Source organism: Nicotiana sylvestris, chromosome 11 (assembly GCF_000393655.2).
Source record: "Nicotiana sylvestris chromosome 11, ASM39365v2, whole genome shotgun sequence".
NCBI classification, from domain to species: Eukaryota; Viridiplantae; Streptophyta; class Magnoliopsida; order Solanales; family Solanaceae; genus Nicotiana; species Nicotiana sylvestris.
This window is the reverse complement of record NC_091067.1, coordinates 9,710,386-9,782,474: the sequence shown is the minus strand read 5'-3', so window position 1 is coordinate 9,782,474 and position 72,089 is coordinate 9,710,386. Positions and strand designations below refer to the sequence as shown.

Genomic DNA, 72,089 nt, shown 5'->3' with positions numbered 1-72,089 from the left:
ATGTGGAATCTCTAATTGATTTTTGTTTTATCAGTAGTTATGTTAATTTCCATAGGTATTTGGTGGGGCAGTGGGAATGATATATTATCTTTGTGTTCATCTGCCATTAATTTGTCCTTGAAAGAAAAGGTTTCGGTTTCCATTAATACTTGTTGGGAATTTATGTCCGGTGATTTGGGAGATATTGTGTTTTGGTTGGAATATTGGAACATAGTGCAGATCATATCTGAAGAGATGAGTGGTGTTTTGGATGGATTCTTAGAGAGAAGTGGGAGTTTCTCACTCTAGGCCTAAGTTTACTTGGTAAATCATGTGCCTTCCACAATTTTATTTTTTTTACTTACCGCAACAAATATAATATGTTTGTTTCATCTAATTCTTCTTTTTTAAGTAGTAATTTAATAAATGCTTTAAGTTTATTAATGGTTAGCCACTTTGTTTGGATAAAAAATATTCGGTTTGCATCAAATACGTTAGCTTTACCTAGTAATAATCATTACTATAAAAATTCATCTCAATCGGCGATGAAAAACTAATGAAGGAAGTAGAAATTATTGAAGGTGGATATCTTGATCTATGGTTCATTTTTTTTTTGGTAACTAATATTTTGTTTATTAATCACAAGTGAAAGGGAGAAGGATAACCTTTTTGAAAATGACAGAGCTGCTTGACCGCTACTTACACATCTGGAGTTCCGGATTGAATCAGCAACGGAATGTAAAGGCAACGAAGGGCCTGGAATAGAAGTTCATCTATGAATAAAAGAGATTTTCCTTCTAGTAGAGCTCATCATGACCATCATAACCTAACTTCATGACTCATACAGAATGATCCTTCTATTCAAAATCATAGTTGAGTTATCACATCTTGCTCTATAAATACAACTCAAACACAAATATCAAAAACTTAATCTACTTCTACAACATAATTTGTTGCACAACATTTCGAACTCCAGGGAGCTCTAACATTACAAACATAATTTATTTCTCTTGCAATACTATACAAGTTTTGTTTCTATGCTCAAAATTCTTTGATTTCTGTCAATCCAGATGGCATATATATACTTTGCTTAAATCATTCTTAAAAGTTGAGCAGCTTGTGATCTTTCCTTGTGTTGGAATAAGTGTTTCAATAAATTTGAAATAATGTATTTGATAAGTTAATGTATTTACAAAAGACTCTTATTTTTCAAAGTGATCCAATGTGAATTCATTCTTGATTTACTAAATACATTTTGGTTTTAGAAAATACATTTTGATCTTCCAAATTCATGAATATATTCATGATCTTATTAAATTATAAACTTGTCTTTCAAGAGGCTTTAGCTTATAAATAGGGCTGATTTTCTTTAGAAAATACAAGCAATTCATAAACTACTTTTCCCTTAAAATATTATAAGAGACAATGATCGAATGGTGAAATCATAGATTCAAGAATAGAAGAGCAACAATCTTGAATGCTACTTGTTGAGTGGCTTAGTTGAATCTCGGAGATAGAGTTGTCCTTTATTCTTCCGTTTGCTCGTGGAAGAGACTCCAACTATCTTCAAGAAACGTTTTTTCCTACATGCCTCTAAGCCAAGCAAGTTTATTTTTGTTTTCTAATATTATTGTAATCTTTGTTTTAACAATTTGAAGATAGTTGTCTCTATGACTACTACAATAATTTCAAGTAGTGTTCCATCTTTTGCCAAATCCAAACTTTGAAATATTTGATGGCAAAGACTTTTCTAGATGGCGTGGAAAGATGGAATTCTTTTTACGATGTTTGAAATTAACATATGTTCTTGAACAACCTTGTCCCAATGCTCCTAATTTTGAGGTAGCAACTAATGTTACGACCCGAATATTTTACTGTCGGGACCGTGATAGCGCCTAACACTGTACCCTCTAGGCAAGCCAACGTTATTAATTATTTTACTTTTTTTCTTTATCTTTTAACAATTTACCAATTAATATAAGAAAATCAGCGGAAACAATATGCGGAAGAACAGAATTTAATAGGTTAACTTAATACAAATACAAAACCATAATAAAACTCTATCCAGAATTGGTGTTACAATCTCAGGGACGGTCTACGAATACTACAAACAAGGTCTAAACAAGGAAATGTACATCCGCTCGAAAGTAGATAAACAGAAAAGAAATATTATAGAAAGGGACGCCAAGGCATGCGGACACCTGCAAGACTACCTCGGGTCTCCACTGGACTGAAGGCAGCAACCTCGAACTACGGTCTGTAGGGTCCAGTACCGGGATCTGCACAAAAAGTACAAAGTGTAGTATCGATACAACCGACCCCATGTATTGGTAAGTGCCGAACCTAACCTTGGTAAAGTTGTGACGAGGCTAGGATACGCCAGACATCATAAACCTATGCAGTTAATCAGTATAATAACAGAATAACAAGTAATAAAAACTAAGCAGAAATGTATGGGAAGGGGCAACATGCTATGGGCGATTCAACTTAAAGAATTGCAGCAGTAAAGGAATTTAAACAGTTAAAACACTTGAACCGATAACAGTAAATGAACACAGCAAATAGAAAATGCACGACATCACCTTTCATGTTTTTACTCTCAATCCTCACAATTCAATCAATGATAGAAATGTGTACGACATCACCCTTTGTGATTTATCTCTCTTCCTCACCATATGAAAAGTATAAATGTGCACGGCATCACCCTTCGTGCTTTATCCCTCTGTCTCACCATATGCATCAATGTAAATGTAAATGTGCACGGCATTACCCTTCGTGTTTTATCACTCTTTCCTCACCCAAACAGTAGAAACAATAACATCCCGGCAAGGGAATCAGCTATAACTAATCTCGTTCCAACAATTAGCTTCACAAAATAAATCTCAACTTGAGCCAATACTCAACAATGGTCAATTACCAAGAAATTAGTATAAGTCTTATTCAATATGGATAATCATCAATTTAAGTATGGACATTACATAATAAGAATCACAACAGTCATAGTATATGACTCATGTGCATATTCGACACCAACGTATAGATATTCTTCACCATACCTATACGTCGTACACAACACTAACACATGGCAAATAAGACACAACACCTATTCCCTCAAGCTTAGGTTAGTCCAAACATTTACCTCGGATTCCACGGCCAAACTCAAGCCTCAAATACCGCTTTCCCTTTAGATTTCCCCTCTAATTCATTTGTATCTATCCATAATTAACTTAATAATATTAATAAGTGCTAAAGAATTCAACTACAATGCTGAATTATAGGTTTTCTATCATTTTTCCCAAAAAGCCAAAAATTGACCCCGAGCCCGCTTGGTCAAAACTCGAGGTTCGGACCAAAACCCGATTACCCATTCACCCACGAGCCCAAATATGCAATTAGTTTCGGAATACAGTCCCAAATCGAGGTCTAAATTCCCAAATTTGTGAAATACTCAATTCTCCTAAAATCCCTAATTTCTACCCTTAGAGAACAAGATTTAGGCCTAGAAATCTAATGGGTGTTGATGAAAAATAAAAGAAATGAGTTTAAGAACACAAACCTGTTTGGTGATGAAATCCCTCTTTAAAAATCGCCCAAGGTCGAGTTCTATGGAAAAAAAATATGAAATTTTGGTCTAATCCCGTTTGAGTTCTGTTTTTAAAAGACTGGGCAGGCCTTCTTCGCGTTCGCGAAGGGCCTGCCGCGTTCGCGAAGGGCCTGCCGCGTTCGCGAAGAGCTGCCTTGCTCAGGCATATGCGATCGCGAGTTCTTCCACACGTTCGCGAAGGGTATGCCCCCTAGCCTTTGCATTCGCGGACCACTGTACGCGTTCACGTAGAAGAAATGACCGATTCCCAGCCCACCTCCATTTTACTATACACGTTCGCGTGACACCGGCCGCGTTCGCGAAGAGCAGCCCCCCAGTGCTCTGCGTTCGCGACCATGGCTACGCGTTCGTGATGAACAAACCCAACCCTAGCCCTGAGTGCACTTCGCGATCGAGAGAGTGGCTTCGCGAGCACGAAGCACAAAATGCCTGTACACTAGAAGCAACAACTTATACCTAATTTTCTAAGTGTAAATTAGCTCGACGCCTATCCAAAACTCACCCGAGCCCTCGAGACTCCAAACAAAACATTCACATAAGTCTAAAAATATCATACGGACTTGCTCGTGTGATCAAATCGCCCAAATAACATCTTAAACAATGAATTTAGCATCAAAATCAATGAAAATCTCAAGAACTCTTAAAGTTTTTATTTTCACATCCGAGGGTCCGAATCATGTCATATAAACTCTGCTTCTTACCAAATTTTACAGATATAACTTAAATATCATATTACACCTGTACCGGGCTCCGAAACCAGAATACGGTCCCGATACTATCATATTCAAACATTATTAAATTTCAAAACTCCTTATATTTTTCAGTTAAACAATTTTCTTGAAAAATTCATTTCTCGGGCTAGGGACCTCGGAATTCAAGTACAGGTATACGCCCAAGTCCCATATTTTTTTAAGAACCCTCCGGGACCGTTAATTATGGGTCCGGGACTGTCAAATCATGGGTCCGGGTCCGTTTACCCAAAATATTAATAGAAGTCAACTTAATTCAATTTTAAAGGCAAAATTAGCACTTTTCTTAAATTTTCACATAAAGGCTTTTTGGATATATGTCCGTACTGCATACGCAAATCGAGGTAAGACAAAAGGAGGTTTTTAAGGCCTCGAAACACAGATTTGGCTTCTAAAACAAGAGATGACCTTTTGGTCATCACAACTAATGAGGCTACTTTGATTAGAGAATAAATTCTTAAGAGGAAAGATGATGATTATTTATGCAAGAATTATATTCTTAGAGTTATGACTAACAAATATTATGATCAATATTCTGCCAAGTGCAAATCTGCCAAATAACTTTGGGATACTCTTCAAGCTATTTATTTGGCAAAAGAGGCGAGCTCAAATAAGTTTCATGTTTCAAATTATATGGAATTCAAGATGATTGATGACAAGTCAATCAATGATCAGATGCAAGAATTCTAGTTCATGTCGGTGCTATTATTTCAAAACTTCCTCTGTCATGAAAAGAGTACAGAAGCAAACTTTTACATAAGAAGAAGGATTTGACTCTTGAACAATTGTTGCAATATTTGCAAATTGAATAAGAGACTATAAATCGTGACAATAATATTTTCAAGGAACCTGTCATGAAATCTCATGTGGTTGAAGAGAAATCAACCAAAACGAAACCAGATAATAAGAAATTTACAAAAATAAAGAAAAGCAAAAATTTTAAGCTTAGTAGTGCTAATTCTAAGTCAAGTGAGTATTATCACTGTCATAAAATTGGTCATTATGCTCGTGATTATAAAATTCTTAAAGTTGAAAAGAAGAAAGGAAAAGTCAACAACAATAGAAATGATGAACTTGTAGCAATGGTCACAGAAGCATTTGTCGTAGAAAATCAAGTCAAATGGTGGATAGACACTGGTACAACTCATCACATATCAGGTGATCGAAATATTTTTAAGACCTATGAATTAGTGGGGGACGATAAAGTCATGTATATGGTAAACTCATCCTCTGCTAAGGTTGTAGGAAAAGAAACGGTTGAGTTGAAGTTTACTTCTAGAAAGATGGTCACGTTGAAAGACGTATTGCATGTTCCTGACATTCAGAAGAACTTGGTGTCAGGTACACTACTTTCGAATTATGGTTTTAAAATAATTTTTGAGTCAGATAAATTTATTTTATCTAATAATGTAATGTTTGTGGGAAAAGGCTATGCTACAAATGGCATGTTCAAACTCAATATTGATAATGAAAATATTTCTGCTTATATTGTGGAGTCTCTGGATTTATGGCATGAACGTCTAGATCACGTAAATTTTAGATTCATTCAACTTATGATAAATTATGGATTAATTAAAAATTGTGGAAAAGAACATATTGCTAAGTGTCTTGCTTGTAGTAAGTGCAAGATAACAAAAAATCCTTTTAAGTTAGTTCAAAGAAAATTCACACTTTTAAAATTAATCCACACTGATATTTGTGAGATGGATTATTTGTCACGTAATGGAAAGAGATATTTTATTACTTTTATTGATGATTATTTAATATATACATATGTCTTTCCATTAAGAACAAAAGATGATGCCTTAGAGACTTTCAAAACATATAAAGCAGAATTGAGAATAAATTGAATTTGAAAATTAAATCAATTAGATCTGATAGAGGTGGAGAGTACTTGAGTTCAGATTTTATTGATTTTTGTGAAAAAGAAGGTATTGAGAAACAATTGACTACGTCCTATACACCACAAAATGGTTTAGCTGAAAGAAAAAATAGGACTTTCATAGAAATGGTTAATTCTATGCTTTATGGATCTGGTGTGCCTGGAAATTTGTAGACTGAAGCTTTATTTTCAGCATTTCATATTTCAAACCGAATTTCTTTCAAGAAATTTGATACATCACCTTATGAACTTTGGAAGAATCGAAAGCCAAATATTAATTATTTTAAAATGTGGGGTTGTTAGGCTCATGTCAAATTACCAGTTCGAACATATGGCTAAGGTTGCTATAGAGGAATTGATGTCATGACCCCAAACTGGACCCGGTCGTGATGTCGCCTCTTATAAAACAAGGTCAGCTGACATAAACCTTCAAACCATTTAATACAGTTATAAAAATTGAATTTTAAGTCATAAGTAAACTATAAATCCCAAAATGAAGAGTGAAATAGAACAATTGTGGAAACAAAACAACCCGACATCGGAGTGTCACCAGTCATGAGCATCTAAATATCCATCTAAGAGTATGAAAAGACTACACAGTCTAGTACAAAGCTAGTACAAGGAAAGTAAATATAGGAAAGAGAAGCACTGGGCTGCGAACGCCGAACAACTACCTAGTCAACTCTGAATAAGTCTGCAGTGGAAGCAAATCAGTCCTCGCTAGCGTGGCCCGAGACTTTTGGATCTGCACATAGGGTGCAAGAGTAATGTGAGTACGCCAACTCAGTAAATAATAAAAGTAAAGACAGCTGAGCGATAAGAAAACACGTAAAACATAGCAATATGCTACAAAGAGACAATATAAAATCAGAACAATGCAATAAAATAGTAAAAACTCGTAGAAACACCTTAGTTTAGTAAAAACCTCTTTAAAACGTCTTTTAGCAGTTTAAACGAGTTAATGAAAACAGAAAGAAAAGATAGATATAAAAATCAGCCCCTCAGGAAAAATACCAACAGAATCATCCCCTCGGACAATAACATGGAACAACATCAGCCCCTCAGGCTATAACACATCTCACACTGGGTACCCAAGCTCAGTGGTGTGTACAGACTCCGAGAGGTCCCCCTTACAGCCCAAGCGCAATAACAAGTCATCGCGTGGCATAATCAAATAGGCTCTCAGTCTCATATCAAACTACCTCGTGGCGTAATAACTCAGGTCCTCGACTTCATAATCATGAATCAGCACAATACCGTTGTGGCACGCAGCCCGATCCAATAATAACCTCACAACACAGGCCCTCGGCCTCACTCAGTCAAAAACCTCTCAAAGTCACTCCGGCATAGTAAAATATGATGCGCAGCCCAAAATATCATTTAAGATGTCAAAATAGAGTAAATATGGTTGAGTTGTGAAAACAGTGGAATACAGCATGACTGAGTACAAATATAAAGTCAAAACAGTGAGGAATAATAGTAAAAATCCCCTAAGGGTCCAAAACAGTTGGCACGAGACCCAAATATGGAATTTAACCCAAAACATGAAGATAACAAACAGTTTTAAATCAAATACGCGGTTAAACAGTCATACGAGATGGACTAAGTCACAATCCCTAACGGTGTATGACCCCACGTCTCACACTCGTCATCTAGCGTGTGCGTCACCTCAAAGTAGCATAACGATGTGAAATCTGGGGTTTCATACCCTCAGGACAGCATTTACAATCATTACTTACCTCAATCCGGTCCAAACTCTAGCTCGCGATACCTTTGCCTCTCGAATTAGCCTCCGAATGCTCCAAATCTATCCAAAAACAGATTTATACCATTAAAATATGCTGAAGGAACAAAGGCCACTCGAAAATAAACAATTTACATCACAAATCCTGAAATTGGCCAAACCCGACTCCCCGGCCCAAAACTCGGATTTTGATAAAAATTACAAAACTAGAATCCTTACACTCTCACGAGTTCATACATATTAATTACATCAAAATCCGACCACAAATGACCCCTCAAATCCCTAGATTTAGGTCTCTAATTTCCAAGCCCTAACTTCCAATTTTTAGGCTTAAATTTCACAAATTCCATGATTAATTAGGTAGAAATTACATTAGGATTGAGTATTAAGTCCATAAAGCTTACCTCCAAGTGTTTCCCTCTTCAATACTCCTCCAAAAGCTCTAAAATTGCCCAACAATGGTGAAACTTAGACCCAAAATTGCGGATATGGCCTTTTAAAACATTCTGCCCACCGCTTAAAATCTCTTCTTGAACGCGGTCAATGCCTCGCGTTCGCGAAGCAGAAACTTATGTTGACCATTTTTCCCTTCATCGCGATCGCGACTCCCCGTACGCAAATGCGAAGGCTTGGCTTCCCCACTCATCACGAACGCGACTCCCCACCCACGAATGCGAAGAACAAATCGACCTGGATCCAGCTGCTCACCTTTCCTCTACGCAAACGCGATGACCACAAGCCTCAGCCCTTCGCGAACGTGGGACTACCTTCGCGAACGTGAAGTCTAAATTCCACTGCCTCACCTCCTAACCCTTCGCGATCGCGGGACGTCCATCGCGAATGCGAAGGTCAAAAACCTGCAACACCAACATAAGTTTTCTGCAATTTCCTTCAATATGAAATGATCCGTTCAACCACCCAAAACTAACCCGAGGCCCTCGGGACCTCAACCAAATATGCCAACATATCCCTTAACCTCATTCAAACTTTTTTCAACCTTCGGAACGCTCAAAACAACATCAAAATACCAAAATCACATCGGATTCAAGCCTAAGAATTCAAAAAACTTCCAAATTCTGCTTTCGATCAAAAAGTCTATCAAACCTCGTCCGAATGACCTGAAATTTTTTCACACACATCACAAATGACACAAAGGACCTACTCCAACTTCCGTAATTCCATTCCGACCCCTATCAAAATCTTACATATCAACCGGAAAATGCCAAAATTCCAATTTGCCTCAAGCCTAAATCTACTCCGGACCTCCAAAACATATTCCGATCACACTCTTAAGTCCCAAATCACATCCTGAAGCTATATGAACCATCGACACCCATATCCGAGCCCTTTTTCACATAAGTCAACATCCGGTTGACTTTTCCAACTTAAGCTTACTCAAAAGAGACTAAGTATCTCAAACCTTACCAAAACCTCTCCGAACCTGAGCCAACCAACCCGATAACACATAATACAACAGAACAAGGCAATAAGAAGAAGAAATGGGAGAAACAGAGTGGTAACTCATGAAACGACCGGCTAGGTCGTTACATCCTCCCCCTCTTAAACAAATGTTCGTTCTCGAATGAGTCAAGCAACATACCTGAAGCCTCAAACAAGTGAGGATATCTGCTCCGCATCTCCCGCTCGGTCTCCAAGGTAGCCTCCTCCACGGGCCAACCTCTGCACTGCACTTTCACTGAAGTTATATCCTTTGACCTCAACTTTCGAACCTGATGCTGCAAAATAGCTACTGGCTCCACATCATATGTCAAATCATCATCTAACTGAACCGTGTTGAAATCCAAAACATGAGACGGATCGCCAATATACTTCAGAAGCATAGAAATATGAAATATTGGATGCACACTCAACAAGTTGGGTGGAAAAGCAAGCTCATAAGCCACCTCCCCAAACCTCCAAAGTACCTCAAAAGGCCCAATGAACTGAGGACTCAATTTACCCTTCTTCCCAAATCTCATAACACCCTTCATGGGTGAAACCTTCAACAGAACCTTCTCACAAACCATGTAGGACACATCCCAAACCTTCCTATCAGCATAACTTTTTTGTCTCGACTGCGTTGTACGAAGCCTCTCCTAAATCACCTTCAACTTGTCCAAAGCATCCTGCACCAAGTCTGTACCCAATAGCCTAGCCTTACCCTGCTCAAACTAACCAACTGGAGATCTACACCGCCTCTCATACAAAGACTCATATGAAGCCATCTGAATACTCGACTGGTAACTGTTGTTATAAGCAAACTCTGGGATCAGTAGAAATCAATCCCATGACCCTCTAAAATCAATGACACAAGCGCATAACATGTCTTCCAATATCTGAATAGTGCGCTCGGACTGCCCTTCTGTCTGAGGGTGAAAAGTTGTGATCAACTCAACCTGAGTACCCAACTCTCGCTGTACAGACCTCTAAAATTGTGAAGTAAACTGAGTGCCCCTATCTGAAATGATGGAAACTGGGACACCATGCAAACGAATAATCTCCCGGATACAGATCTCTGCCAACCACTCTAAAGAATAGGTAGTACACACAGGAATGAAGTGCGTGGACTTGGTCAGCCGATCCATAATCGCCCAAATAGCATCAAACTTCTTCAAAGTCCCTCGGAGCCCAACTACAAAGTCCATGGTGATATGCTCCCACTTCCACTCTGGAATATCCATCTGCTGAAGTAAGCCACCCGGTGTCTGATGCTCATATTTCAACTGTTGACATTGAGACACCGAGCTACAAATCCCATAATGTCCTTCTTCATTCTCCTCCACCAATAATGTTGTCTCAAATATTGATACATCTTTACAGCACCCGGATGAATGGAATACCGTGATCTATGGGCCTCCTCCAAAATCAACTCCCGAAGTCCATCTACATTGGGCACACATATCCAGCCATGCATCCTCAATACCCCATCATCACCAATAGTCACGTATCTGGCCTCGTCGTGCTGAATGATTGAGGCCAACCCTGTATTACTAATGAGTAGCAAGAGAGATCGAAGCAGCTTTTACCCGAGAAGGTCAGGATCGATTTCCACAGGAAGCTAGATATTGGAGTTGAGTTTCTATCTAAAGTGGAGTTGTGTATTTGTTCCTAATTGCACTTCTAAATATTTTTGGGTTTGATATTAATCCTAATTTTATAATACTATAATGTTAAATTAGGCTAAGTAAAACTAAGATTAAACTATTGCAAGTTGTTCAAATAGATAAAAGGCACTAGGGTAGTGATTTTCTCCTAGGTGGCTAATTGACGGATTCTTGAGTCTAAAGCTAGATTTGTCACATTTGGGGGAATATGATATAACCATTGCATGATTCTACTCACTCTACACCTCTCGGTGGTTCGAGTGATTTTGCACGAATTGACTTTCTCAAGACCATTTGGATATGCAAATTTGTGCAAGCAATCAAGGTTCAAATCGGGTATTACTATCTCTAGGTTTAACCCTTTAATTAGGGTTATCAATCTCTTGAAAATGCCCTAATTTCTTGTTGGAATAATTTCATGGACTTAGGCTCTCTTTCTCAAGAAGAGCCAAAGTCTACTAGGCATAAACTAGTGTTTGTAACCACTAATTCTACATTAAAACCCTAAATAAGCCCAAATATCAACCACACATAGACAATCAAGCATCAAAACACAAGACATATCAATTACCCACACTAGGGTTGAGCCACAACCCTAGCTAATAGGTCTAGCTACTCATAATTAGAGAAGAAAACAAAGCAATAGATGAAGAAAAACCCATAATAGTTAATTGCTAAATAAAACTTGAAGATTCAATGTTGAAACTAAGCTAAAATTACTCAAAATAGTAAAAGGAATGAGTTCACGAGCGCAGCTCTACATCCAAAACTATCTGATGACCTAAAAATAGGAAAAGAAACTATTTATACTAGGCTGAAAATTCTGGACAAAAATACCCCTGCAGGGCTAGTGTGGACCGCACAAAATCGAGTGCGGCCGTACTAAGGCTCTTGGCTTGATGAATATGCTCTCTGAACTTGGGCTTTGCGGATCGCACAAAATCGAGTGCGGCCACGGTGGCTTCTATTGTGGTCCGCAGACCAAATTGGTCATTTCCTCCAAAATGCCACCTCTCTGAATCTTGGCTCTGCGGACCGCACGAAACCAGTGAGGCCGCAATGAACCCTATACGGACCACACAAAACCCTTTGCGGCCGCATTGCCTTGTGGCCTGAAAAGCATCCTCTCTGAACTTTATCTTTGCAAACCGTATAGAATGGTGTGCGGCCGCACTGGCCCTGTTTGACTGAGCTTGATCTTGTCTTGGTATTTGTGCAAGTTTCACTCTATTTTGAGCTAGTTTTTGAAATCTTGTCACCTTGTTGATCAAACCTGCAATCAAGCACAACTTGTGAGCCTTTGGGACTATTTTTTACACATTTCTAATAAAAACTTAAGCAAGAAGGAGTGTAAAATGCATCATAATTCCTAGTTATCACTGAACCCTATCTTTAAGGACAAGCAAATGAGGATCATCATACTGGTACTCTCTGATGCGATCAAATAAGGAAGACCAAGAAATCACACAAGCCAATACCCAACTGGGCTCCGAAATATCTAACCTCACGAACTGATTGCCCAAGGCCTGAACATCAACTGCAAGAGGTCTCTCTCCAATTGGAATGTACGCCAAACTCCCCATACTCACCGCCTTCCTACTCAAGGCATCGGCCACTATATTGGCCTTCCACGGATGGTACAAAATAGTAATATCATAATTCTTTAGCAACTCCAACCATCTCCGCTGCCTCAAATTGAGATCCTTTTGTTTGAACAAGTGCTGGAGGCTACAATGATAAGCAAACACCTCACAAGACAAACCATACAAATAATGCCTCCAAATCTTCAACGCGTGAACAATGGCAGCCTGAACAGGGTAGTTCTTCTCATGGGGCTTCAACTAACGAGAATCATAAGCAATAATTCTACCCTCCTGCATCAACACACACCCATTACCAACTCTTGAAGTATCACAATACACAGTATATGAATCTGAAGCTGATGGCATAACTAACACTAGAGCTGTGGTTAAAGCAGTCTTGAGCTTCTGAAAGCTCTCCCCACACTTATCCGACCACCTAAATGGAGCACCCTTTTGAGTCAACTTGGTCAAGGGCGATGTGATAGATAAGAATCCCTGAACAAACTGGTGGCAATAACCCGTCAAACCAAGAAAGCTGCAAATCTCTTAGGATGAGGACGGTTTGGACCAACTCTGAACCACCTCTATCTTCTTTAGATCAACCTGAATACCCTCGCTGGACACCACATGCCCCAAGAAAGCCACTGAACTGAGCCAAAACTCATACTTTGAGAACTTTGCATAAAGTTTCTCCTCCCTCAATCTCTGTAATACAACTCTCAAATGCTCCGCGTGCTCTTCCTGACTACGTGAGTACACCAGAATATCATCAATGAAAACTATGACAAACGAGTCGAGATAAGGCCGAAACATGTTGTTCATTAAATGCATGAATGCTGCTGGGGCATTGGTCAGCCCAAAAGACATCACCAGGAACTCATAATGACCATATCGAGTCCTGAAAGCTATCTTAAGAATATCCGAGTCCCTGATCTTCAACTGGTGATAACCTGAACGGAGATCAATCTTGGAGAACACTCTCGCTCCATGAAGCTGGTCAAAAAATCATCGATACGAGGCAAAGGATACTTGTTCGTGATTGTTACTTTGTTCAACTACCTGTAATCAATGCACATCCTCATCGTGTCATCCTTCTTTTACAAATAGAACAGGCGCATCCCAAGGAGGCACACTAGGTCGAATAAACCCCTTATCAAGGAGTTCCTGAAGCTGCTCCTTTAACTCCTTCAACTTCCCTGGTGCTATACAATACGGTGGAATAAAAATGGGCTGAGTGTCCGACACTAGATCAATAACAAAATCAATATCCCTATCCAGTGGCATGCCCGACAGGTCTTTAGGAAACACATCAGGAAAATCCCTCACAATAGGAACAAAATCAATACTAGGAGTCTCTGCACCGACATCCCTCACAAAGACTAAATATGAAAGACAACCCTTTCCAACTATCCGCTGGGCCTTCAAGAACGAAACCACCCTACTAGGGACAAAATCAGTCGAACCTCGCCACTCAATCCGTGGAATACCCGGCATAGCCAATGTCACTGTCTTAGTATGATAGTCTGAAATAGCACAACACGAATATAGCCAATCCATGCCCAATATCACATCGAAGTCCACCATACAAAGCAATAACAAGTCCACTCGGGTCTCTAGACCCTCAATAGTCACCACACACGACCGGTACACACGGTCCACAATAATAGTATCGCTCACCAGAGTAGATACACAAACAGATGGAACAAGAGACTTGCAGACTGAGACAATACTTATAATCATAGCATCTAAAGCAATAACATCGGGTCGAGCTAGGAGTGCATAGAAACGGGTCTGACCACCACCTGATCGACCTTCCCCTTTGGGGCGACCCTTCGCTGACTGACTTCCACCCCTAGCTGACTGGATGGGTGGTGGTGAAGTAATAGGCGATGAAGCTGATGGCTGACTCTTCTGTTGAGATGAACCCCCAAGACGATGAGGACACTGCCTCCATATATGGCCAAACTCTCCACACTCATAGCAACTCCCTGGTGCTAGAGACAGGGACTAAAAGGAACCCCTAGTACCAGAATGACTAGCAGATGCACCGAGCATAGAAGAGCCCTGAATTGATGGAGCACAGGATGAACTTTGGGCTGGGAGGGCACTGAGTGATGAATGGCCCTGATGAGAACTGTGAGTACCATGACCTGATGATGCCCTACGATAACCTGGGCTGGCTAACTGAGCATGCCTGAATGGACGGCTTTTGTCGTGATAAAACTGACCTCTCGAAGGAGCTCCACCATAACTACCAGAGGCCTCCCGCTCATATCGCTCCTAGCGACGAACTGGCTTAATCTCGCGCGCAATGTCAATAACCTCCTAAAAAGTAGCACTAGACACCCTCTCCCTGGTCATGAGAATCCAAAGCTGATACGTAAGGCCATCAACGAACCTCCTAATCCTCTCTCTCTCCGTAGGAACCAACCAAACAACATGACGAGCTAACTCCGAGAACCTCATCTCATACTGTGTCACAATCATATCTCTCTAACGCAACCACTCGAACTGCCTGCGCAGCTCCTCTCTACGAGAATGTGGCACATACTTCTCCAAAAAGAGAACAAAGAACTACTTCTAGGTAAGGGGTGCTGCACTAACAGGCCTACACCTCTAATAAGCCTCCCACCAAGTGAATGCGGCTCCAAAAAACTGAAAAGTGGTAAGTTCCGCTGGTCTCCAAAATACCCGCCGTACGAAGAATCCTCTAACACTTGTCCAAGAAACCCTGAGCATCCTCGCCCTCTATACCACTAAAAATCGGAGGCTGAAGTCTACCAAACCTCTCCAACCTGCGATGCTCATCTATGGCATAGCAGGAGCTATATACTCCTGAACAGCTGCAACCGACTGGGCTGGAGGTGCCCCCAGTGGCTGAAGTCCCTGCATGACCTGCTCAGGCGTGCGAGCGGCGAGAGTCTAAGTGCCTACCCTAGCCTAAGAAGTAGTTGCGGCTATAGTAACTGAGACCGCCTGAGCTAGGCCAGTGCATACTGATAGAATCTAAGCTAGGGCCTCCTGAAGACCTGGAATCACAATGGGCACAACTGGTGCCTGAGTTGGTGCTGCTGGAGCGTCCACAACTGGGACTTGATCCTGAATTGGAAGATCTGCATGTGCTGCCCTAGTTGTTGTGCGGGCTACACCTCTACCCCTACCACGGTATCGAGCACGTTCTCGGACTCTTGTGGCCCCAACTGGTGGTACTGGTGGTTGTCCATCCTGGCCGGTAGCATGTGTCCTCACCATCTATGAGAGAATAGAATAACAGAAGTTTATTACTCGGATCAACAGATTTGCACGACAAGAATTTTAAGAATATGAAGTTTTCCAAAAGGTTGTAAAGCCTCATGAGGATAAATACAGACATCTCCGTACTGATCCGCGAAACTCTACTAAACCTACTCATGACTCGTGAGACCTATGTAAATTAGGCTCTGATACCAACTTGTCACGATCCCAAACCGGACCCGGTCGTGATGACGCCTATCGTAAAATAAGGTCAGCCGACATAAACCCTCAAACCATTTAATACAGTTATAATAATTGAATTTTAAGTCATAAATAAACTATAAATCCCAAAATAAAGAGTGAAATAGAACAATTGCGGAAATAACACAGCCTGACATCGGTGTGTCACTAGTCATGAGCATCTAAACATCCATCTAAGAGTATGAAAAGACTACACAGTCTAGTACAAATCTAGTACAAGGAAATTAAAGCTAGGAAGGAGAAGCACTGGGCTGCGAACGTCGAGCAACTACCTAGTCAACTCTGAATAAGCCTGCGGTGAAAGCAAATCAGCCCTCGCTAGCGTGGCCCGAGACTCCTAGATCTGCACATAGGATGCAGGGAGTAATGTAAGTATGCCAACTCAATAAGTAATAAAAGTAAAAGCACATGAGCGATAAGAAAACACGTAAAACACAACAATATGCTACAAAGAGGTAGTATAAAACCAGAACAATGTAATAAAAACAGTAAAAACTCGTAGAAATACCTTAGTTCAGTAAAAACCTCTTTAAAATGTCTTTTAGCAGTTTAAACGAGTTAATGAAAACAGAGAGAAAAGATAGATACATAAATTAGCCCCTCGGGCAAAATACCAACAAAATCAGCCCCACGGGCAATAACATGGAACAACATCAGCCCCTCGGGCTATAACACATCTCATACTGGGTACCCGCGCTCACTAGGGGTGTACAGACTCTAGGAGGGGCCCCTTACGATCCAAGCGCAATAATAAGCCATCTCATGACATAATCAAACAGGCTCTCGGCCTCATATCAAGCCACCTCGTGGCGTAACAACTGAGGCCCTTGGCCTCATATTCATGAATCATCACAATATCATTGCGGCGCGCAGTCCGATCCCATAATAACCTCACAACATAGGCCCTCGACCTCACTCAGTCAGAAACCTCTCAAAGCCACTCGAGCATAGTAAAATATGATGCTCAGCTCAAAATATCATTTAAGTTGCCAAAATAGAGTAAATATGGCTGAGTTAAAAAAACAGTGGAATACATCATGATTGAGTACAATATGAAGTCAAAATAGTGAGGAATAGTAGTAAAAATCCCCTAAGGGTCCAAAACAGTTGGCACGAGGCCTAAATATGGCATTCAACTAAAAATATGATGATAACAAACAGTTTTCAATCAAATACGCGGTTAAACAGTCATACGAGATGGACTAAGTCACAATCCCTAACGCTGTACGACTTCGCATTCGTCATCTAGCATGTGCGTCACCTTAAAGTAGTACAACGATGTGAAATCCGGGGTTTCATACACTCAGGACAACATTTACAATTATTACTTATCTCAATCCGGTCCAAACTCTAGCCCGCGGTGCCTTTGCCTCTTGAATCGGCCTCCGGATGCTCCAAATCTATCCAAAAATAGATTTATACCATCAAAATATGCTAAGGGAACAAAGCCTACTCAAAAATAATCAATTTACATCACAAATCCCGAAATTGGCCAAACCCGACCCCTGGGCCCACGACTCGGATTTTGATAAAAATTACAAAACTAGAATCCTTACACTCTCACGAGTTCGTACATATCAATTACATCAAAATCCGACCACAAATGACCCCTCAAATCCCTAGATTTAGGTCTCCAATTTTCAAGCCCTAACTTCCAATTTTTAGGCTTAAATTCCACAAATTCCATGATTAATTAGGTAGAAATTACATTAGGATTGAGTATTAAGTCCATAAATTAACCTCCAAGTGTTTCCCCTTGATTCCCTTTTCAATCCTCCTAAACAATCTCTAAAATCGCCCAACAATGGTGAAACTTAGACCCAAAATCGCGGATATGGCCTTCTAAAACATTCTGCCCAACACTTAAAATCTCTTCTTCGCGAACGCGGTCAACGCCTCGTGTTCGCGAAGCACAAACTTATGTTGACCACTTTTCCCTTCATCGCGATCGTGACTCCCCATACACAAATGCGAAGGCTTGGCTTCCCCACTCATCGCGAACGCGACTCCCCCACCCGTGAACGCAAAAAACAAATCGACCTGGACCCAGCTGCTCACCTTTCCTCTACGCGAACGCGGATAAACCCATGCGAACGCGATGACCATGAGCATTAGCCCTTCGTGAATGCGGGACCACCTTCACAAATGCAAATGCCAAATTCCACTGCCTCACCTCCTAACCCTTCGCCAATTCGCCAAAATATCACTTATCAACCGGAAAATGAAAAAATTTCAATTTCGCCAATTTAAGCCTAAATCTACTCCAGACCTCCAAAATACATTTCAATCACGCTCCTAAGTCCCAAATCACCTCCTGAAGCTATCCGAACCATCGGAACCCACATTCGAGCCCTTTTTCACATAAGACATCCGGTTGACCTTTCCAACTTAAGCTTACTCAAAAGAGACTAAGTGTCTCAAACCTTATCAAAACCTTTCCGAACCCGAGCCAACCAACTCGATAACACATAATACATCAGAGCAAGGTAACAAGAAGCAAAAATGGGGGAAACGAAGCAGTAACTTATGAAACGACCGGCCAGGCCGTTACAATTGATTGTGTATTTTTTGGTTATTCTCTAACCAATAAGTCTTATAGATTCTTAAATATTGAAATTTCAAGTCCACACTTAATTGTTGAATCTGTACATGCTAACTTTTTTGAGCATATTTTTTCCTAAGAAAGAAGGATATCCAAAACAAGATACAAGTTCTTCTACATCTCCTCTTAAAAGAAAAGTACTTGAATCATTGGAAGAAAGTCAATCAAGACACAGTTCTAGATCAATCAAACTAAGAGATTTTGGACCTGATTTTCAAGTCTATTTGATAGAAAAAGATCCTGAAATTTATGCTGAAGCAATGTCTTCACATAATGCTACTTTTTGGCGTGAAGCTATTGAAGATGAAATGCATTCTATCATCTTAAATAACACTTGGATTTTATCAGATCTTCCTCTTGGATATAAACCTATTGGCTGCAAATGAGTTTTAAGGAAAAAATTGACGTATGATGGTACTTTAGATAAGTACAAAGTGCGTTTGGTGGCAAAAGATTTTACTCAAATGAAAGATATTGATTATTTCGATACTTTTGCACCAGCAGCTCGGATCACATCCGTTCGGCTTTTAGTTGCTTTAGCAACAATTCATGGATTGATAATTCATCAAATGGATGTGAAGACTACATTTCTGAATGGAGATTTAGATGAAGAAGTTTACATGAAACAACTAGAAGGATTTGACATTCCTGGTCAGGAACATAAAGTTTGTAAGCTTCTTAAAACTCTTTATGGATTAAAACAAGCTCCAAAGCAATGGCATGAGAAATTTTAAAAAAATATGATTTCTTATGGCTATTTAATTAATGATGGTGATATTTGCATATTTAGTAAAATTCAAGGAAACTCTGGTGTTTTGATTTGTCTATATGTAGATGACATGTTGATATTTGGAACTGATATTAAATGAGTCAAGGAAACTAAATCATTTCTTGTTTCTCAATTTGAAATGAAAGATCTTAGAGAAACTGATGTGATTTTGGGCATTAAAATTGCCAGATAAGATAATGGCTTGACACTTACTCAATTAAGTTATATTGAGAAAGTTCTAAAGAGATTTGGTCATTTTGATGATAAGCCTGCTCCTACTCCATTTAATCCTAACATCAAACTAGTGCGGAACTCTAGTGATGGTGTTGATCAATTGACTTATTCTCAGATTGCTCGAAGTCTAATGTATTCCATGCATTGCACTAGGCCATATATTAGTTATGCAGTAGGAACCTTAAGCAAGTTCACTAGTAACCCCGGAGTTGGGCATTGGAATGCCTAACTTCGTGTTTTAAGGTACTTAAAGGGTATAATTAATGTTGGCCTACATTATTCTATATTTCTAGCAGTTCTTGAAGGCTATAGTGATGCTACTTGAAATTCTGATCGAATGACTCTAAGTCTATTACTGCTTGGATTTTCACTTTGGCTGGAGCAACAATCTCTTGGAAATCAAAGAAGAAACATGTATTACTCACTCAACAATGGAATCAGAATTTATAGCTATGCCTTCTGCTGGAGAAGAAGCTGATTGACTTAGAAGTATTATGGTAGATATTCCTATATGGAGTAAGCCAATGCCACCTTTGACTATCTATTGTGATAATAAAGTTGATATATTTCGGGCTTCAAGTGATTGTTATAATAGAAAATCAAGACAAGTTCGTCTTAAACACAATCATGTGAGAAGATTATTGGAGGATGGCGTAATATACCTTTATGTGAAATCCAGGTTTAATTTAGCAGATCCTTTGTCTAAAGGATTAGGCAAAGAGTTGGTAGTAGAGACTTGTAAAGGGATGGGAATAAAACCTGTTGTAAACTGATTGTACTTTATAGAAACCCTACCAAATGATATCATCTTAGGTTTAAAGGGACAAATAAGTAATGTTACAATAATTGAGCACATTAATAAAATTTTCATTTGCAGAAAATTTGTCATAGATGTGCATATTCCTACTGTAGAGAAGGATGAGATTTTATTCTCTTAATAAATCTATAAGATCGATTCCGATTGGGGTGTGTAGGAACACTCCCGATAGATTTACTGATACTTTGGTTTGAAGGAGGGTGAGATTAATTTCTCTTAATTAATTCATAGACTATTTGGTCGGAGTATGCAAAGTAACTCTTGATGAATTCATCGCTCTAAGTGTGAAGTGGAGGCCGATTCAATAAGATTTTTGACAGGAAAATCTTAAAGCACTTAGTGTGAGCACGTGATTTTTGCCCTATATGAGAATCACTCCCAAAAAATTCAAAATAAAACAATTTTCCGTTGTATACAATTTTTGTATTTTTGTGGTATTTTTTTGTATAATTATTATTTTTATTTGTGCATGTTTATTTGTTAAATTAATAAAAAATACAAAAAAATATGTCGCATTTGCAGTTAGGATTTGGTCCTACAATTGTTAGTAATTAAGTTTGTTTTAAAAAAATTACAAAAATAGGCATCTTTTGCGTTTTTAGCATTTAATGTCCAAATATACAATTTTATGTTTAATTGCTACTTAATTATGCGTTAATTGTTATTGGGAATTAATTTGCGCTTTTATAACTTAATTTAGTTCTTAATAATAATTTAAGTATTTTATAATTTAGTTCTAGAAAAATAAAAGAAGAAAGAGAGCAAAAATACAAAGAAAAATCGGATTGGGCCATTTCTTCAAATTTCAACCCCAAGCCCAAATAATTGTCCAATCTTCCCCATGATCCGGTCCATTTCAAACCGGGTCGACCCAATCTATAACCCAATACCCCCTATCTTGCATTTCAAAAAAAAAACAAAGCAAAACAAAAAAAAAAAAAGGAAGAAAACCCTAAAAAATCCCTCTCTCTCATCCGCCCCCCCCCCCTTTCTCTTTCTCTCTTTTCTTCTTCTTCTTCAAACATCCAAACACCCCATCCATGGCTGCCCTTCCCCTGCCTCTTCTCCTTCACATACACACACACACAACCACGGCAACACAACACACACACACCCGCCGCCCGTATTTCTTCTTCTTCTTTAAGATCGCGAGTGTTTCTTCTTCTTCAAGTTCACGTTGATCGTTGCTTCTTCTTCTTCCTCACTTCATGCTGCTGCGTGACTGCTTCGTCCAACATCTACTGCTGCTCACGTTTTGCGTTGCTGCTGCCCCGTCCGGCATCGTTTCCACGGTTGTCCGCTACCTCTCCTTCAAGCTCTTCGTTTGTCCGTTCGTGATCGTCTTCGGCATCAAATGATTTTGGTGCGATATTTGTTTCCGGCATTACAAGTGTAGAAATTAAGGGTTGAAGATTAACTAGCCTTTCAAAAAATCTGAAAATTTCCCTTGGTTTCTGTCCGTTATTTTCAGCATTCCTGGATTTTATTTTGAATTTTTCAAATCTGTCACTGGGGTTTTTCGTTGACTGGTTATTGCTGGTTATTGTTGCTGTTGTTGTGTTACGTATTACGTTGCTGACTTTCTTCTTCTTATATTGACAATATCAGGTACACAACTATAATTTTGGCATTTTGTAAGCTGAAATGAAGAATGGAGTGTTAAATTTTTAATTTAGTTTTAATTTTTTATTTCTTTTTGTATTGTATTTAGGTTATTCATGTATTATTATTCTGTAAATCACTGTCATTTGGCATAACTAGGCATATTATAGCGACATATTAAATAACGCCTTAACTGGATTATTAGGAAATATATTTAAGCCTGATTACTAATTAAAACTGTTTAATAATAAAAATAGAAGAAATAACGTAAAAAATGGCGTTATTGAATCAGTTTGGCAAAAATTGAATAAGTTCCTTATACATAAGGTTTTTCGTCAACGTTAAGTTAATCGGAATCATGTAGTTAATTTCAGTTAAAACATGAATTAGTTTGCGAATCAAGTATTAGGACATGATGTGAATTAAAACAAAGTTAGTTAACGTTAAATTGTTTAATTTTTTAGAAATATGGTTTAGTAATCAAGTTTTTTTTTTCATTTTTCAGTATTTGTAAATAATTAGTTTCAATAAGCTTAAGTCATACTAACAATATAAATTTTAATCCAACTATGGTATAATTAGTTTTTTTTTTTTTTGACAATTCCATGTTGTATTTATAATTATCATTTTTATTACTTTCTATTGATATTTGTTTTTTTCTTCTATTTAATATGTTATTTTTAAGAATGCAGAGATTGATTTTATATTTATAGACAAACTTAGTAATAATAAAAAGGTAGTCATTAAAGGATATTCTTAAAATAAGGAAGGATTTCGCTAAAAATAAATAGATGTAAATAATACAAAAATTTACAGGATTCTCCAATCTCATTTATTTATTTAATTATTTAAAAAAAATGTATTTAGAATTTGGGATGGATTGTTTAGTGAATTTCACTTCCTTCCCCAAAGATAATGACGCGCTAGACTCTTTAGGCGCGATTTAATTAATTTTACCTTCTTAAACTCGGATGCGCATTTCATGCGACCCAAATCTAAATCCTAAAACATTGAATAAAAATGTGTTCCGGATTGCGGGTGCATTTCATGTGACGTAATCCAAAGACATGTTTTAAACGATGTTCACAATTTTTTTTTATAAACAAAATAATAATAATAATAATAAAGTGGTAAAGAGTTAAAATTGGCACATCGGTTCATAATTGTATTAAAATCAGATAAATAAGCCAAATATGACAGTTGAGCGACCGTGCTAGAACCACGGAACTCGGGAATGCCTAACACCTTCTCCCGGGTTAACAGAATTCCTTATCCGGATTTCTGGTACGCAGACTGTAATATGGAGTCATTCTTTTCCTCGATTCGGGATTAAAATTGGTGACTTGGGACACCCTAAATCTCCCAAGTGGTGACTCTGATAAAAATAAATAAATCCCGTTTCGATTGTTCTTTAATTGGAAAAACTCCTACGCCCTTCGCGGAGGTCGGAAAAAGGAGGTGTGGCAGCTCTGGCGACTCTGCTGGGGATAAAGACCCAGAACCACTGGTTCAGGGTTAGAAATTCGAGCTTATATAAATTGTTATATTTGGTTTTATCTGATTTTGTTTCATGTTTTGGCTCAATGTGCTGATTGGTTGCCTTTTATCGCTTTGATACTACGTGAACTGTATATAAATTGTGCCGAAACCCATCTTCTCTCTGAGTCTTCTTAATCATGAAGAAGGGCGTACTTCGTACGACTTCTTTTCTGTATAGTGTCAAATCCCAATTTAGAACGAGGTTAGGACAAGTTGCTAAGCCGGTGAAGCTTCTGTATTCCCGGTACGCTGCCCCCCCTCGGCTCGAGTTGTTCGCTCGGGTAAGCCAGGTCTAGAACAAACACTTAGGTTTTTAAACTTAGTATAACAAAGCCTCATGCCGGATCCCTAGTAGGAACGTTTGTTTGCATCACGTGCATTTGACTTTGGAGGCTCAACACAGGGGTTGGGTCTGTCTAGGACAGGTGTACCCAAAAATGAAAATGACCATCCTGATGGATCTTACTTGTTACTACTTGCGCATTAATTTGATTCGGACTTGTGTGTTGACTGACTTGTGAATATCAGGAATAATATTTTGAAACTGGAAAAAAGAAATAGCGGTTAGGGAATCGATTGTTTATTTTTGAAAAAAAAACAAATGCCCAAATACTGTCAAAACTCCGCCGAAATTTTAAGAAAATAAGAAAAAAAATGTCTTATTGGTTTGTTTTATTAAAAGCAAAAAAAAAAAGTCGTTGTTCTGTTTTGTTTTTCAAAAAAATAGAAAAAATATATAGTTTGTCTTGTCATGAAAATGAAAATGAAAAAGAGTCTTATTTTTTAAAAATGTTTTTTTTGTTATTTATTTGTTTATGAAAATGCAAAAAATAAAAAATATAAAAAGAGTCTTTCATTATATATATATATATATATATATAAAAAGAGTCTTTCATTATTTGTATATATATATATATATAAGTCCAAAAAGTTTTTCTTTATTTCCAAAATATATATGTATATCTTTATTAGTTACAAAAAATATTTGTCTTGCCAAAAGTCTAGAAAAGTTTTTTTTGACCCCCAATTTTCAAAACCCCCAATTTTCAAAACAAAAAAAATCCAAAAATATTTTCCATTAGTGACTTCTTTAGAAAGTTTTTTTTTAAAATAAATAAATAATAATAAAAAAAAAATCCGAAAATGTTTTGATTCTTCTTTCAAAATTGGAAAAGAAAATTCAAAATTCAAAAAACATTTTTAGAAGCATTTCTTTTATTAAAGGTAAAATTCCGAAAAACATTTTCTTTTTCTTTAGAATAAAAAAAAAACAAATGAAAATTAAAAAAAAAAAATCTTAGAAGTGTTTCTTTTAAAAATAAAATCAATCAAAAATCCAAAAAATAATACTTCCTTTCTTCTTTTAAAGTAGTTCTTTCACAAATTCAAAAAAAAATATAATAATAAAAAAAAATTTAGTTCATCTACTTATTCTTGATAGCCCGAACTACGCGGGTTTGATTCTCACCGGATGTGAGATACGTAGGCAACCCTCATCGGGTCCAACCTCCCCTTTTGCTAAAAAAAAAAGGGTCAAAATGCGAAAAAAACTATTTTTAGAAGTCTTTCTTTCAAGAAGCCCGAAAAAAAAACATGATTGAAATGATTAAACTGCCTAGGTACATTACATTACAACATGCAATTGCGATATGTGTTAAAACTTTAACGCTGAAAAGTTTGTTGTATACCAGAAGTTTCGATCAGTTAGTTGTTAGAGCGTACTGGCACCGTACCATTATCAAACAAGATCAAAAGGTCCTATACCAGAGAGCATGACTGGGTCAGACAACAGCGTTGAGTCAGAAAAAACGGCCAATCAGATGCTGAAGGAAGCCTTGGAGAAAATGGAAAAAATGAGGCTAGAAATGAATGAAATGCAGATAGCCTTAGCTAGAGCCCAGAAGGGGCAAGAACTACCCATTACTCCTACCCTCCAACCAGTACACACGCCGAAATACCCCTCTCCCAGTCCTTCAACAAGTTTCCTAAGCCATCACTATTATCAGGGAAGAGAGGCTTATGATTCCCAAGCTCCACCACCCACTCAAAACCCTCCTCCACCAAATGTTCCCGTCTTTGTGGCACCTCCCCCAACCCCATTGCACAGATCATCCAGTGAGCCACTGTTTCAGGCTCACGACACACAATATTACGCCCCTGAACTCACATTCAAAGCACCCGAGCCACATACCTATAATCCCCACTTTGAGGTCCCGACGGAGATTGAAAAGCCAGCTAAGAGCCCAGAACAAGATGAAGTGATGCGGAAATTTAAAAGCCCGGAGCAGTCCTTCAGGAACATACACGGGTTAGGCAAACAGGTCAGATCTATGCCTTTTCCCTGACGTCCAATTACCAGCAGGGTTCAAGATGCCCAAGTTCGATTTGTACGAAGGGCATGGCGATCCTATGGCACATCTACGGGGCTTTTGTAGTAAGATGAGAGGAGCAGGTGGTAAAGATGAGCTGTTGATAGCTTATTTTGGTCAGAGTTTGAGCGGATCTGCGCTAGAGTGGTATACAAGGCAGGATCCCAGCAGATGGTACACCTGGGACGACCTGGCGCAAGCATTTGCTGGTCATTTCCAATATAATCTTGAGATCGTCCCTGACCGTCTCACATTGTTAAAGCTCGAGAAGAAACCTGGAGAAAGCTTCAGAGAATTTGGTTTTCGTTGGAGGGAACAAGCAGCAAGAGTCGATCCTCCGATGAGGGAAGGTGAAATGGTGGATTACTTCTTGCAGACTTTAGAGCCAACCTACTTTGGTCACTTGGTAACGTCGGTTGGCAAATCTTTCAACGAGGTTGTAAAGATGGGCAGCATGATTGAAGAGCGACTTAAGTCCAACAAAATCCTGAGCTATTCAGCAATTAAAGCAACCACTCAGGCCATCCAGAGCGGTACTGAGCGTGTACTTGGGAAGAAGAAGAAAGAAGATGCCACGACTGTTGAGTCTGGAGCCTGGTTCGGATCTAGAGGCCCGTCACCCTACTATAGCCAACCACAACCCTACCACCAAAATTACCCCCGCACTCTATATAGCCCTCCACGACATTATTACCCACTGCCAGATCCCCATTTTTCCGTTCATCATGCACAAACCTATATCTACGCTCCAGCACACGCACAATGGTGTGCGCCGGCTCCCCAAAATACATACCCACCTCCACCAAACATATATCCACTTCCGAGGGCCTATAGAAATCCTCCAGGGTCAGGTTTCCTTGGGAATCAAGCTTTTAAGAATGAGAGGAAGTAGAAATATACTCCGTTGGGAGAATCCTATACTACCCTGTTCCACAAATTGAGGCAGTTAGGCCTATTGAATCCTATTGAGCCCAAATTGCCAAATCCCCTTCCTGGAAATCTTGACCCTTCAGCAAGTTGTGAATATTGTTCGGGGGCTCCCGGACACGATACTGAGAGATGTTGGAAGTTGAAGAATGTCGTGCAAGAGCTTATTGACACAAATAGGATCGAGGTTCAGGTTCCAGAGTCGCCAAACATTAATTAGAGTCCGCTACTAGCGCACCATGAGACCCACATGATCGAACTAGGGCACAAAGAGCTTAAGAATCCCTCATAAACGGTAATGATGATCCGTGCCGGTGAAAATAGTTCGAAAAAATAAAAATCGACCAGGAAAAGCAGGGGTGCAGTGTATAGATGACAAGTCGGTCATTGTGATGGGGAAAGGGTCCAGCAAGGCAGATGTACAGTTTGTGGGGCTGAAAGCAAAAATCAACAATTGGACGGCTACTCCTCTCCCTATCCGAAGGGAATCTTGGTAGTGGGCTCTGATTTTTCTTTTTTTGTTTTGGATTATTGCAGAGTTGTAATCCAGTTTTGTTTTAGTGAGTGAAAATTTTTCTCTTCTTGTTTTGTTTTAAGTCTGTTTTCTTTTTTTTTTCTCTTTCTAAACAATGCTCTTTATACTGATTCCAATGACATGGCATGCACAACGGATCTTCAACTTAGTCTAAAAAATCAATCTGATTCCGAACTAATTGTACAAAAGGTCAATCATGATGACGAATCGAAATACGGTGATGACGAAGCCTTCGAAGAGACAAACAGAGAGTTAAGCTAGTTGGAAGAGAAATCCAAGCCCAACTTAAATGACACAGAGGCCATCAATTTAGGGGATGCAGACGATGTCAGGAAATTTGAAGAGGGACAACAAGTGTTGAAACGGATCCTCCCACATCAGGCCAAAGAAAAATGGCAAATTTGTCCCGAATTGGCAAGGGCTGTCTATTGTGACCAAGATGTTATCCATTTGCGCTTTATGTCAGACAGATGTCGAGGGAAGATGCATCAACATGGCTATTAATTGTAATTGTTGTTTGTTTGTTTGTACTTGGCATTTATCGGAGAATGAAATGACGGAGGCAATTCTTTCTTCTAGCCGAACACTTTTAACCTTTGCTTTACCCCTTTGAGCCTTACTTATTCCTTCATACCCCTCTCTTGGAATCATTAATGAAAACGAAAAAAAAGGAAAATAATAACAAAAACAAAGGAGTCATTGGGAACTACGTTTGACCTGATTCCTCAAAGAAGGATACGTAGGCGCCTCACGGCTCGGTCATAGTGTAACCAAAAATAAGAATCCCCAAGCGATAAACTGGGGCAGAAGTTATATTTGTAATATTGGGAAAGAAGTTCGATTCCAAGAGTTGTAATAGTTTTTACCCATCAGAATTATTTTGAACCCTTTTGATGCCCCATTTTCTTTTAGCCATAAACAAAAACCCCTGTTGATATCCAAAAAAGACCTCCCGATCAGAATCCGAGGAGTGCCAAGTCGGGCAAATGAAAGCAGAGAAAAGTCGGCAACGAATTGATAACCTAAAAAATCCCAAGCAAAGAGTCATATCAGTAACACCAATCTCCAGCTTAGAAAAATAAAGTGAGAAGAGTCTTATCGGTGAAAACCTTCACAGGCACCATAAGGCGACGGGAGTTGAGAGAAATGAGAGAGCCTCATCAGTGAAAACCCCTCGAAGGGCACTATGAGGCAACAAGGATATAAAAGGGGCTAGCAAGATAAGATTGGCAAAAATAATCCGCATCCGGTGAGAGTTAGGCTTCTGCGCATCCCCAGCAAAGTAAGGCCGTCAGAAAAATTGATTGATATAAATAGACTGGGTTGGTTAATCCGGAAATGCATGACATGATCATTGGGATTGATTGTACAATTCAGATAAGTTCTTTTCTTTTTCTTTCCCCAACATTTGTTCAGAAAGACTTTTTCTTTTATCTTTTTGAAGTCATCACTTTTCATTTCTTGGTTTAAAGTGTTTTTCTCCAGTAGTTTGTTTTTAGAAGGATTTTTTTTCCAGAGCTTACTACTAATTGCCAAAATGGTGCGAAGCAAAAGGCGAGCAGGACATGCCAAAAATAAGGCAATGAAACGGAAAGGACGTTTGTTGCAAGACCAAATGATGAGTTGGTCTAAATGTCAAGGGGGTATAATGATAAATAAAACTGAAAAGAAGCAATTGAGAAAACTAAGGATGAAGTTCCATGAAAATCCACAGCAGATCATCGAGATGCAAGAGCATCCTTGGCCGATCATCGACCAAGTTCCAAAAGGGTCGGACAACGTGGAGCGAGGAAAGAAGAGGGGGAAAACCACCCCCAGCGGGAATGTGATCACCAGCAGGAATGTGATCCCCAGCAGTAATATCATCCCCAATAAATAGTATCATCCCCAGCAAGTTCTGATAGTGTAATGGAACACCGAGCAGGGAAGGGAGAAAGGAAAAGACCATCCCCAGCAGGAGTGGCACGACCACTCACCATGTTTTTTTAAACTAACAAAATTTTTATTTGATTTGAAGCAGAGAAAAGAAATGTTACAGATGGCGGAAAGACAGGCCATAAAGAAGATCATCAAACCGGGGCAGAAAATTTTCTCATTGCGAAAATTTTCTCAAAAATCAGGTACCCACTTGGGGAAGGAAGGAAAGCAACGCAGGTCTGGACAAAGTGATATCCCCAGCAATTTTTGGAGGAATGAAACACTAATTTTGAGGAAAGAAGTTTTGAAGGGAGATGGTTCAAGTAAGAGGAAAAATGACTAAGGAGGCGGGAAAGAATAACGCCAACAGAATGTTATACTTTAAGGAGTGTTGAAGTTGGGAGCCCGCCCATATAATAGAGGAATACGTTTCAGTCTTTACATTTCAAGCATTGAAGTTGGGAGCCCGCCCATAAAACAGAGGAATACATTTCAGTCTTTACATTTCAAGCGTTGAAGTTGGGAGCCCGCCCATAGAACAGAGGAATACATTTCAGTCTTTACATTTCAAGCATTGAAGTTGGGAGCCCGCCCATAAAACAGAGGAATACATTTCAGTCTTTATATTTCAAGCGTTGAAGTTGGGAGCCCGCCCATAAAACAGAGGAATATATTTCAGTCTTTACATTTCAAGCGTTGAAGTTGGGAGCCCGCCCATAGAACAGAGGAAAACATTTCAGTATTACATTTCAAGTGTTGAAGTTGGGAGCCCGCCCATATAATAGAGGAATACGTTTCAGTCTTTTCATTTCAAGTGTTGAAGTTGGGAGCCCGCCCATAGAACAGAGGAATACATTTCAGTATTACATTTCAAGTGTTGAAGTTGGGAGCCCGCCCATATAATAGAGGAATACGTTTCAGTCTTTTCATTTCAAGTGTTGAAGTTGGGAGCCCGCCCATAGAACAGAGGAATACATTTCAGTCTTTACATTTCAAGCATTGAAGTTGGGAGCCCGCCCATAAAATAGAGGAATACATTTCAGTCTTTACATTTCAAGCGTTGAAGTTGGGAGCCCGCCCATAGAACAGAGGAATACATTTCAGTCTTTACATTTCAAGCATTGAAGTTGGGAGCCCGCCCATAAAACAGAGGAATACATTTCAGTCTTTACATTTCAAGCGTTGAAGTTGGGAGCCCGCCCATAAAACAGAGGAATACATTTCAGTCTTTACATTTCAAGCGTTGAAGTTGGGAGCCCGCCCATAGAACAGAGGAAAACATTTCAGTATTACATTTCAAGTGTTGAAGTTGGGAGCCCGCCCATATAATAAAGGAATACGTTTCAGTCTTTTCATTTCAAGTGTTGAAGTTGGGAGCCCGCCCATAGAACAGAGGAATACATTTCAGTCTTTTCATTCAAGCATTGAAGTTGGGAGCCCGCCCATAGAACAGAGGAATACATTTCAAGCGTTGAAGTTGGGAGCCCGCCCATAAAACAGAGAAAACATTTCAGTATTACATTTCAAGTGTTGAAGTTGGGAGCCCGCCCATATAATAGAGGAATACATTTCAGTCTTTACATTTCAAACGTTGAAGTTGGGAGCCCGCCCATAGAACAGAGGAATACATTTCAGTGTTTACATTTCAAGCGTTGAAGTTGGGAGCCCGCCCATAGAACAGAGGAATATATTTCAGTCTTTTCATTTCAAGTGTTGAAGCCAGGCGCCCACCTGTATAACGAGAGGAATACTTTTCAGTCTTATACTGCAGATTTTGAAGTCAGTAACCCCACCGGAAGGCAAAAGGTTACAACAAGAATCCCCAGCAGGAAACAATAAAAATCCCAACACCGAAAGGCAGAAGGTGGCAACAAGAAGTCCCCGCGCAAATTCAAGCGCATGAGTCAAAAGAAAGAAAAGACGCGTCTTGAAAAATGGTGTGTGAACATTAAATCATGCCCAACCTAATGAATCTGATAAAGATAATCGTGTCCCCATAGGAACAGCCAAAAAGCTTAATGAAGAAAGCTATGTCCCCAGCGGACCGAACAAAATGATGAAAACTGGTATTCAAAAAAGCAAAGGGCCAAAAGTCTTGGTAAAAAGGCACCAGAGGAAACACAAGCCGACAAAAAGCAAGGCAACCAGAGCAAGGGGAAGACAGATAAGATTCTGTAATTTCTAGCTTAGTCTAGCTTCTTATTTTTTTAAGCATGGTGTAATAAGGAGGTCAGCAAACAGTAAAGTAGCATACAACAGCAGTAACATTGCAGTCCCATGGTAGTCCCAGCTACCAAAACTCCCCGAACTACATTGACCCGATTCCTGTTCAGCCCAGGATATGTAGAAAACCTCTTAAGCAAAGGTTCGGTCAAAAATCTTTCGAAAAATGCTTCACACGGAGTACTCGAACGGGCAAAAATCGCTCGTATTCGCTCACTTTATCTTTGCACGAAAACCCTTCGTGTTTTTTCGGACAAAGAGGGGCAGCTGTGAGCACGTGATTTTTGCCCTATATGAGAATCCCTCCCAAAAAATTCAAAATAAAACAATTTTCCTTTGTATACAATTTTTGTATTTTTTGTGGTTTTTTTTGTATAATTATTATTTTTATCTGTGCATGTTTATTTGTTAAATTAATAAAAAATACAAAAAAATATGTCGCATTTGCATTTAGGATTTGGTCCTACAATTGTTAGTAATTAAGTTTGTTTTACAAAAATTAAAAAATTACAAAAATAGGCATCTTTTGCGTTTTTAGCATTTAATGTCCAAATATACAATTTTATGTTTAATTGCTACTTAATTATGCGTTAATTGTTATTGGGAATTAATTTGCGCTTTTATAACTTAATTTAGTTCTTAATAATAATTTAAGTATTTTATAATTTAGTTCTAGAAAAATAAAAGAAGAAAGAGAGCAAAAATACAAAGAAAAATCGGATTGGGCCATTTATTCAAATTTCAACCCCAAGCCCAAACAATTGTCCAATCTTCCCCATGACCCGGTCCATTTCAAACCGGGTCGACCCAATCCATAACCCAACACCCCCTATCTTGCATTTCACAAAAAAAAAAACAAAGCAAAACAAAACAAAAAAAAGGAAGAAAACCCTAAAAAATCCCTCTCTCCCATCCCCCCCTTCTCTTTCTCTCTTTTCTTCTTCTTCTTCAAACATCCAAACACCCCATCCATGGCTTCCCTTCCCCCGCCTCTTCTCCTTCACATACACACACACAACCACGGCAACACAACACACACACACCCGCCACCCGTGTTTCTTCTTCTTCTTCAAGATCGCGAGTGTTTCTTCTTCTTCAAGTTCACGTTGATCGTTGCTTCTTCTTCTTCCTCACTTCATGCTGCTGCGTGACTGCTTCGTCCAGCATCTACTGCTGCTCACGTTTTGCGTTGCTGCTGCCCCGCCCGGCATCGTTTCCACGGTTGTCCGCTACCTCTCCTTCAAGCTCTTCGTTTGTCCGTTCGTGATCGTCTTCGACATCAAATGATTTTGGTGCGATATTTATTTCCGGGCAGATTTGTTTCCATTCAAGTTCGTCATTGTTTCGATCCGGTTAGTGGGTTTTTGAGTTTCATTTTTTGTCCATAATTTGTTTGATATTTTTCGGATCCAAAATCGATAAATGATTCAATTCTTGTTTTGTTTGTTCATCATTGAAATAATTTTTTTTTAGTTTGTTCATATGTTTGGTTGGTTTAATTTTCAGATTCAAATGAAAATTTAATTAATTGATTTTCAGTTTATTTCATGTTAATTTAATTTTTGCAAAAAAGGAATTGTTAGTTTAGGTTTAATATTGTTAGATTTAGTTTAAATCGCTTGAATCCGTTGTTTGTTTAATATAGATTTCATTCATGATCATGTATCTTTGTTATATTTTTTTTGTTGGATTTAATTAAGAAAGATTAATTGATTATTTGAAGATTAGTGATTTGAATATGTTTATTTGTTTTGTTTAAGTTCAATTCGAAATTTGAATAAAGTTTGTTATTGTGGTTGAATCTTTTCATTCATGTTCATACTTTGTTTGATTGATCTTGAATCCGAAATTTGTATAGCTTGATTTCTTGTTTACCATTTATGATTATTTCTTGAATTTGTCTCATAATCTTGTTTAAAGTTTAATATAGGAATTGTTTGTTGTAATGTTGTTAGAGTTGATTTTAAGTTCAATATTATTGAATTTAGAAATCTAAATATACTTGTTTGATTGTTGTTGTTGAATCCGAAAATAGGTTTGTTGTTGCTAAAAATATTGTTCAATCAAATTTTAGTTGTTCTTTGTTGTGCAATTTGTGTTCATGTGATTTGTTGTTGAAATGTTGAAGAAATCACGTTCATGAGATTTGTTGTTTGAATTTATGTAGAAATTGGTCATATTGACTATATTTTGGTTAAGTTTGATTAATTGATTTGTTATAGCTGATGGGGTAATTTGGTAAATCGCAGTACGTTTGGGGGTAAAATAGTAATTGCAATAAGGTCGGAGGGGTAGTTTAGGAATTGTACATTTTGTAATTTTTTATGTGAAGCATGGGGGACAAAATGAAATGGGGTGGGTTGTGATATAGTTATTTAATATAAAGGGGGACAAGACAAATTTTAGTGTGGGGGAATCTTGTATTTGTTTATGTTAGGCATGAGAGACAAAATATAATGGGGTGGTGTGATATATTTATTTAATGTAATGGGGATGAGTGAGAAGATAATGGGTTTGGTAGAGAAAAGGATTGATTTTAATTGATTAAAGGGTTGGGATTATATATAGGAAGTCTTGAAAGATACATAGACGGACAGAGAGATTAGAGAAAAAAAAAAGAGCTGAACATTTATTCCGAAAAAAAACATTGAAAATCTCAAGAAAAGAAAAAACATACAAAGAAAAATAATAAAAAAAAGTTGAAAATTAGAAGAGAAAGTAGTACACACCTGATAAATATTCTGGTATACAGGTGTAGAAATTAAGGGTTGAAGATTAACTAGCCTTTCAAAAAATCTGAAAATTTCCCTTGGTTTCTGTCCGTTATTTTCGGCATTCCTGGATTTTATTTTGAATTTTTCAAATCTGTCACTGGGGTTTTTCGTTGACTGGTTATTGCTGGTTATTGTTGTTGTTGCTGTGTTACGTATTACGTTGCTGACTTTCTTCTTCTTATATTGACAATATCAGGTACACAACTATAATTTTGGCATTTTGTAAGCTGAAATGAAGAATGGAGTGTTAAATTTTTAATTTAGTTTTAATTTTTTTTTGTATTGTATTTAGGTTATTCATGTATTATTATTCTGTAAATCACTGTCATTTGGCATAACTAGGCATATTATAGAGACATATTAAATAACGCCTTAACCGGATTATTAGGAAATATATTTAAGCCTGATTACTAATTAAAACTGTTTAATAATAAAAATAGAAGAAATAACGTAAAAAATGGCGTTATTGAATCAGTTTGGCAAAAATTGAATAAGTTCCTTATTCATAAGGTTTTTCGTCAACGTTAAGTTAATCGGAATCATGTAGTTAATTTCAGTTAAAACATGAATTAGTTTGCGAATCAAGTATTAGGACATGATGTGAATTAAAACAAAGTTAGTTAAGGTTAAATTGTTTAATTTTTTAGAAATATGGTTTAGTAATCAAGTTTTTTTTTTCTTTCAATTTTCAGTATTTGTAAATAATTAGTTTCAATAAGCTTAAGTCTTACTAACAATTTGAATTTTAATCCAACTATGGTATAATTAGTTTTTTTTATATTATTTTTTATTATTTTTTTGACAATTCCATGTTGTATTTATAATTATAATTTTTATTACTTTCTGTTGATATTTGTTTTTCTCTTCTATTTAATATGTTATTTTTAAGAATGTAGAGATTGATTTTATATTTATAGACAAACTTAGTAATAATAAAAAGGTAGTCATTAAAGGATATTCTTAAAATAAGGAAGGATTTCGCTAAAAATAAATAGATGTAAATAATACAAAAATTTACAGGATTCTCCAATCTCATTTATTTATTAAATATTTAATTGAGTATTTAGAATTCGGGATGGACTGTTTAGTGAATTTCACTTCCTTCCCCAAAGATAATGACGCGCTAGACTCTTTAGGCGCGATTTAATTAATTTTACCTTCTTAAACTCGGATGCGCATTTCATGCGACCCAAATCTAAATCCTAAAACATTGAATAAAAATGTGTTCCGGATTGCGGGTGCATTTCATGTGACGTAATCCAAAGACATGTTTTAAACGATGTTCACAATTGTTTTTTTTTTAAAAATAATAATAAAGTGGTAAAGAGTTAAAATTGGCACATCGGTTCATAATTGTATTAAAATCAGATAAATAAGCCAAATATGACAGTTGAGCGACCGTGCTAGAACCACGGAACTCGGGAATGCCTAACACCTTCTCCCGGGTTAACAGAATTCCTTATCCGGATTTCTGGTACGCAGACTGTAATATGGAGTCATTCTTTTCCTCGATTCAGGATTAAAATTGGTGACTTGGGACACCCTAAATCTCCCAAGTGGCGACTCTGATAAAAATAAATAAATCCCGTTTCAATTGTCCTTTAATTGGAAAAACTCCTACGCCCTTCGCGGAGGTCGGAAAAAGGAGGTGTGACACTTAGATAAAATGATTCAGGACACATGGCCGTAAGGTGTCCAAGGATATCGATTTTCACCGAAAAAATAGTAATGTGCGTAAGGTATTTTCTACTTCATTCAATGAACTACTTAGTTCAAGATTTGTTCACCAAGTAGTTAATGATTTAGAATGCCTTTACTAGCTAATGGTTCAAGTCCAAAAGACACCATTATTAATACATGTTACTAGATTAATGTCTCAAAAATTTCAAAAATTTCTTAAAACAAGTGGGGGATTGTTGGAATAAGTGTTTCAATAAATTTGAAACAATGTATTTGATAAGTTAATTTATTTACAAAAGACTCCAATTTTTCAAAGTGAACGAATGTGAATTCATTCTTGATTTACTATATACGTTTTGGTTTTAGAAAATACATTTTGATCTTCCAAATTCATGAATATTCATGATCTTATTAAATGATAAACTTGTCTTTTAAGAGTCTTTAGCCTATAAATAAGGCTGATTTTCTTTAGAAAATACAAGCAATTCACAAACTACTTTTCCTTTAAAATATTATAAGAGACATTGATCAAATGGTGAAATCATAGATTCAAGAATAGAAAAGCAACATTCTTGAATGCTACTTGTTGTGTGGCTTAGTTGAATCTCGGAGATAGAGTTGTCCTTTATTCTTCCGTTTGCTCATGGAAGAGATTCCAACTATCTTCAAGAAACGTTTTTTTTTCTTACGTGCCTCTAAGCCAAGCAAGTTTATTTTTATTTTCTAATATTGTTGTAATCCTTGTTTTAACACCTTGAAGTTTCTAGTAGCCTAATTCAAATGTTGTTCCCATGTGTTAGCTTCATGATACCGCTTTCTTAGCTATTGCATCACTCTTCTCTACAGCTTCTTCATAAATTCACAAAGAACAAAAATGTGATCTCTAGACTTAATAAATTAAGGATTGACAAAGAATACAACCTTGATCCAAGCTCTTCCTAATCACTCTATGCCAATTACCAAGCAATTTCAAATAAAATCGCTTGATGATACTCTTGCTATATATGATATTAACTTGAACTTGCTTAATTATTACTCTATAGCAAAGAATTTTCCAGATCATCCAGCTTGCTTGTTGTGGTACTAAACTGCAAAATTTTTTATATAGTAAGCACAGATCTATTTGATGCATTGTTTATGAGCTAAGTCCCAATAAGTTTTTGACAATGCTGCTTTATTCCATAATTGTATATAGATGTCTTGATGAGATTTAAGCTACCAACATACTTAGGAGCACATATCTTAAATTTCTACGGGATTCGTTTTGAAGTTATGGAGAAAGTGAGAATTCATGTGTTATCGCACTTCTGCGACAACACATGAATGTCTAAGCTGGTAAATGCATTTCCCAGCTTAGAAATTTTTAGCTAAAACGTCTAGGCTTGATTGAATACTCTTATGCAATATTAAGATTGATAGTCTTCAAAAGACGAAACTGTCAAGGCAAAGGTTCCATTTCTCAGGGTGGACTAGCGTGAGACCAACTAATATAAGACCAAAAATTAACCAAAGATTTTGTTTTGTTAATAACAATTTCTAATAAGGAAAAACCATGCTCCCAGTAAAAATAGGGGAAATAATATTGTATAGCTGCTCTCAAAATAATAGCCGAAAAATGTATATTATTTATATATATATATAGTATGTATGTTATATATATTATATAAATTTATATATATTTTTGGCTACTAAATATAAATAATTACTGGTGCGAAATAAAAGCGAAAAAAGTCCGTAAAAATATTGAGGAGAAGAGTGTCCAATCAAGTAAACTAATTAATAAGAAGGCCGGCCCATTACAGTTAAGTCCAGACCCAAAAATATGGGTCTTATTCAGATGGAACGGAGTCCAGTCCCGTCCCAACTAAAAACGCAACTAGCTAGTTAGTTTCTCCCTCATCGGCAATGAAAGAAACTTTCTTTAGTTTATCTATCAACACCCTATAGCTAAGTTCGTCCCTTCGGGGACATCCGATAAAATTGGAACGATACAGAGAAGATTAGCATGGCCCCTGCGCAAGGATGACACGCACAAATCGAGAAATGGTCCAAATTTTTTTCCCCATTTTTTCGGTTCTTCGGAGCTCCATTTTCGTGGATTTTGCTTCGGAGCTCCATTTTCGTGGATTTTGCTTTTTCACTCATCTTATTCAGTTGAAATCTCTAAACTGAGGTCAGTTTCCATTTATTAAGTAGAGTTTTCTGCAATTTCAGTTTCTGAAGTGCATTCCTTTGGTGTGCCATTTTTGGGTCCTGGAAGATTTAGGTCAAATGGCATTATCCCAAAGGTTTTATCGTTTGGAAATTATATGCCAGTTTACATGTCAAATAGTTTTTGAAATTGGGTAAATTAGTGTTTTGAACATTTAATTTAACAGTTAATCAGAAGAATTTTGAAGAACATTTGTGTTGTTTGGTGTTGGAAATTAAAGCATTGAAACTTTCTGTTTATAATTTCTCTTGCTTACGTTGCTAAATTTTTTTTTTTAATAAAAAAAAATAGGAGAAAATAATTTCTCTTGCTTACCTAGTTTTAGGCAAATTGCATACAAATTGGAAAGAGGGAAATGGATATGCATAAGCAAGTATGTCTAAGGCTTTTGCTCTTCATTCTGCCTTGAACACCTATGCCATATGTGTATAATATGATTGTGCATCATATGTATAAATGATTTAAGTATATTTTATTTGATTCTTTAAATTATACAGTAGAACTCTACTAGAACTTCAATATCCACCTCCGATCTACACCAGCTAAAGAATTACCGTCTCTTGCGCTATTTTGAGGCAAAATGGCTGTTACTGAATGTTCAATCAGTGGACAAGAACTTGACTGGAACTTTGGTAGCTAAATGGAAGCGCAGTGGAAAAAGGCTTCCTAAGAAGCCAGCTTGGGCTTGTTGACTTTGCCAAACAAATAGTTTGTGAGTCAGGAAAACGGACATGGGGACTCAGGTCGGGGGTGCGACATAACTAAGAGAGACAGAGTCATTCCATTTATGGCGAGACAAAATGCACGGGCACAGACGTTGCCAGTTAATTAGATTTGTCATGGTTCAAAAAATAGGGAGAAGAACCATGAACACCAGGGTTAAAGGAGCCTGAGCTAAATAGAGCTGTAGTGAGAGAATGCTGACTTCCTAATCCTTCCCCGTCGCCGGTTTATGGGAGTTTCCTAAGAGGAGCTAGGATTATTTGGAACCTTAAACAAGGAGTTATTTAAGCTTTCAACCAAAGAAGCTGTAGGCCTATGCAAAGAGTTTATTAATCTCAACCTGGAGTTTCATGCTTGAGATTCTTTAAAAATGTTACTAGAAACTAAAGTCCCGAACGAGTTTGGTAAACGTGCTAATTCAAAACTCAAGAATCTGTGTTAATGGTTGGTATGTTTTTTAGAGCCCACCATAAAAATCATATCAACCATAAAAACAGGTTCTTGAGTTTATGGCAGAAGAAGTCGAGCCCAATCAGATGTATATCTTCTCTATTTTTTTGGAGTAACACAGCTGTATTAAATTATAGCTAAGAGAGACAGAGTCATTCCATTTATGGCGAGACAAAATGCACGGGCACAGACGTTGCCAGTTAATTCGATTTGTCATGGTTCAAAAAATAGGGAGAAGAACCATGAACACCAGGGTTAAAGGAGCCTGAACTAAATAGAGCTGTAGTGAGAGAATGCTGACTTCCTAATCCTTCCCCGTCGCCGGTTTATGGGAGTTTCCTAAGAGGAGCTAGGATTATTTGGAACGTTAAACAAGGAGTTATTTAAGCTTTCAACCAAAGCAGCTGTAGGCAGAGTTATGCAAAGAGTTTATTAATCTCAACCTGGAGTTTCATGCTTGAGATTCTTTAAAAAATATTACTAGAAACTAAAGTCCCGAACGAGTTTGGTAAACGTGCTAATTCAAAACTCAAGAATCTGTGTTAATGGTTGGTATGTTTTTTAGAGCCCACCATAAAAATCATATCAACCATAAAAACAGGTTCTTGAGTTTATGGCAGAAGAAGTCGAGCCCAATCAGATGTATATCTTCTCTATTTTTTTGGAGTAACACAGCTATATTAAATTATGTAGGTGCCATGATTGACTTTCTTAGCTCATTACACATTTCGTAATTGTAGCCCTCTTGTAATTACTTAACAGCACACTCTTGTTGCTGAGATCTATGTACTTACTCTTTTAAAAATCAAAACGAATTTGAGGCCAATACATGCTTCCATCTATAGCAATGGATTTTGTGGAAACTACTAGCAATTCTAGAGTTTGGAGCTTCTGTTAGATTTTTATTTTGCCTCAATAGTATGTGTGTGCACATGTGTTTAAACTACTTCACGAAGTCATACACCAATTACGCACCGGAGAACAACTCGTGGATTTGTGAAAATTATCTTTGTTAATCAGTGAAATAGTTCTCTCTCTGCGGCAATGTTTTAATGTCCTTGCTGAATCAATTAATTTAAGAAGACTGGGATTGGCATCTAACTTGTAAAATGTGGAATTTCCTTCATAGGCCATCACATTTTAGACTCTACTGCATAATCTTTCATGACTCCACTTTCGTCATACTTCAATTCGAACCGAAGATTTCTTCTGTTTATCTAGCTAGTTGTCCCATCCCAACCAAAAACCCCAACCAACTAGTTGTCCCTCATCAGCTATAAAAAAAAGTTTTCTTCTGTTTATCTACCAAAACCCTAATAGCTAGGTTCGTCTCTTCGGGAACATCCGATAAAATTGGAATGACACAAAGAAGATTAGCCTGATCCCTGCGCAAGGATGATATACACAAATCGAGAAATGGTCCAAATAATTTTTTTGACATTTTTCCAGAGCTCCGTTTTCGTGGGTTTTGATGTTTTACTCATCTTATTCATTGAAATCTCTAACATGAGGTCAGTTTCCATTTTTTGTTTTTGTGTATGTTATATGCTTCTTAATTGCTTTAGAAATAGTGATTAGAATGTCGTGAATTTTTAGTTTCTAAAGTGCATTAGGAAGATTGTATTTGAGGTTAGTTTCCATTGTTTTGGGTTTTGTTGTGTATGTTAAAGCCTCTTACTTTACAAAGAGTGATTAGTCTATTGTGAAATTTTAGTTTCCAAAGTGCATTATGAAGATTGTATTTGAGTTTTTCTTTTTCTTTTGGCGAGCAATTTTGTGCATGGAAGATCTAGGTCCAAATGTCAAAGGTTTTCTCTTTTCTAAACTATGTCATGTCAAATACTTCCTGAAATTGAATAAAATCCGTGACGGCCTGTTGTGAACATATTCTTTAACATTTAAAGAAGGAAGTGTAAAGTTGTGAAAAATATTTGTGTTATTTGGTGTTGGAAATTAAAAGTAATGAAGGCAATGTAAAGGCTGGCTTCTGTTGGATAATGACTCTATTATACCTCCAAGAGGTGTGGTGGGATCAATAGGATCTCTTCACCCTTAACCAGATGCTTGGGGTTCGAGCGCTTCCCCCTTTTTATAGGCCTTACGCGACCCAAAATTGGACAGAGATTCATGTGTTTTGTTACTTTGTGATTAGATTGCGTGATTACATTCTCAATTTACTGTCGGAAGTTTGTGTGATCCGTTCTAGTGGATGTGATGTTGTATCATCATCTTGGTGGCAGCTTAGATTGAGTTTGATTAGAAAAAAAGGTATCCTTACTACTCTAAACGAACTAATTTTTTTTTCCAGCAAAAAATTGGATCAAGTAAACCAACAGGAACATAGTTCTTCCAGTTTTCATGTGGTTTTAGTAACTATTAAAACTTAAACTCATAATTCAGTGTTGATTATTTGCAACTGAAACAAATTGCTTGAAGATGCAACCAAGTCTAATTGGTGTATATTCTAAGAGGTATAATCCTTGCCTAGTCACTGCTTCTTATCACCTTTTCTTCCACCGAAGGTATATCAGAAATAACCTCTTTGCCTTCCCAGGGTAGGGGCAAGGCTGCATACATCCGACACTCCCCAGACCCCACTTGTGGGAATTCACTAGGTTTGTTGTTTTTGTTATTGTTGTATAATCGTTGCCTTGCCCTCTGTAGCTGATTTGATACAATTCAGAGAGTTCTTATTCTACTAAGCAATCTTTCCTGACCACTTACTTTTGGGCATTTTTTCCTGTCAGTTCTCATGAGTATTGAGTGCCTTCTCAAGGTCTTTTAATTTTATAAGCTTCTTTCACTCTGTTAATAATCACTGCTAGGCAGGTATGTGAATCGCAGGAATTGATTCTTGAGGAGATGAAAGCAAAGACTGATTTTGCTTGCTCTAAAGTCATTATAAATTGAATCTAGAAAAGGATAGGACATTGAATGAGGATCAATGATCCAGATAATAGGAATCTTCTGCACTGAAACTTTTAAGGCATTCGCTGATCAATCTCTTTTTTTTCCTGAGTAAATTCCATCTAATAGAAGATGGCTAAGCCTCTTTTGTGCAATTGACATTTTTTTTAAAGGAGATATGTGTGATGCTTGTAGTTAAGTCGAGTTTCAAAATGTAGCATTTAGGAATTTGTAAGCATTTGCAGATTTTGGCTATTGTTAAGAAATCAAAATTTCTTTCGTTTTGCTTGTTGGTTCCTTGATTGGTCTTTATCTTCTGCAGATTCATTTTTGCACAGTAAGAATTGGCAGAAAGGTTTTTCTATAATCAGAGAAGTACAGAAAATTGCATATTATATGGTCCCGCAGTGTATATTCTTCGGGGTACTCAGGCTTCCCTGATGTGCTCTTACAATGCATAGGGAAAATTTTCACTCTTAACATTATCAAGGTCCAAAGGGAACACATGGTTCATTTGCTCCAAAGAAAGTCTCCACGCAAGTTTTGATACCTTGAACATTTGACGGCTGGATAAGTGTTAAAGTAATCACTGGTAAGTAATCCCTCACTATTTCTATGGAAACTTTGAGAAGAAAGGATTTGGTATGGTTTTTCAAGGGATAAAAGATACAATATGTGATATCTGATGTCTTTCTTGTTCAAGGTCGTTAACCACAATGTTTACTCCAGCATTGCACTCTTTTGTTTTCCTAACTTGCTTGGGATTGAAACGTATTTCTAGTTGTTTAATTGCTCTTCTTTTGTTGAATATATTTAATTCATCAGAATGGATGGGCATATTTGCAAAGATAGTAATCACTTTTTAGGCAAATTGTATACAAATGGCAAAGGGGGAAATGAATATAATAAGTGGGCGTTTGGACATAAGAATTATAAAATATTAAAAAATAAAAAGTGAAAATGGTATTTGAAAATTAGAGTTGTGTTTGGACATGAATATAATTTTGGGTTGCTTTTGAATTTTTGTGAGTAATCTGAGTGAAAAATTTAAAAAATAGTTTTTTGGAGTTTTTCAAATTTTCGAAAAATTTCAAAATTCATCTTCAAGTGAAATTTTTTCGAAAAGAAGTGAAAAAATCTTATGTACAAACGGGCTCTAAGGATCTCGATAAATCTCAACAGGTTGGATCCCCATCTAACCTACTCCATAACCTATAGTTAAGTGACTATACGCCATTTATGCTGCCGATGCAAAATGAACATTAGGACCCCAATTGTCTCACTAATGATTCTTCACTGCCCCCCTAGACAATTTCTCGTTCAGCTCTATAGTACTTGGTTGAGGGTCCGTGAGGAATCAATAATGAGATGAATAGGGTCCGAAATTTCATATTGCTTAATCAAAAATATTAACCACAGAGGCTTTCTCAAAAATTAATTATATTTAGTAAAAATTTTCGACAAAGCGGTGGTGCGGGACACCGCTTTGTTGAACGTGCATCCATTCCTGATTTTCAAGGACTAGTAATTCGTGTTGGGTTGTTGCAGATGATCCGCTTCCGCTAAAGAGGAATCCGTAAGTCTCCTAGCTAGTTTATAATATACATGTTCTCCAACCACCATCAACTGCCATGTTGAATGCATGCGTATTGTTGTTGGAAGAAAGTAGTTCAGAGCTCTATTTTCTTGTGTGTTTTTTTTCACTCAAATTCTGTTAGGTTAAATCTCCAACATGAGGTTAGTCTCGGTATATATGGTCTTTCTTAGAATGACCTTTTGTTTATGTACATGTTAATAGCTTTTGGTTTTAAAAATATTGACTAGAGTCTTCTGAAATTTTAGTTTCTAAAGCTGCTTTTGAAGATTGTAATGAGCTTCCTTTGGTCTGCAATTTGACAGAGAGTCATGCGTTTCGCTATTTTGTTATTACGTTGTGCAATTACATGCTGAAGTACTGTCTGAAGTTTGTTGTTTTCGTTAATCTTCATCTGTTGGCAATTCTGTCTATTGGCAAAAGCAAATATTTCTAAAAATGCTCAATTGTCAGACATCTGGTTTAGCACCTCGGTTGCACCCACTTATTACTGGTGCACTATTTGAGACAAGGGATGCTGAGGGTAAAACACTTACTTTTGTCCATCAACAAGATTAAAAATATGTGTTTCTCCCTTAGAATCCTTGGTCTAAAAAAAGTGCATTGGAAAATATGTGGGTGCGACCGAGGTGCTAAGGCAATTGTGTGACAATTGAACATTCTTTGAGCACGTTTGGATTGGCTTAAAAAAGTGGCTTAATCAGCAAAAATAGCTTTTAAGCCAAAAAATAATAAGTTGGGGTTGCCCAGCTTATTGCTTTTGGCTTGTTTTAAGCAGTTTTTGACTTATTTTACTCTTTTTGACTGCCAAAACACCGGAAAAAACTAAAAAGAGCTTAAAAGCTGATTTGACTAGCTTAAAAGCCAATCCAAGCATCCTCTTAGAGATATTTGTGTTTGCCTATTGACACGGCTATTGCAAATGACATAGAAGCCATGATAGGCCTTTTGAGTTCTTTACACTTGCAACAGTGAGCATCTTTTTCTAAATACTTCTGCAGCACCTTATTGGAGGGACTAAAGCAAAGCCTGATTATGCTCGCGAATGTGGATCTTGATAATGGGACTTTCAAGGCAATCGCTGATCAATCGCTTTGCTGAGTAAATTCCATTTAATAGAACATGGGTACGTCTCTTTTGTGTAAAAGGCCTTTTTTTATGATGAGTACAGTACAGTTGAGTGTCTAAAATTTAGCATTTATAAATTTGTAACCATATGCAGTTTTTGTACTGTCAAGAAATCACATTTTATTAGTTGGTTCCTTGTCTGGTCTTTATCATCTGCTGATCCATATTTGCATAGACTGGAATTGGCAGAAGGTTTTTCCATAATCAGAAGAGCTTGCTGCACATCTATAACAGTTGTTAGTGCTGAGTTTTAGATAGTGAATTGAGGCTACCTGGACAATAGATACTTTCATTAGTTTAATAATCTGTTTTAATTTTTACTTGTGTCACTAGCTACTTGCTTTTACCATTATTACATGATTTTGTTACTGAATCATGAGAGATATTTAGTGGTCAATGCTTCAGTTTCTCTTGAAAAATCTGCAATCTCTTGACCTTATGTTTTGCGTTTGCCTTAGGCCATTAGAAGCAGCTACTGGCAAAATACCATGAATCAGTTCGTGGTAGGGGTGGGCATAGTTTGGGCAAACTCAAATCCAAACTAAAATCCGATTTTTTTTGAATTTTTGGTTTGGATTTTCGGATTACGGATTGAATTTTGGATTCATATGGGATATTAGATTTGGTACTTCAAATTTTTGGATATCCGAAAATCCGAAATTCTTATACTTTATATTTAGTCTATTATCCATATGTCAATAAGTAATAAGTTGAATACCCTGTCCCTTAGATATTATCTCATATATTTAATATTAATTACTAAGTTACTGTGAGAATACTTTCTATTTGGATATGATTTTACTATTTCTACTTCTTATTGGCCGTATTAATGTCTCTATAGTACTTTTTTGATAATAATTTCATTACTTGAATACTTTATTTGGATGATTGTGTTGAGAGTGAGAAACTTTTCAGGCAATTTAACATGAGTACTTTATTTGAATATTTATATTTGTAAAAAGAAGAAACATCTCAACTTATAAGGTTAAAACCGAAAATCCAAAATATCCAAGCTGATTAATCTGAAACTGAACTTTAAAAATTCGATCCAATTCAAGCTTATTTGGATTGGATTTAGATTGTAAATTCTCTAATCCGAAAAGCAAAAATCCAAACTGAAATTTTTATATGCAACCGAACGCCCAGCCCTAGGTCGTGGCACATGAAAGATAAATTGCTGCAGAACAGGTACTCTTCTTTGGGTGACATTAATATAATTTGTTTTCTCGTTTATTTGTGTATACCACAATATGGTTCATTGTTTGCTCCTCGTTAGAGAATTCTTTGCAGATTTTCTTGATGGTTTACAGATAACTAATGAATCCATTTGTTTCTGGTAAAACATTTTTTTAAATGTTTGATTGTATGAAAACAATTGAAATTCCTCTCTTGTGTTGTTTCAAGAAGATAAATTATTTGCCATGTCTTTGCAAATATTTCTCAGTTGTTTTAACATGCCCACAGAAATCTATCATCCATAAGAAAATTCACATATTTTTTTTGTGTAAGCATAAGGAAATTCTCAGTTTCCCCATGTTTTATACAAAAAAAAAAAAAAAATTGCTTTGAAAATTTGGTAAGCTAAAAAGAAATCTAACTTGCCATTTACCCTAAAGGGGTTTCCTCTGCTTTCCAATTATAATATTTTAGGCTTTTAGAGTTACCTGGTACCTGTTGTTGGTGTGAGGTAGCAGGTATTCCGTAAAATTAGTCGAGGTACACATAAGCTGACTCGAACACTACTGTTATAAAAATTAAAAAATTAGGCTACATCCGTTGGCGTTAAGAATTCAAACTCAGCTTCTCATCCTGGGCTACTAAACACCTCCAAGCAGCTTGCCTCGGCCTCTGTTACTCTTAAGTTATCGCACTTTACAACCATTTGAATTTTTATTGTCGCTATTAAATAAATTTTCGTCTTGACAATATTCACACCAAGGTAATTGTAGTTGTAAAAAGTGTTTTACATCCCACCCATACCAAAGGAAGACAAACCTTAATGTGAGAATAATTGGGTTCACACAAAACTGAGAAACAACAACAATAGTCCAGTATAATCCCACAAGTGGGGTCTGGGGAGGGTAATATGTACAAAACTGAGAAACGATCACCAAATTTCATGAGAACAATGATTTTTTTAATGGAATTTCTTTATAAGTTAAAATTGGAAAAAGACAACAAACTGACAAAATTTTTCTTGCATCAAAACCAATGAAAGTTTCTTCAATCTGGCCAAGTTGAATTTGACAGAAATAGAAATTTGATCTTCTTGATTAGATGATCAAATGAGAGACTCAATTATTTGAGTTGGTAATTAAATAAGTCTTGGCAGATTTAATGACAGTCTGCAGTGGCTCAACCATGGTAAATGCATGGTTTGCAAGGTTCACATCTTCCACTTCATAACTCACTGTAAATTTTGTAATACATGACTTTTCATCTTTCTCAATCACCTCAAACCGAATTCCATAAAAGATATAGCCAAGATCAACATATCCACCTTCAATCACCTCAGACTGCTTGTATCTTTTCTCATCATCCACTATATTGAGTCTCTCCTTGAAATAGGGTATTCCTGGTGTACCTATGTTTAAAAAAATGACAATAATCAATATAATATGAGTTTAACGTTGAAACTTTCATTTAGGGAGTGCGATCCTCCTAATGAACTTGATCGTACCCTAAATTGATACAGGTGAACAAGTAGATTATACTAAAGCGCTTGAGAGAATCATGTCGAGTTATATGCTACCTAATAATTTACAACCACCACTCTATCTAGCCAAGGGAATTTGTTTTTTTTTTTTAAAAAAAAGGCAGCCCGGTGCACTAAGCTCCTGCTATACGTGGGGTCTGGAGAAAGGCAAGACCACAAGGGTGTATAGTACGCAGCTTTACCATGCATCTCTGCAGGAGACTGTTTCCACGACTCGAACCCGTGATCTCCTGGTCATATGGCAGCAACTTTACTAGTTACGTCAGGGCTCCCCTTCAGCCACGGGAATTTGGTATCCGCATTTTTTTTTCCCGAGCTTGTACCTAATCTTGAAAGTTGAGTTTCTTTATATGCATTAAAGGGCAGCCTGGTGCACAAGGCATCCTGCGTTCACACAGGGTTCGGAAAACGGTCGCACCTTAAGAGGTGTGCTATAGACAGTCTAATCTAATGCGAGCATTACTGTCTATATGTAAGAAAATATGTAATTATCACATCAAAATTAGGGAAACTATATCCCAAAACCATAGGATGGGTTTAATTTTACCTTGAGGAAAAGTGATTTTGAGTACAGTTCCAGTACTACCATCACCTTCAATTACATCAACTTTGTCAAGAAGAGTAGGCAACTCTTGCACAATAAACCTAGATAGATGTAACGTGCCATAGAGTTCCCATGCTACATTTGCAGGCACATTCACCTCTATTTCGTCGGAAATCGTCCCCTTCATCCTCCTAACGGCGGTAATAATGGTGGAGCACGGAGGTGATGGCGGTGCAGAATTTCTTAGTAAGAAAATAGTTCGTAAAGAGATGTTATATATGAACTTGTTGTTATGTTAGTTTTAGTTCTTATAATAATGGTATTTATAGTGGAACATTTAGGTATAGAGATAGCTAGTACTTATTTGTCATGAGGATTTTTGAAGTCTAAGTGAAATTTACTTAGAAATCTGTCAATGGCTGCATTAGCACGAGGTTGAATTTGAGCACAAAACGTTGAGAGGAAAGGGAAATTCCAATAATCCCATCTTGGCTGCTGGAAAATATGCAAGTATAAAGTTGGCTGTGACACATAGTAAAGGTAAATTGCAAAAATTCCGTCTTGGCTGCTAGAATATAAGAACAAAAATGGGCAAGAATTTACGCTTGGTGTCGTCCAAATTTTATTTTGGGAAAATGACGCTGTGTAGTCTCTCTCAAAGTAATAGCCGAAAAATGTATATATATATATATATATTCTGTATGTTATAAACAAAAATTATACGTATTTGATACACTTTTTTGGGTAATGAATGTAAATAGTTTCTGGCATGGTCTAAAAGTGATAATATCCTTTTATTTTTGCGTGGCTAGTTCTTCCGTCCCAAATTATATGTCAAATTTCGTTTATTGAGATTCAGACTATTTGAATTTTGATCAATATTTTAAAATGTATTTTTTCATCATATTGACATGAGAAGAATTACAATTTCTAGTACTTTTCTTATGATTTTTTAATATCTAAATTTTAGTTAAAAAATTTGAGTTGATCTAATTTAATTTAATTTCAAAAATGAGTCAAATTGACTCATGAAAATTAAAAAAAAATGACATATTTTGGAATAGAGGTAGTATTTCTCAATTATATTTCAAATGGTGGCTAAATATTAACAAAATTTTGTACACTAGAATTAGATCACGTGGCTTCCAATGCTGCGGTTGATGGGTGAAGCGAGACTTCTCTTAGTCAACAGTGGGGTGGAAAAGGGACTCCTCGAATCAGATATGAACCGGTCGAAAATGGATAATGTAAAAATAAATAAATTATTTTATTTGATTCATATTTAATACGGATAAAAAAATGGGTTCGGATAATACAGATATCTAATCCATGGCTTCTTGAATTATTACTTTTGGGAGAATTCCTTGTCTCCCAAATTTAAAAAATTCTCAATTTGAGTCTTTACAAATATTAAACCTATTGGTTATCCAATTTTTAAGTGGATAATATGAATCTTATCCATATTTGAGTTATTTTTAAAAAGTTCATTATCCAACTTATTTTTTTATTGGATAAGGGGTACTGCAGAACATGTGCGAGCACCATCTAACTACAACAACAACAACAACAACAACAACAATCCAGTATAATCCCACTTAGTGAGGTCTGGGGAGGGTAGTGTGTACGCAGACCTTACCACTACCCTAGGGTAGAGAGACTGTTTCCAAATAGACCCCCGACATCCTTCCCTCCAAGAACTTTCCCACCTTGCTCTTGGGGAGACTCGAACTCACAACCTCTCGGTTAGAAGTGGGGGTTGCTTACCATCATAGCAACATCTAACTGAAAAATCAAATTCAATGAGGATTTGATTCATCCAACGGGCATCCCTCCTTTCAAGCCTGCCCCACTAATGTATTAAAAATGATACCTTGGGATGATTGTAAGGCTAAACAAATTGCTTCTGCTTCACCAACAGAGGAATATGTTGGTTATAAGATATGTGAATCCGCCCTGTCAAACAGATTTCTTGAGTATCCGAATTTATTTATGTGGATAACTGTTTTTCTTATTTATTTCACTATCACTAGTCAACAATAGTTTTTGAAAAGATATAAACTTGTTAAACGTTATTTTTAGTTTTTTTTAATCATGATTTAATTGTTGATTATTCATGATTTCAAAGTGAGCCAGCGCCTTTTGTGTCTTAATGTGTTTTTAGGTAAAAAATTTCTACGGAAAAGTCATGTCAATGGCTGCTGAGGAATTTAAACTTTAAAGACAGAAAGAGTAACGTGGAAAGGAAAATTGCACTTTAAAAAATTCGAGCAATTTACATTTTCCCCCTTTACTAAATTATAAGGGATTCATTTCTAATGGCTATGTTGATATTATCTTTCTTTTTCCCTTCTCCTATAATTATTTAGTATTATTAGTACATTTTATACTGATATATAATATATCATATTTCAATTAAATCGGATAATTAACGAGAAGGTAGTTCAATATTTCTCATGATTTCTTCTTTTATATTTTTTTTGTTAACTTTAAATAGTTGGGTCTTCTTTTATATTTCTCATGATTTCTTCTTTTATATTTTTTTGTTAACCTTCATATCTTTTTATTTTTACAAAGAATTTATTGCGGCCAATTATTGTAACTCTATACTCCCTCCGGTCCATAATAAGTGACCAATTTGCTTTAGGTATGCCCATTAAGAAAATATTAAACTCTATACAAAAATACCTAGTATGACTAATTACCCTTAATTAAATATTTAATGTGAGGAGTAAGAAAACTTTTTAGGGATATGTACATAAGGGTAATTTTGTAAAAACAAATTGAATTTTTTCTTGATTATATAAATTGACACTTATTTTGGACCAAAATAAAAAAAACAAATTGATCACTTATTGTGGACCGGATGGAGTAATCTTTTATATGTAGTTATAGGACTTAATGATACATTTACATTAATACTATTTTTTAAGAATTTTAGAAGACTATAATTATGAAAGATTTTTTTTTTTGCTAATATAATTATGAAAGATTAATTAGTTTTGTTTCCACTACAATTTTTTATTCCAAATACACATCCAATAAACTGGTAAACCGTTGTGGGCATGCAATAATATTTGAATGTATATAGTTATTATCGCTTAACTTTTATTCTCACTCTCTAAGATATTACAAACTATTTTACTGTCTAAGAATTTTTTTTTTTAATTTCTTTTATATAAAGTCTCTTCCCAGCAAAACCATCTGGGAAAAAAAGGAGGAAAAATATTAAAGTTTGTAGCTCCAACCCCACTAATGATAAATTTGAATATACTATCTTCATTTTAATTTTTAAGAGCCTCTAATCTTTCCAAAAAAGAATTAGTTTAGGTATATCGCAACACTGTAACTCTATATTAAAAAAATTTGAGTAGGAAACTCCAATAAAAAAAAAAATAAGAAGGCCGCGCGGCGGTTTGTTTTTACTAGTAAGGCATATAATAATAGGATCTTTGCATAAATAGGTAGTTGAATTTATTGTTTACTTTTTCTAACACATGATTATATATATATATATATATATATATATATATATATATTGACTTCACCGTCTGTTTTAAGTTTAAGCGCTTGAGTAGACGATTATTTGAGTTAATTTTTCTATAACAGTTTATCTTTGTTTCAGATGTCCCTTAAGTTCTTACAAATAAATGCAGGGGACAACAAGCGTTTGTAGTCCAACGGTTAGGATAATTGCCTTCCAAGCAATAGACCCGGGTTCGACTCCCGGCAGACGCAAAATTTTATGTAGCTTTTTTATGATCATTAAACAGAAACAATAACTAATGCTACTTACCAAGTAGTATCTCTAAACAAAAAGCTTTTAACATCCACATATACAAAACCCAAGAAAATGGAAACTGACTTCAGGTTAGAGATATCAACCGCATAAGATGAGTTAAAAAAAAAGAAGCAAATCCCACGAAAATGGATTTATGTAAAATATCCACAGAAAAATAAAATAAAATAGAATAAAAATGAATCATTTTCAGTGGCAGACCCAAAATTTTATACAAGCGGGTTAGTCAAAGAGCATAGCAGCCACTTGTATAAGCAGCACTAGTAAATGGAATTTGCTCACTACTTAGTTTTGTTCATCATGTGATCTCGAAATAAAGTCATTGATGCTATTTTATAATTCTCACGACTCAATTTCCACTATAGGCCGTGATGACGCCCAACGTCGCGCTAGGCAAGCCAACGCTAAACTAGTCATGTATTTGTTCTTTTTAATAATTTTAAAATAGTTGATTTTATGTACTAAGAGAATGATTAGTAGAGATTTATAGTAAAGTAAACGCATAAACAAATGAGAGAGTAAATACAGTGAATTTAATACTCAAAATCATAAATTAAAATATTTCCAAAATTCGGTATCATAAGTGTATGAGCTACTAGTAGAATATACAAAACCTCTTATACTACTGTCTGGAATAAGATAGACATAAAATAAATACAAAAGAGAGACTGGGGGTGCTGCAAAACGAATGCAGAGAGCAGCTCACCACTATGCCTCGGGGTAACAGTGGTACGCGCCTCTGAGTGCCAGATGCACCTGTCTCAAATCCTACACGATTAGTGCAGAAGTGTAACGTGAGTACATAAACAACATGTACCTAGTAAGTATCTAGTTTAACCTCGAAAAAGTAGTGACGAGGGGTCAATATCGACACTTACTATGGGCCAATTAATAAAATACGAAAATTCTAAATAGGCATGGAATACATCAATAATAATAACACAATAACAAACAGTAAATAAGTGATTCTTTAAGTAGAAGTCAATTTAAAATCTCCAATTAGCACACACTAATTTCAACAAATTTTGGCCATCAAGTAAATTGTAATTTCTCAAGTCATGAAAGTAGTATCAAGTGTAATCGGACTCCGAGCATTATCATGCACAATTTATGCTAAGGTCGTACGACCCGATCCAGAATAATATTTACACTACCGAGGGTCGCCGACGTGAACCATAGATGCATCTATTATATTGCAGAGGCGTTTGGCCCGCTCCACAAGAAGAGAGAATACTCTACGAACTCCGATTTAACGACTACTACAAGACTAATATACAAGGAGGCACAATTTCTACCAACGGTCATATAACCCGCCAAAACTCAAGTAAGTGAAGTTCGGTCATTCCGAATCATTTATCAAGTTTCAATATAATTTAAGCACTTAAATTAACAAGTAGAGTGCAAACAATATAAGTATTTCATGATAGAGTCCTAAAACTATCCGGACATCAGCATGATTTGTAGCTACGCACGGTCTCTCGTCGCTTCGTACGTACATAGCGCCTATAGTTAGTAGCAAATAGTAACTTAAAACACCTATGTGATAAATTCCCTCTTACAAGGTTAGACAAGAGACTTACCTCGTCCCAAAGCTCACTTTTCGGTCCACAAATTCACTCTAAAGCCTCAAATCGGTGCCGAACAATTCGAAGCTAGCCAAGTACTATATAAATTAATCAATAATATAATAGGAATCCCAAATTGACTCGATAACACCAAAGTCTACTCCAAACCAAATTTAAAGAACTAAAAAATCTTCAAGGCGCCAACTTTTATCATTAAGCACTGAAATGTTCCCGGGACATCCGGAACCCCATCCGAATGTACGCCCAAATCCCAAATCATTATACGAACCTCTTGGAACCGTCAAATCTTGATTCTGAGGTCGTTTACTAAAAATGTTGACTCAAGTCAAACTTGGCCATTATGGGCCACTATTAAGGAACTAAGTATTTAAATTTTAATTCGAACTCTTCCAAACTCAAACCAACCATCCCCGTAAGTCACAAAATAGTAAATGCACATACGGGGAGTCTTAATTAGGGAACAAGGATCTAAAAAGCAAAATGATCGGCCGGGTCATTACATTCTCCACCTCTTAAATAAACATTTGTCCTCAAACGGGTCTAGAATCATACCTGGAGTGCTGAATAGGTGTGGATATCTGCTCCATGTCACGCTTATACAACCTTCCAGTGGGATACGCTCCTATGATCTACCACAGTAGGTAACAAGTTTGCACATCCCTACCACCGGCAATACTAATGTTGTAAGGCAGATCGAGAATTAATGGGGTTTCAATGTCTTTGCCTTATGTTTGATGATCTAACAAACTTACTATTAAGAATTAGATAGGGAACCTGTCATGCCCCCTTTTTCCTCCGCGGAGAAAGTCCGGGTTCCGATGTTCATGGGGAGTAATTGTCATACCCCAAAACCGAGGGGCGCGACCGACCCTCGACCGGGTAGCCCCAGCCAAGCGTACCTGGGTGACTTTCCTATTCCACGTGTTACCCCGCGTTTCCATTACCCATTAATCAAGTGAAATAGCCATTTATAAATTTAAACACATTCTTACGAGATTTACATAACATACATAGTTACTTAGCGTGGTTTACAAGTTATACTACCCAAAATACATAAGTACATAACCCACATTTCCTGTCTACGGAGCCTCTAGGGATACAAAAGAGTGTTACAATACCTGCCGGTAACAAGGCTCCGACTATACCTTATGCAAATACCAAAATAAGATTCCGGGAGGAAAAGCGACATGAGCCACGCAGGGCCCTGAGAGGAAAAACGGCTCACCAATACAACTGACGGAAAGTGGAGGAGTGCTACTGTCAGTGGACTGTAGTACCTGCTATGGAACCACCTACAATTATAACACGAATGTAGCGCCCCCGGCAAAAGGGACGTCAGTACATTTGAATTGTACTGGTGTGTATGAACAAACTTTACCCCAAGTAAAATCAATCATTACACAGATAACAAACGGTAATAGAATCAACAATCAAATGCACAAGAAAGGAACAACCAAGGGCAAACAAGTTCCACAATCTCTCTTTTTCCCCTTTCAACATTAATTCATCATATCAATGATTTCACAACTTTCACATATTTTCATTTCAATAGTGATTTCGATCACTTTTCCAACCTTATTACCTCGGCCACCCTTATCACCATAACCCACACCTTATAACTTCATGTTGTGGCGCGCAACCCGATCCTACCGGACAATCACATTTCACACGACAACAACAACAATTCACAAAGAATTTTTATAAACATCAATACCATTTCCATCATATGCAACAACCCGTATACAATTTTAAGTCACAACGATAATTGCCCGCGACAAGTCACATATGATATTACCACAGTTGTTTCAATTGCATCAATTACGATTTCTTTCCATCATTTATTACACAGCTCTTACCACATAAACACATTCACACACACACACACTTGGTTTGTTGCCATTTACTTACACCATTATATTGGGAGACTTAACCAACAACGTTTAAGGCATATTAATCACAAGAGTTCGCAAATAGTCCACATAAGTAACACATACCAATTACTCGTACACCAAACAAGGTGACTTTACGAAGGTTAAAGTTAGCCATACATACCTGGAGTTGAATCCCCTTTTTAACTTCTACTTTCAATTCACCAACAGCCTAGTACCATCAATCTAGTTCACAAGTTAACACATATAACTTAGAATTGAAGTTCACAAACTCAACCCGAACATACTTAGGTCATCAACCCCTCTTTTGCAAATCTTTACTTCTACCCAATTCCTCTTACTAGATTTTAGGTTTTAAAGGACATGCGTGTGTATTTTAACTTCCATTTTCAAGAATCAATGCATGAGAATCCCTTTTTTTTAAATCTGAAAACAAATGAAAAAGGGTTGGAGATTTTACCTGCAAGAACGGAGATAAAGACAATTACTTGAAATTTTCCGACTCGAGTGACTTTGAAGAATCAAATTGATGAAGGTAGGACTTTATCTCTCAATAATCCCCTCTTCCCTCTCTCTAGTTTTGTTCAGAAAATATGTTAAAATGAGGGTTAGGGGTGTTTTATTGAAGAAGGGGTCGAGTTTAAAAGTTAGAAAAATTGGAGCCCCGAGTTAGGTATGCGATTGCAAAGAGGAAATGTGGTCCGCATAATGGACCGCGAAAGTGCTCTAAAACTCTAAACATTCTATTTGGGTTTGCGGCAGAAATGCGGTACACATACAGTTATGCAATCGCATAATGGATGGCATTTGACCTAAATTTTGACTAACATCCCGGCTCACTTTGCGACAGAAATGCGGTCCTCATACTTGATTTGTGACCGCATTCTGGACCGCATAATAGCACTCTTTTGGAAAACTTTGATTCTTGATTTTTTAATGCTAGATCAGTACAAAGGGTTTGAACCACGGCTCACAAGCTCGCCGCAAAGGATTTTACACATTCCTAACACATATTCGGGACTTGACACCACGAGCTACTAGGTTTTGAGTACAAGTTTTCATGGGGCCTCATAGATATGTGATCTCTGTTCGTTGATGTTGGGCCAGTCTGGAGGACTCGAGGCCAGATTTTTGCCTATAGTTTGATCCCTGAGCTATTGATTTCGTGAGAGCGTGTTTCTGGATCCATAGGTTCTGTTGTGTCCCTATTAAGGGAGGTGATGACTAGATAGTTACGTGATGAATGTGATGTGACCGCAAGATGTATTCATGTGATTTGGAAGCAACGAGAAGGGTCTGCTGGAGGATAGGAGGACTATTAGGTGCTCGATTTTCATCTTGATTTGAGGTATAGCCCCGAGTTATGGGTGTGTGAAGAATCTTTCCATGTTTCCTAGTTGGGAGTGGAGTAAGTGACTGCGTAATATTTATGATGGTGGAAGGTATACAAAAATATTAGTTTGAGGCAAAACATGTGGGGTTATCTCCTGCGGATTGTTCTGAAGTTTGCGTAATCCCTTGTGTCATTTATTGGAAGATCTCTGTTACCAGGGAAATATATGTTGTACAATTCGAATTTGGGTTTCTAAAGAGAGTAGGCTTGACTACTACGAGAGTGAATGCGAGATTTGCAGAAGATATAAAGTACCCGATGGTTTATGTTCCACGAGCTTATGAAGGATTAAGTTTAATCTCACTATGGTATTATAGCAACAATAAAGTATATGCGTTATGAGTTATTGTGTATGTTTTGTTCTATGACTTCAATCCAAGTGGGAGAGTCCACTATTAATTAGTCGATTGCACGGTTATGTGCTATGTTGGTTCTAGTTTGAGGTGTGTGGGTGAATCAGTCATCGGCTCTAGCACCAGTTACTTCACCACCACCCGCCCAGTTAGCTAGGGGTCGCCCCAGAGGGGGAGGTCGATTAGATGGCGGTCAAGCCCGTTTCTATGCACTTTCGGGCAGACCTGATGTTATTGCTTCAGATGCTGTTATTACAATTACGGATATTGTTTCAGTCTGCCACAGAGATGCCTTTGTATTATTTGATCTCGATTCCACCTTTTCATATGTGTCATCATACTTTGCTCATTATTTGGGTATGCCTCGTGAGTTTCTTGCTTCATCTGTTCGTGTATCTACCCCGATGGGCGATACTGTTATTGTAGATCATGTGTAACGGTCATGTGTGGTGACTATTGGGGGTCTGGAGACCCGTGTGGATCTTTTATTATTGTGTACGATGGATTTTAATGTCATTTTGGGCATGGATTGTCTATCTCCATGTCGTGTTATTCTTGACTGTCATGCTAAGACAGTCACATTCGCTATACCAGGTGTGCCACGAATTGAGTGTCAAGGTGTGACTTATTATGTTCCCAATAGAGTGATCTCATTCTTGAAAGCCCAGTGTATGGTTGGGAAGGGTTGTCTTTCGTATCTAGCCTTAGTGAGAGATGTCGGTGTTGAGACTCCCAGTATTGATTCTGTTCCAGTTGTGAGGGATTTTCCCGATGTGTTTCTTGTATACCTATTGGGCATGCCACCGGATAGGAATATTGATTTTGGTATTGACCTGGTGCGAGGCACTCAGCCCATTTCTATTCCGCCGTATCGTATGGCACCAGTGGAGTTGAAGGTGTAAGCACGTGATTTTTGCTTCACGAACAATCACTCCAAAAGAAATCAAAATAATTGCAAATGGCCTCGCCGTACAAATTTTCAATTTTTATGTGACATGTGCTGGTAGTCCTTAGTGTTTATATCCATTTTTAATTGAATATTATCAAACAAAAATACAATAAGTATGCCGTGTGTAATCGGACCGTAATTCGGTTTTTAAATGGAAATTCACAAAATATGCAGCTTTTACTCTAGGCTGTGATTTAACCATTTTTAAAATTCTAATATGTGTGTGTTAATTGTTGTAGGTGTCACCCAATATGTGTGTAAGTTTATTTTAATTTTAATTTTTACATTGTTTTAGGAATTTTTGTTTAATTTGTTGAATTAAAAAAAAAAGGAAAGGAAAATCTGATTGGGCCCCAAAACGAGGCCCAAAACCAAAGCACTGATCCAGTCCAAGACGAGCCTGCCCAAGCACGGATTCAAACGACGCCGTATCGGCGTCCCTATTGAAGCCGTTGATCTGATTCAAATGAACGGTCCAGATCAGGCTGTTCAACTCACCTCAACGACGTCGTTTCAGGCAAGTTGATCTGAGCCGTCCAACCTCATTGATCCAATGGTCCCTGGCTTCCCTCAGGACCCGACCTATTTAGCCGGTTCAACCCAACCCCTCACCTAAACCAAAACGACCCCGTTCCCATACCAAACGACCCCGTCCTGTTACCCACCAATAGATCTAAGCCGTTCAGATCACTTGATCTAACGGCTCCAATCTCCCTTCCCCTTCCGTATATAAACTTGGCCCTTCACCCCACGCCCCCTATCCGAACCCCCCCTTCAGTAATCTCCTTCCCCAAGCCCTGAAACCCCCAAACCCTAATGCCGCCCTAGTTTCCCTTTCACCAGAACCCGGCGGCATGAACGCCGATGACCACCCCTTTCACACCCCTGAAGCATCCAACCACCCTGAACACGAATCCACTAACCATGTACCTCAAATCACCTCCTATCGTCTCGAATCTGGATTTGAAGATTCGAGACAAAACTCGATCTATACCAAACCTCACCATCTTTGTATCAGACACTCCCATGACTTCCCTCGTGACCAAACCAAGCTTGGTTTGGTCCGAATCTACCCACAACTTCTAAAAAACCAGATCTGAAAATCCAGACCCTAGAACACATGAACCTGTGGAATCCGGCCAGTCTTGACAGGGGTCTGAGGTCTAATAGACCTTAATCAAGGTGTTCTCGTGTGAGAACACCCTGATTAAAGTTTGTTCGGCCTCAAATGGTCAAAGTTGAGTCAGTTTTGGTTCAGTTTGGTTTAGACATTTTTTCGGTAAGTTTTATTTCCCTTTTGTTTTATTCAACTGCTAATTAAGTCATTAGCATGCCTTGTTGTGATTGTTTGTTATTTTCTGATAGTTTTCTTAATTTCTTCCATCTCTGTCAAAGACCTTTTATTTGGTCGATTGTTTTCTGTGTATGATTTGAATGTATCCTATGATAAGCATGTCCGATTAGGATAGTCGTCGCATGAATAATTTATATAGGTTCCCAGTGATTGACCAAAGTTGTCCGAAGCCCTTTAGGTCCATGTACGTATTGTTTATATGAGCGACTGATTGTTACCTGTTATAATTAGTATAGTCGACTTGATGAATGTCGTCGATTAACTTCCTATGACTAAATGTTCAAATACTCTAATACGTACAACCTCACTTGACTGAATGGACCTGTATTGTGATTTGAATGTTGGACATTATCTATGAATGCTAGTTTGTAACTGCATTGTAAACAATTAAAAGGACCAGGCTAGGGCAGTTCTGAAATGGAACTTTCAGAAGTTCAAAATGTCCTGAGGCTGTAGTGATGCAGGACAGTAATAATCAAGGGCTAACAGGGGTAGTCTGGGGTTTGAAAAGAACAAAAATGATTAGTTTAAATGAGCTGACAAGTAGGGTACTAATTTGGGATTAAACTAATACCAATGGGGAACAAGACACAATAGTATGGGGGTTTAAAATGAATACTTAAATGAACCCATAACTCTTGATTAAAGAAAAGCCAGGCGTGGGGAACAAAAAGGGCTGGCATCAAAAGATGCTTAAGCATGGGTTTAAAGGGTATGGGCAGTCTGCAAGTAGGAGGATCCAGGCAGCTTAGCTGCACTGGGTCGTTTGGCTTATAAATAGGCCATTTCAGAACTCAAAAAGGGCTGGAATTTTTAGTCTTGAGAGAGGTCTTGTGAGTTTAAAGAAAACTGAAAACATAAGGAAATTTCCAGTAAACACTGTAACCAAACACTGTCTGAAAGCTACATAAGAGTTCATATTGGTCAAGCTGTCTTGGCCAAGTTCTGTTGTTTGCACTGATTGAGCTGCTTGTGATTGTTGAACTGCTGGTGTTGCTGCATCGAACACCCTGTTACTTCTGTTGATTCATTACTCTCTTCTGGGATTACTTGTTTGGTGCTCGACCATCTGCTGGTTTTCTTTGTTCTGGAAATTGTTGCTGGTTGTCTGTGGACTGTGGAAAACACTTGTGATTGTTGGTTTGTTGCTGTGTTGTTGCTGTGTATCTGCTGCTGCTGTGTTTGTTGCATATTGCCCAGCTGATCATTCCTTTCTTCTTTTGTCCTCTATACCGGGTACACAACCAATGCACTATCAAATGTAATTGGAACATTGAGCATGAATGCAAAAAGAAAAGACCTGAAGTTGATTTTCATACGTAGATTGTTATATTAAATATCATGTACTGTATGATAATTTTCGTTCCTGTGTTGACAATAGAAGCAGCCTGTATGCCCAGTGTATATCAATATAGATTAGCTAAATGGTAGTTTACATATGTATGCTGATAGGTGAAAATTTCTCAATGAAATAGGTTGCATCTCAGACTTAGTTTACTTTGTAATATGTGCTGTAATGTATGCCAAGCATGAAAACTGTACATCATTGGCTAAGTTCTCCCTTTTCTGATTAATGGTCTCATATAACTAGTAAACCACCTGTTAAGACAAAGAACACAAAACTTGCAATCTCAACCTCATGAAGGTCGAGCCCAGGTCAAAACAGACCAAGCAGGCCTGCATCGAACAAGCAGTGGCCCAGGTCTGGCCCATCACGCGTGGGCTGGATTTGGGCCTTTAATTTTGCTCGGCTGACTGTGTACGTGGCCGTGCTTCTGATTTTGCGCAAGCACTCGGAATTCTGTTATAGATAACCTGCAAGCATGTAATTAATTAGGACTATCTACTGTTTTCGATTAGTAGAGACAAACGCGACAAGAAACGTAGTTGCTATAGGATACCCTTTTAAATAAGAACGAGATGAGCCTCGACAAATAAATAAAAACGCGCAAGCAGCGGGGCCCTCGTTAAATGTATATTATCGAAGCATTCAGTTTCCAGGATGGGTCGTTTAGCAAATCTCACGGCCCTCCCAGAATAATAACGCGATAGTCTCTTTAAGCGCGTACTTAATAATGTTATCTCCTTAAACTCGGGTGCACATTTATGTGAACCAAATCCGAATCTCAACGGAATCGAAATGTGTCTCTAACCACGGGTACATTGATTGTAGCGTGGTCTGAGATGCATTTCCATGACGTTGCAAATTCTTTTCATAAGGAATGAGATGAGCCTCGACAAACAAAAATGTACAAAGTGCGGGGCCCTCTAAATGTATATATATAAAATACTTAGAATTCGGGACATGCCGTTTAAGCGAATTTCATGGCTTTTCCCCAAAATAACAACACGCTAGTTGCTTTAAGCACGCCTTTAATAATTTATTTTCCTTAACTCGGGTGCACATTTATGTGACCCAATTCCAAATCTCAACCGAGTCGAAATATGTCAATAATCACGTGTACATTGATGTAACGTGATTCGAGGTATGTTTTCGCGACGTTGGAATTCCTTGTAAAAATATTAATAATGACAAAAGCGGTTAAAAGATAAAATTGGCACATAATTTCATATTTTTATAAAATCAGATAATCAAGCCGAATATAACAGTTGACCGACCGTGCTAGAACCACGGAACTCGGGAATGCCTAACACCTTCTCCCGGGTTAACAGAATTCCTTATCCGGATTTCTGGTACGCAGACTGTAATATGGAGTCATTCATTTCCTCGATTCGGGATCAAAATTGGTGACTTGGGACACCCTAAACCTCCCAAGTGGCGACTCTGAAATAAATAAACAAATCCTGTTTCGATTGTCCTTTAATTGGAAAAAACTCCCTTGCGCCCTCGCGGGTGCGTAAAAAGGAGGTGTGACAGCTTTGGCGATTCTGTTGGGGATTATAAATGACCCAGAACCACTGGTTCAGGGTTAAGAATTCGAGCTTAGAATAATTGTTATTATTTGGCTTTATTTGTTATCTGATTTTATTACGTGTTTTGAGCCTAATGTGCTAAATGCTGCTTTTACCGCTTTGATATTATTTGAACTGTATATAAACTGTGCCGAAACCTTTCTCTTCTTACCTCCGGGGATGTGCTTACTGGTTGAGACTCCCTATTCTGTTAGTGTCATACCCTGAATAAAAGAGGCTCGGAAAGTTTCTAAGCCGGCTGGCCTTTTGGTTCCCGGAAAGGAGCTCCTTCCTCAGCTCGAGTTGTCCGCTCGGGTACACTGTCTAGAACACCGACCCAGGTTTTGAACATAGAATAACGTGACTTCATGCCGGATCCCTAGTAGGAACGCTTATTTGCATCACGTTGCATTTGACTTAGGGGACTCAACACAGGGGTTGGGTCCGTCTAGGACTAGCAACCTGATATGAAAAGGCCATCCTGATGCATCCTATTTGTTTTCCGTGCATTTATTTGTCTCGTGCCCGCATGCTGACCGGTGTTTGAATATTATGAATATTGTGAAATTGAAAAAAAGGAAATAGCGGTTAGGGAATTGATTGTTTATTTTTGAAAAAACCCAATACCCAAATACTGTCAAAACTCTGCCAAAATTTTGAAAAAGAAGAAAAAAAAACGTCTTATTAGTTTGTTTTATTAAAGGTAAAGGGAAAAAAGAATCGTGGTTCTGTTTTTGTTTTTCGGAAAATATAGAAATATACAGTTTGTCTTGTTATAAAAATAAAAATCAAAAAGAGTCTTATTTCTAAATGGGTTTTATAATAATAATAATAATAAAAAAGAAAAGAAAAAAGGGGGTCTTTCATTATTTGTCACAAATATATAATGCATATATTATCCAAAAGTTTTATTTCCAAAAATGAATATATATCTTTATCTATTGCAAGAACATTTGTCTTGCCAAAAGTTTTTAGAATCCCAATTTTCAAAACAAATAATCCAAGAATATTTTCCATTATCGACTTTTTTTTTTAGAAAGTTTTCAGTTGTTTCGAAAATAAGAAAAATGAAAATATAATAAAAAAAAAGGGGAAAAGAAAAAAAACATGTCAAAGATTTCTAATTTTTGTCATAAATAAGTCTAGTGATGTAACCTCCCCCTTTTACAAAAATAGCAAAAACGAATATGTCAAATTTTAAAGAGTCATAAACAAGTCCGGGTGATGCCGCTTATGTCAAAAATAGACAAATGTTCCCGAAAGGAACTTCGGAAGGCTACCTTGGTACAAACGGCCACACGTTTTTCTCACACAACCTTAAAATCTTCGTTCATGAAGTGCTGAGAGGTCGTGTTCAGAAATCCTTTCGAGAAAAATCGCATATATTTTTGTTATCAAAATAAGTTTCGCTTGTTAAAATCTTATTAATAAATGTGCAGAATGAGCACGACTCCAAATGAACCCTTTTCAATCATGAATAAAATCCCCCTCCAATTGCGGCTCTGGTGGAATGATTTAGGCAAAGAAGGGCATGACGAAATCAAGAAGTATCTGAAAGGCCTCACGGGTTTATTGGATATCAGGCCACGAGGAGATATCATAAGGGCACTAGTCCCCCACTGGGACCCTGCGCACAATGTCTTCCATTTCTCTGACTTTGAACTTACTCCAACTTTAGAAGAAATAGCAGGGTATATCGGCAGCGCTGAGACTCTTTTGAGGCACAAATATCTGATTGCTCCAAGAGCTGTAGCAATACACCGGTTTCTGGACTCCTTAAAGATAGTCAGAACAATTCATAACCCTGACTTGGCGAAAGGTTTTTGCAGCATGAGTTTCATATATCAAAGATATGGTCACATAGGAGGATTCGACAAGCCAGAAAACTAGTTGTGCAGCAAAAGTAATCGTCAAAAGTGGGAAGAACATAGACGGATTGCTTTCATGATAACTTTCTTAGGACTCTTAGTATTCCCAAGAAAAGACGGGAATATTGACATAAAGATAGCAGGGGTCGTCAGTACGTTGCTCACACAGAGAGATAGTACGTTGGCGCCCATGATAGTATCTGATATGTTCCGGGCTCTCACGTCTTGCAAAGCCGGAGGAAGCTTTTTCGAGGGTTGCAATTTGTTGTTGCAAATGTGGATGACCGAACACCTATGTCACCGAGCCCAGTTTCTGAGCCATGGATCCGCTGAAAAGACCTGCATAGAGGAGTTCTATACCAGAGTTAATGAGACCTACCTACCGGAAGGAGTCACAGCATGGACCTCATATTTCCATACCCTCAACGCCAGTCAAATACAGTGGGCGCTAGGATGGTTACCGATCGACGAAGTCATATACATGCCAGCAGCCAGGCCCCATTTTCTCTTAATGGGACTTAAGAGCATTCAACCATACGCGCCGCATCGGGTTTTAAGGCAACTTGGGAGGTATCAGATAGTGCCGAAAGACGAGGATCTGAGCATCCAGGTAATCGAGATCAGTCCCGACGGCCAGTTTCCTGAAGCAAGGGTTCGTCAAATTTGGAGCCAATGTCAATACTTAGAAGCAAATACTTGTGTAATGAATCGGGCAAAAGGGGAAGTTTCGCCCGGGTATCAGGCCTGGTACAAAGGGGAGACATCATCTGGAAGGCCGACCAAAAGACCTCACCTGCAAGAATTTGCCAAATCTTCACAAGAGCAGTGGGGCTGGTTGGCCAAAGAGCGGGAATATCTTGCCGAAACAGGTAAACTGAAGCAACAAGTTCAGGATATGAGGTTTGAATGCCAATTACAGTCTGCTGCCCACAAGGGAGAAAAGAAAAAATTAATCAGAGAAGGCGAGATCCTCAAAGCTCAGATCCGGAGGATGAAAAAGGAGGTTGATAACCAGCTGAGAAGCCGGGCGGATAAAAGATTGATAGCAGAGTTAAAGGATCAGGTTGCGGAATGCCAGGAAGATTTGGAAAGAGCCAAGGCTAGCACAACAAGATTGCGGACCAAGTGGGAAAAGGGTACAATGGCCCGGAGGAAGCGCCTACAGCAAGTCATGAGGGATTGTGAACTGAGCGTCAAAACGGTAAAGGAAACGAATTCCGCTCTGCAAGAGCGGATCTTCAAGCAAACACAAGATGCCCAAGCCGATAGAAGACGCTATTACAATGCAATGACCAGGATGGAAAGGCAAATGGAGATGTTCCAGGATCAGCTCGCCACCAATGCACAAACGCTAGGAGTAAAGAGCCGACAGATAAGGCAGTTGTTCGCAGAAAGGGACGACATCCGAGGAAGGATCGACGAAATTGGGCATTACATCTACATGAAATGCCTGGCATGCGAGCAAATGCCCCGGAAGACCCTTCTTGCTTCCGTCATGGGCGGCGTCCACCGGATCATGAATGAATTAAAAGGCTTGCAGAAAGACCTCACACCTAGAGCCGCGAAAAGGCCGAATGATGCCTCGTGGATCCCTAAGTTGGAAAATTAATCCGTGGTCGAAATCCTGTCACTTGGCTTTGTTGCATTCCCATATGTTGTTTTCTATTTTTCCTTTAATCAAATAGGGTCAAAGAACCGTGGAGTCTGTATTGTTGCTATTTTTTGTTTGAAGTAATTTGTAATAGCAAAATTTTGAGAATGAATTCAATGATTTCACAAGAATTTTGTATGTCTTTACCTTGAGGCAGAACTACGCCTGGTCTGATTCACGCGGGGACGTGATACGTAGGCAATCCTCATAATATTCGACCGCTTTTAATAAAGAGAGAAAAGAAAATACATAATAAAATAAAACACAGGGTTTCCCAAAATACTTTAAAGGGACGAATGAGCAAACCGGGATGACGCATGTTGTTTGAAGCAAAGCATGTAGAAACGGTTAAATGCCTAGGTGCATTGCATCCTCTATGTGTTATGATCAAATCTGTTAAACTCTAACGCTAACAAAGTTTGTTGTTGTCTATACCAGACAAGTTAGTTGTTAAAGAACTCTGGCAACACACTCCTACCAAACCAGATCCAAAGGACCGGTAGCAACAAGCATGACTACTTCAGAGAATAGTAATGAGGAAGAAAGGCCAATGAGCCAGTTGCTAAAAGAAGCGATGGAAAAGATTGAAAGGATGGGACTAGAGATGAATGCAATGCAGCTAGCCCTAGCCAAAACACAAAAGAGCCCTGAAACACTGGGACACATGCCGGAATACCCTCACTCTGGCCCTTCCACAAGCCGTCCAAATCCCCTTTATCATCAAGAAAGAAGCCCTCATGATTCCCAAGCTCCACCACCCCATCAACCTCTCCCAACACCCAATATTCCCATTTTTGTGGGACCAACATCAGCCCCTTTGCAAAGGACGACCAGTGAGCCATTGTTTCAGGCTCACGATACACAATACTATCCCCCCGAGCCTACGTTTCATGCCCCCGAACCACAGGCTTACAATCCACATTTGGAAGTACCGGCAGAGGTTGAGAAGCCGGTTAAGGCCCCTGAACAGGATGAAGTGTTGAGAAAGTTCAAAAGCCTGGAGCAGTCCTTCAGGAACTTGCACGGATTGGGCAATCAAGTCAGCGTAGCATACAAAGATCTGTGCCCTTTCCCAGACGTCCAACTCCCGGCTGGGTTCAAGATGCCTAAGTTTGATTTATATGAAGGGCACGGTGATCCCATGGCACATTTGCGGGGATTCTGTAGCAAAATGAGAGGGGCAGGCGGCAAGGATGAGCTGTTGATAGCTTATTTCGGCCAAAGTCTGAGCGGATCTGCACTAGAATGGTATACCAGGCAGGATTCCAGCAGGTGGTACACGTGGGATGATCTGGCGCAGGCTTTTGCAGGTCATTTCCAGTACAATCTCGAGATAGTCCCTGACCGTCTCACATTATTGAGAACTGGGAAGAAACCCGGGGAAAGTTTTCGCGAGTTCGGGTTCCGCTGGAGAGAACAAGCAGCTAGAGTCGATCCTCCCATGAGAGAGGGAGAGATGGTGGACTATTTTTTGCAGACATTGGATCCAACCTACTTTGGTCACTTGGTGACAACGGTTGGAAAATCTTTCAACGAGGTGGTCAAGATAGGGGTCATGATAGAAGAGGGTTTGAGGTCTGACAAGATCTTGAACTATTCGGCACTCAAGGCCACAACCCAGGCTATTCAAAACGGCACGGGAGGTGCGTTGAGAAGAAAGAAAGAAGAGGTTGCCACGATCGAGGCAGGCAGTTGGTCCAGGGCTGGCAGGCCACACTACAACCAACCCATACCTCACAGGTCAGAATACCCATACAACCCACCACAAAATTTCTATCCACCTCGAGAACCACATTGTTCCGTACACCAAGCCCAGGCATACACTCAGCCTCCGGTTCGCCCTCAATGGCGCGCACCGGCTCCCCAGAACATATATGCACCACCACAAAACACCTACCCTCCACTAAGGGCGTATAGAAACCCCTCAGGGGCAGGTTTTCGGGGAAATCCAGATGCTAGGAATGACAGGTTGCGGAAGCAGAGAACCTTCACGGAGCTGGGAGAAACCTACACCGCTTTGTTCCACAAGCTGAGGCAATTGGGTTTGGTTAGTCCTGTCTAGACTCGAGAATAAAATCCCCCACCTCAGAATTTGGATCGATCAATCAGTTGTGAATACTGTTCAGGGATGCTCGGGCATGATACCGAGAAGTGCTGGAAATTAAGGCATGCCATACAGGATCTTATTGACACCAATAAGATCGAGGTCCAGACACCGGAGGCTCCTAACATCAACCAAAACCCACTGCCAGCGCACCACGAAACTCACATGATTGAGTTGGTGTGTGAGGGAGGAGAATTGAGAAAACCCTCACAAACAGTGATGATGATCCAAGCCGCCCCGAAAGAAGTCTCAACCAGTGGAGGAACGAGTGTACAGTCGCAGGGAGAAGGCGTCAAGCCGGTAGTGATATTGGGAAAGAGCCCGTCCGCCATAACAAGCAAACCCGAGCCAAGCAAGTTGGTAATATCAGGGATCCCGCCCACACCGGCAGTCGTGTTAAAAGGGGTATGTAGAGAACTGGTGACCATAAAGCCTGTGGTTCAGCTGCCGATGATTGACAGCAGGGCTGTGCCTTGGAAATATGAAAAGGCGGTGGTGATGTACAAAGGTAAACAGGTGGAAGAAGTCAGTTGTGAAGCACAAGGTTTGACTCGATCAGGTCGATGTTTTGCCCCGGTAGAGCTAAGAAAAACCAACCCAGTTGCAACCAAGAAACCTGTGTCCGAAGAAGAGGCTGAAGAGTTCCTGAGGAAGATGAAAGTACAAGACTATTCTGTGGTCGAGCAGCTGAGAAAAACACCGGCCCAGATCTCACTGTTGTCATTACTGATCCATTCTGAGGAGCATCGTCGGGCCCTGTTGAAGATATTGAACGAAGCTCATGTACCCAGTGAGATTTCTGTAAACCACCTGGAAACCATTGCCAGCAAGATTTTCGAGGTGAACAGGGTAACATTCTCAGATGATGACCTGCCGGTGGAGGGTACGGAGCATAATAAAGCTCTATACCTAGCTGTCAAATGTGAAGACTCGGTGGTAACTCGAGTATTGGTGGATAACGGCTCAAGCGCCAATATTTGCCCACTATCTACCTTGAACCAGTTAAAGATCGACCACGGAAGGATCCACAAGAACAGTATCTGTGTCCGAGGGTTTGACGGAAACGGAACAGCCACTGTGGGGGATGTTGTACTTGAACTGACCATCGGTCCAGTCCTGTTTACCATGGAATTCCAGGTATTAGACGCCACAGTATCTTATAACCTGCTGTTGGGACGACCCTGGATTCATGTAGCCAAGGCGGTGCCCTCCACCCTACATCAGATGGTGAAGTTCGAGTGGGAAAGACAAGAGGTCGTGTTACATGGCGAGGATACAACGTGCACCATGGGCGGAACCATTGTACCTTTCATAGAGACCGCTGATGACAAAGGTCCTTGGGTCTACCAGATTTTCGATACATGGTCGGCCAACAAAATTCCTGAAGGATAAATCATCCCGCACCCTAGGGTAGCTGCCGCAACAGTCATGATGGTCTCAGAAATGCTGGGTAATGGATTTGTGCCGGGAAAAGGCCTAGGAGTCGAGCTTCAAGGGATTGTCCAACCTGTCTCCCTTCCTAAAAATCTGGAAACTTTCGGATTGGGGTTCAAACCAACCGCAGCAGATAGGAAGCAAGCGCGAAAAATGAAGAAGAGGGTCTGGTTTCTGCCTAAACCAGTGCCACGCCTCTCAAGGTCTTTTGTTAAAGCAAGTGCCAAGGGGTCACCGGTCCCAAAGATTCTAGGACCTTTGATCGGTATAAATGAAGACCTGAATCAGAGTTTTGAGAGGCTATTCGCGGATGTCAGTATGGTGGAAGCTGGAGAAGGTTCCAGCAGAGCAGAGATACAGTTTGTGGGGCCTGAGGCCAAGACCAACAATTGGACAGTTACTCCTCTTCCTGTCCGAGGGGAGTCTTGGTAGTAGGCTTTGATTTATGTTTTGTGTGTTTTGTTTTGTCCGGATTATTCAAGGGTGTAATCCAAATTTTACTTTCGTTTTTGTAAAAGTGTGAACCCTTTTATCCCGCAAGTTTAATAAAGTTCTTTTCTTTTGTCCCATTTTAATTTTGTTTTGTTCTTTTTCTTTCTGAACAGTTCTCTTTTTACTGGTTCTAATGACATGGCATGCACAGCGGATCTTCGACCTAGTCTAATAAATCAATCTGAATCCGACTCAATGATGCAAGAGGTCGTTTGTGATGATGAATCTGAATGTGACGAAGGTGAAGCCTTCGAAGAGATAAACCGAGAACTGTGCCAATTTGAAGAGAAACCCAAGCCTAACCTAAATGACACTGAGGCTGTGAATCTAGGAGACGCTGATAACGTCCAAGAGACCAAAATTAGCATCCACATTGAGCCGAATGTCAGAGAAGAATTGATCAAAACCCTCATGGAATTCAAAGATGTTTTTGCATGGTCATATGACGATATGCCTGGATTAAGCACCAATTTAGTGGTTCACAAATTGCCCACTGACCCGGCATACCCTCCGGTCAAGCAAAAACTAAGGAAATTTAAAACAGAAATGAGTGTAAAGATCAAAGAAGAAGTGATTAAGCAGTTGCAATCGAAGGTCATTCGGGTCACTCGATATCCCGAGTGGTTGGCCAATGTGGTACCAGTCCCAAAGAAGGATGGAAAAATCAGGGTGTGCGTCGACTACCGCAACCTCAACAAAGCAAGTCCCAAGGACAATTTTCCATTGCCCAACATCCATATCTTGATCGATAATTGCGCTGGGCGCGAGATCGGATCCTTTGTAGATTGCTATGCGGGTTATCATCAGATCCTAATGGACGAGGAGGATGCGGAAAAGACAGCGTTTATTACACCATGGGGAACTTACTTCTATCGGGTAATGCCATTCGGACTGAAGAACGCCGGGGCAACATACATGCAAGCAATGACTGCTGTGTTTCACGACATGATACACAAAGAAATCGAGGTGTACGTCGATGATGTGATCATCAAATCTTGGCGTCAGGAAGACCATGTAGCAGACCTAAGGAGATTTTTCCAAAGACTCCGAAGGTATGATATCAAGCTCAACCCGGCCAAATGCGCATTCGGGGTTCCATCAGGAAAGCTGCTAGGATTCATCGTCAGTCGACGGGGGATTGAGTTAGACCCATCCAAAATTGAATCCATCCGAGATTTGCCACCGCCAAGGAACAAAACAGAGGTAATGAGTTTGCTGGGTAGACTCAATTACATCAGCAGGTTCATCGCCCAACTCACAGCAACTTGTGAGCCCATATTTCGGTTGCTGAGAAAGGATGCTGCGGTAGGTTGGACGGCAGAGTGTCAGGAGGCCTTCGACCAAATCAAAGGGTATCTGTCTAATCCACCCGTATTGGTCCCGCCGAAGCCGGGGAAGCCCTTAATTCTTTACCTAACGGTCTTGGAAAATTCATTTGGTTGTGTATTGGGGCAACATGATGACATAGGAAGGAAGGAGCAAGCCATCTACTATCTTAGCAAGAAATTCACAGTACATGAGGTCAAGTACACTCAACTCGAGAAAACATGTTGTGCCTTAACTTGGGTAGCTCAGAAGTTGAAGCACTACCTGTCTTCGTATACTACTTATCTCATATCCCGTTTGGACCCATTGAAGTATATCTTTCAGAAACTTATGCCCACGGGAAGGTTGGCGAAGTGGCAAATTCTGCTCACAGAGTTTGATATCATCTATGTGACGAGGACGGCCATGAAAGCCCAGGCGCTGGCAGACCATTTGGCGGAGAATCCCGTTGATGAAAAATACGAGCCCTTAAAAACGTATTTTCCTGACAAAAAGGTAATGCATACAAATGAGTTGGAATTACCTGAGGAACCAGGTTGGAAGCTTTTCTTCGATGGAGCTGCAAACGCAAAAGGGGTT

General features: G+C 38.4%; 1 protein-coding gene, 1 long non-coding RNA gene and 3 other non-coding genes across 6 annotated transcripts; 4 read left to right on the top strand and 1 right to left on the bottom strand.

The window, feature by feature from the left end:
- The first annotated feature begins 38,026 nt into the window (after positions 1-38,026).
- On the top strand, positions 38,027-45,460 carry LOC104217362 (uncharacterized). 2 transcript variants are annotated; one of them, XR_708746.2, is made up of 4 exons: positions 38,027-38,301; positions 42,068-42,128; positions 42,743-43,012; positions 45,016-45,278. It is a non-coding gene; the product is annotated as an uncharacterized lncRNA (long non-coding RNA). The 2 variants fall into 2 exon arrangements; XR_708745.2 differs by lacking the exon at positions 42,068-42,128 and having other exon boundaries at positions 38,158-38,301; positions 45,016-45,460.
- Positions 38,084-38,186, top strand: LOC138882547 (U6 spliceosomal RNA). The gene has a single exon (XR_011404139.1). It is a non-coding gene; the product is annotated as a U6 spliceosomal RNA (small nuclear RNA).
- On the top strand, positions 40,842-40,944 carry LOC138882398 (U6 spliceosomal RNA). Its single transcript, XR_011404005.1, has one exon. It is a non-coding gene; the product is annotated as a U6 spliceosomal RNA (small nuclear RNA).
- A 1,710-nt stretch (positions 45,461-47,170) lies between the features above and the next one.
- LOC104217364 (norbelladine synthase-like) lies at positions 47,171-48,693 on the bottom strand. Its single transcript, XM_009767593.1, has 2 exons — positions 48,406-48,693; positions 47,171-47,726 (listed from the first exon to the last, which is right to left on the bottom strand). Exons 1-2 carry the CDS (start codon positions 48,587-48,589, stop codon positions 47,437-47,439), a joined length of 474 nt encoding a protein of 157 aa, XP_009765895.1. The 5' UTR covers positions 48,590-48,693; the 3' UTR covers positions 47,171-47,436.
- A 3,372-nt stretch (positions 48,694-52,065) lies between these two features.
- Positions 52,066-52,137, top strand: TRNAG-UCC (transfer RNA glycine (anticodon UCC)). The gene has a single exon. It is a non-coding gene; the product is annotated as a tRNA-Gly (tRNA).
- Positions 52,138-72,089: the final 19,952 nt, after the last annotated feature.

Bases quoted from the DNA above. Each gene is read 5' to 3' on its own strand.
- LOC104217364 (XM_009767593.1), bottom strand. From the start codon at position 48,589: ATGAAGGGGACGATTTCCGACGAAATAGAGGTGAATGTGCCTGCAAAT. The intron at 47,727-48,405 runs GTAAAATTAAAC...TTTTAAACATAG, and splicing joins CAAAATCACTTTTCCTCAAG to GTACACCAGGAATACCCTAT.